Source organism: Oculina patagonica, chromosome 5 (assembly GCF_052425735.1).
Source record: "Oculina patagonica isolate OP01 chromosome 5, crgOcupat, whole genome shotgun sequence".
NCBI classification, from domain to species: Eukaryota; Metazoa; Cnidaria; class Anthozoa; order Scleractinia; family Oculinidae; genus Oculina; species Oculina patagonica.
In genome coordinates, this window is record NC_135762.1 from 472584 (window position 1) to 533531 (window position 60948).

At 40.1% G+C, this 60948-nt stretch overlaps 4 protein-coding genes and 1 long non-coding RNA gene across 6 annotated transcripts in view; all 5 read left to right on the forward strand.

Annotated features, from left to right (window-relative positions):
* LOC144654574 (uncharacterized) overlaps positions 1-10652 on the forward strand; it is an 11803-nt gene extending 1151 nt beyond the window's left edge. The window contains exons 2-3 of the mRNA XM_078514735.1: positions 8186-9576; positions 10359-10652. Of these exons, the coding sequence (XP_078370861.1) occupies positions 8186-9576; positions 10359-10613 (1646 nt within the window). The 3' untranslated portion in view covers positions 10614-10652. The remainder of the gene's footprint in view (positions 1-8185; positions 9577-10358) is intronic.
* A 3146-nt stretch (positions 10653-13798) lies between these two features.
* LOC144654572 (uncharacterized) lies at positions 13799-35717 on the forward strand. Of its 2 annotated transcripts, none has more exons than XM_078514733.1 (3): positions 13799-14351; positions 33478-34871; positions 35074-35717. In XM_078514733.1, the coding sequence occupies exons 1-3, from the start codon at positions 13931-13933 to the stop codon at positions 35326-35328; spliced, it is 2070 nt and encodes a 689-aa protein (XP_078370859.1). In that variant the 5' UTR covers positions 13799-13930; the 3' UTR covers positions 35329-35717. The 2 variants fall into 2 exon arrangements, with proteins under 2 accessions (XP_078370859.1, XP_078370860.1); XM_078514734.1 differs by lacking the exons at positions 33478-34871; positions 35074-35717 and adding exons at positions 16742-18135; positions 25391-26050.
* LOC144654584 (uncharacterized) lies at positions 18324-23325 on the forward strand. Its single transcript, XR_013570935.1, has 3 exons — positions 18324-18960; positions 21786-21833; positions 22907-23325. It is a non-coding gene; the product is annotated as an uncharacterized LOC144654584 (long non-coding RNA).
* A 3691-nt stretch (positions 35718-39408) lies between the features above and the next one.
* LOC144654565 (uncharacterized) lies at positions 39409-60690 on the forward strand. The gene is made up of 4 exons (XM_078514726.1): positions 39409-39889; positions 45961-46391; positions 59211-60173; positions 60374-60690. Exons 1-4 carry the CDS (start codon positions 39469-39471, stop codon positions 60626-60628), a joined length of 2070 nt encoding a protein of 689 aa, XP_078370852.1. The 5' UTR covers positions 39409-39468; the 3' UTR covers positions 60629-60690.
* Positions 46421-48370, forward strand: LOC144654568 (uncharacterized). Its single transcript, XM_078514730.1, has 2 exons — positions 46421-47349; positions 47542-48370. The coding sequence occupies exons 1-2, from the start codon at positions 46519-46521 to the stop codon at positions 47794-47796; spliced, it is 1086 nt and encodes a 361-aa protein (XP_078370856.1). The 5' UTR covers positions 46421-46518; the 3' UTR covers positions 47797-48370.
* Positions 60691-60948: the final 258 nt, after the last annotated feature.

The following is a 60948-nucleotide window of genomic DNA, read 5'->3' on the forward strand; positions in this document are numbered from 1 at the left end:
AATAAAATTAAAGTTATGTTTACAAGCATTTAAAGTGGCCCGCGGGTATTTATGAGGCTGACAGTTCCCTTTTTTAAGCGCGTTTTTTAAGCGCGTTTTTCTTAAAAGATGGGAAAACCTGACGCGATTGCTTAGATTTTTGAGAATCTGAAAGAAAAATCCTTAAATTATATAAAATGATAAGTTTTATAGCGATCAAACGCGATTTGTTTAAGTTATGAGTGATTTTCGAAAGCCTTCGTTTTTAATAAAATGCGATTATTTTTAAAATGCCACGGTGAATTTTTTTGCAATTACTCCAAAACGCTGCCAGTTTGTTGAAGTTTACTCACAACAACTTACAGGAAAATCCACTCCGTAGATTTCCTGAACGAGCGACATCTTTATTTTTGTAGCTGCCATAAGGCGAAATAAATTCTCGCGACCAGTAAACCACACAATAGTAAACTCTCACACGGTAAACAGTATATTTAGATTGAAGTTCAGTGTCTTTAGCGAGGTCTTTAGCGAGGTTTAAACTGAAAAGCAAAATAAAGAAACTTATAAAGCACAAATTACAAGGTAGCGAAAACGAACTATAAACAAACTTACATTTTTTTGGCGCTGTGGCCGCGAAAGTGGTTATCTGTATAAAACAGGCGAAAACTGCAGAAAACTGCGCTACAGCTCGTACAACACTATGACGGAAAACTAACTAAACGACGCCGTGAATTTAAATATAAAAGTAAAAACAAAAGCTAATGATGTAATAGAATTCCTAAGGGATCTGAAAGGGCGCGAAATATGTAAGATCCAACATCCCGGCCCCAAAGTGCGAGATAATACGAGTCACTTAAATATACGCTTGGATCTTAACATCATCTGATAACGATGCAAAAAATAATCACGCAATGCAAATGCGTGTAAAGGACTGAGTAAATGTTTATTAAATGTCTCTTAATTTTTAGTGTTCATGTCCTCTTTGTTAGAACATTCTCCTTCAACAAGAAGGCAGAGCTTGTCAACAGGCCTTTCGTAAGCAGCTGACTTGGTGCGGACTTTGACTCGGCGAACCAAACCTCTTTTATCTGGGAAGGTTTCGACGACTCTTCCTAGCGGCCAGGAATTGCGATGCGATGCTTCCGTTGCAACCAAAACAACATCACCAACAGCCAAATTCCTTTTAGGGTGCACCCACTTCTGTCTAAGTTGTAGAAGGGGAAGATATTCCTTGCTCCATCTTCTCCAAAAAATATCAGCCAAATACTGGACTTGTTTCCACCGACGGCGCGAAAGCAAATCTTCTTTCTTGAATAAACCAGGAGGTAAAGGGATTTTTGATTTGAGCAACAAGAGGTGGTTGGGCGTCAAAGGCTCCAAGTCATTTGGATCACTGGACACAGTCGTGATGGGTCGACTATTCATGATGCTTTCGACTTCGCACATTAAAGTGGCTAAACTTTCATCATCAGTGATCTGCTCTCGTAGCAAGGCTCGAAGGATCTTCCGAATGGTTCGAATGCATCTCTCCCAAATGCCCCCAAAGTGAGATCCATACGGTGGGCTAAAGGACCACTTGATGCTCTCCTGCAACAGAGAATTGTGGATCTTTTCCTGATTCCATTCTGAGATAGCCTCACGCAGCTCTCGCTCACCACTGGTGAAGTTTGACCCGTTGTCTGAATAAATTTCCTTCACTTGGCCTTTCTTGGTAATGAATCGCCGCAGGGCTAGCAGGAACGAGTCGGTGTTTAGGCTGTGCGCTATCTCGATATGTACAGCTCGAATTGCTAGACATGTAAAGATTACGCCATATCTCTTTACGAGGCAACGCTCACGACGGACTTGGAAGGGCCCAAAATAGTCTACGCCGACTGATGTGAAGGGTGGCTTGTCAGGCAAAACGCGGCATTCTGGTAAGTCGGCCATTTTCTGCTGGCATAGAGGTGCTTGACGACGACGGCAGCTCACGCACTCAGCTAGAACACTTTTCACAGTTGAACTTCCTTGAGTGATCCAAAAGCTCTCTCTAGTCAAGGCCAGGACGTGTTCTCTGCCGGAGTGTCCGCAAATCCTGTGATAGTGGTCGATTATCAATCTGGTAGTGTGATCTTCTTTCGGGAGAATAATCTGATTCTTTGATTCTGAGGGTAGAGAGGCTCTACGCAAACGGCCTCCAACGCATAAGAGCCCATCAACAACGATCGGATCGAGCTTGTACAGGCGGCTTTTCTTCTTGACTGGTTTCTCGGGATGATTAACCTCCTCGGGGAAGGCTCTTCTCTGAACATGCCTTAGAATTTCTCTCTCCGCTCTCTCCATCTCTTCAACGGTGATGTATTTGGGAACATCGTGATTCAACTTGTTGTGTTTACTCCTATTTAGAAGGTTTTCTCTGTAACGCATGAGCCAGGCGACAGCCTTCTTAAGGTGGTTCCAAGAAGAACATTTCTGGAAATAATCCGAGAGAGAGCTGCTCAGCTTCTTTAAAGAAGAAGTGCACACTTTAACTTCCGTTTTCACCTCCGGATCTTCGTCGGGGATGACGCTTAACGCCTCTGACTGCATTGGCCACATGTACTCAGATTTCCAAAGAAATTCCGGCCCCGTCAACCATCGCTCTCGACGAAGGAAGACGTCGGCTGTCAAACCGCGGGAAACGTCGTCTGCAGGGTTCTTTTCACCACTGACATGCTTCCATTGATGAGGCTCAGAGCCATCGCGAATAACAGCGACCCGATTGGCCACGAAGGTGTGATACCGTCTCGTCTCGTTCTTGACATAGCGCAATACTGCGGTGCTATCTGTCCAGAAAACGAACTGGGCGTCGATTGGAATCTCTAATTCTCTCCTTAAGACCTTGTCTTGCTTGACAGAGACTGTTGCGGCGGATAACTCCAGGCGTGGAATCGTGATCGATTTAATAGGTGTCACACGTGATTTCGAACAAAGGAAGGAGCAGTGCACATCGCCTTGTTCGTTGGTGAGACGAAGATAAGAAACTGAACCAAAACCGGCCTCGGAAGCATCTGAAAAATGGTGTAACTGACTTGATGAGATAACACCGAATCCAGCAGGCTTAACACAGCGCTCAACAGAAAATTGTGATAGTTTGGGAAGATCCGCCATCCAACGCTCCCAGCGAACTTTAGGTTCTGAGGGAATTGGGTCGTCCCATTCTAGCTTGATGCGACAAAGGTCCTGAAGCAACCGTTTAGCTGGTAACACGAAGGGTGCAACGAGACTCAAGGGGTCATAAACAGAACTGACGACTGAAAGAATGCCTCGTCGTGTGGGTGGTTTGTGCTTAACCTCCACTTTGAAACCGAAGGTGTCTGTTTCCACACACCATTTGACACCAAGAGCCCTCTCAACTGGAAGGTCATCCTTGCTTAGGTCAAGAGCTTTTACTTCCTTGGCGCGTTCAGCCTCGGGAATAGTTTCCAGGACTTGGCGACTATTGCTTATCCATTTCGTCAGTCTAAAACCGCCTCTTGAAAGCATAGACCGTAGGTCACTTGCGTGCTGTGAAGCCTCATCAACTGATGGTAAAGATTTAAGACAGTCGTCTACGTAGAAGTTGTTCTTAACTGTGCTCACTACCTCCTCTGGAAAGTGTTCACTGTTGTCTTCCGCAGTTTTGCGCAGGGCAAAATTGGAGCATGCAGGAGAAGAGGCGGCTCCAAATAAGTGTACAACCATCTGGTATTCTTCAAGCTCACCTTCCAAGTTGCCATCAGGCCACCAAAGAAAGCGAAGATACGTAGTATCCGCCTCAGCTACTCTTACTTGATAAAACATCGATTCAATGTCTGCCATAAGTGCAATTCTCTCCTGTCGAAATCTCATTAGGACTCCAAATAGAGTGTTCGTTAAATCCGGACCATTGAGCAGCAGATCATTGAGCGACTTGCCTTGATATTTGGCAGAACAATCAAATACCACGCGTATCTTCCCGGGCTTATGCGGGTAGTAAACGCCGTGGTGCGGTATGTACCATTTCACGTCACTGGATTTCTGGTGATCCGCTGGAATTTTGCGGGCGAATCCTTTGTCTATAATGTCCGCCATGAACCCCTTGTAGTCGTTGTACAAGTTCCCATTGCGTTGAAGCTTCTTTTTCAGCCAGAGAGCACGCTGCATGGCTTGCGGGTAGTTGTTAGGTGGTGGTGCATTACGATCTTTTAAAGGCAACGCAATTTCGTAGTGTCCATCTTTCAAGACCACGGTACTCTCCAGCTCGGACATGAAACGGATCTCTTCTTGTGACATTTCAGGTTTGTCCTCAGCGCTTGATTCACTGAAACCGCTATCGTAGAAATTTCTCACCATCTGATGAAACTCAGGATCGGCTTTGATGAATAAACTGGTGGCATGCGGGCCTTCGTGATAACGCCCTAGAGGACCGTTCACAACCCATCCAATACACGTTCGCGAGGCATAAGGGCCACCATCTTCACTGTGCTTCACTTCCAAAGGATCGAAGACTGTGGGGACGTCACAGGCAATGAGAAGACCGATTTCAGCATTAACTTCAGGTAGGTGTACTCCGCACAAGTGCGACCATTGGTCAATGTCACGCTGAGTAGGAATGTCCCCTTTTGAAATAGGTATTTCTGGTCTCGTGTAGAGTGCTGGCAAATCAATTAGGACGTTTTCATCCAGATCGGAAATGACAAGATCTTTCACAACGAAGCTGTCTAAAAGACTGTTCTTCTTTTCCAACGTTGTCAAGGAAATCTGAGTTCTCGAGCCACTGACTCCTAACTGCTTCATCAAGGATTCTGTACAGAATGATGAGGAACTACCACTGTCCAAAAAGGCGTAGGTCATCACTTGTGTTCTTGACGACTTCGACCAAACCTTAACTGGAACAACAGCCATGCCTATTTTCGAGCGGGGTAGGTTAATCATCGCGTTACGAACGCGCGCAGACTCCTCGGTGGGCGAGGTACCTGTAGACGGAGTATCAGTCGGTCGATTTCGACTTGCAGTGTTCGTGTGAAGGATTGTTAGATGCTTTTTGCCGCAATTAGCAACCGTACATGTTTTCTTTTCCGGGCAAGCTCTTGCTGTATGGTCAGCGGACAAGCAACCAAAACAAAGGTGCTTAGATACGAGGAATTGAATTCGATCCTGATATGGGAGGCGCCTGAGGGCATCACAGGTGTCTAAGGCGTGCCCAGAGTTACAGTACGAACACAAGACATCCACAGTTGAGGGGGCTGATCCAAGAGGTGACACACCAGTAGACGGGGTCTGAACATCACTCATTTGCGCTCCAGCAGGTGGGCTCTTATCACCACTCACTTGCGCACCAAAACTCTTCTTCTTCTCGTCAGGTTTCTTCGGCGGACGACTACTTCGCGAGCTCTGTTTAGGTTTCGCATCTTCAACAATTTTCCCAAACACGGGATTGTCGTTCACTCTCGCTTCATTTTCAACGAACTCCGCAAGATCGCTAAACGAAACGTTCCTCTCTTCAGTTTCCATGATACGGTCTACCAAACGGCGCCATGTTCTCCTTAAGTTGAAGGGCAACTTCATAATTAACTTCTGAATGGTATCAGGCTGTTCGAGCTTTGACAGGTATTTGCTGCTTACCATTGCGTTTTTGCACCTCATAAGGAAAATAGAAAATTTGTTCAGGGAGGTGCTGTCCTCTGGTTTCACCTCAGGCCAATTCAGTGCCTTGCTTTCATAGGCGGTTACGACGCGATAATCGTCACCAAACTTCTTTTTCAATAGCCGTCGAGCTTCTTGGTAACCCTTGTCTGGTGGAAGAAAATGACATGAACGAACAAGCTCTTTAACATCGCCGCTGGTAAACTGTTCGAGATAGTATAGCCTCTCATTGCTATCTGAGGTTTTAGTCTCAATGATGTTTTCAAATGCTCTGACGAACGGGCCGTACTCTATTGGATCACCATCGAAAACTGGAACTCGCTGCTGGGGAAGATTACTTTTCTTCTGTTGTGTCGCCAGCATTTCTACGATTTTATTCTGCTGCCGCTGAAGGTCGTTTTGGTGCTGATGAAGCCTAGCAGAGTGTTCAGATTCTGCGGGACATGCTCTCTTGTCAGGTAATTCTGGAAGTTTGAACAATTCATGATCAGGTAATTCCGGATCAACGGTAGAATGGCGGCCATCTTTGACTGGCAATGGCTTATTTCCTGTGACGCTCGGTGTTGGAACATTTGCCTTGCTTACTTTGGGCACAAAAGTTGTCGGGCACGGCACAAACGAACGCGGGTCGGCTTCCATGATTGTGGCTAAAATTTGTTGTTTGGCTTCGGACTTAGCGATTTCGGTTTCCAGTGTTAAACGCTCTTGCTCTTGTTGCAAACGAAACCTTTGTTCTTCTAACGCTTGACGTTTCTTAAACGCAGCTGCCTCTGCTTTCAGCTCCGCGATACGAGCTATTTTCTTTGCTCGTACAACCGTTAAGGATGAGGTACTGCTTCTTTGTGAACCACTACGATTCGAACGACGTGATTGTCTTGTTGAAGACTTAGAATAGGTACGAGAAGCGATCTGACTCGCAGAGTCCTCAGGGTTGATTGCAGAGTTTAAGCTTAGCGATAATTCCACACTTCTAATCCACTCTCGAACCTTTGACAGAAGTTGTCTGCTTGCGAAGACTCGTAATCAAATTGTTCCTGACATCTTGTCACGCTTGTCTCGTCTTGAAGATTCGACAAATAAGTAACTTACTCACAACAACTTACAGGAAAATCCACTCCGTAGATTTCCTGAACGAGCGACATCTTTATTTTGCCTTTGAAAACTGTTGTGTTATGCGTCTGACTTGACCGTCGCATAAATGTGATACTTATAATAACCCAGCACCAGCCAGTTTTGAGGCTGATGTCGCCTTAATCTTGTGTGTAAATGTTAAAAAGATCGTGTATATACATCAAATGTTAGCAGTCAATAAAGATGGATGGTTTTCAGCCGAATTTTTGAAAATATCAAACAAATGACGTTATTTCAAATTGCGAAAAAATTGTCGATTTGTTTTGCATTTTTTTTAAAGCTGCAGCTAGAACAGGATATTGCAAAGGTTTGAGCCGAGTTTCAGCGTGTTCCTTTCATACGGTTTGAAGAATTTCGGTCGCAAAGTCAGGTACATTTGCTTTCCAAGTTCTGGTCGCTTTGTAAACCCCACATACTGTTGTTTTCAAAGAGAAGTGATACTTTCAAATTCCGCACGATCTTCTGCTACTTGGAAATAACAGCCTGAAATAGTTACCACTAAAATGACAATTACCGTTACTGCACATGTATTCCCTGACGGCAGAAGATCGTGCGGAATTTGGAAGTAACACCTCTCTTTGAACAACAACAAAATATTTCATTCGAAATGCAAGGTTTACAAAGCGATTAGAACTTGGAAAGCAAATGTATCTGACTTTGCGACCAAAATTCTTCAAACGGTGTGAACGAAATACGCTGAAACTTAGCACAAACCTTTGCAATATCCTGTTCTAGCTGCAGCCTTAAAAAAATGCAAAACAAATCGACAAATTTTTCGCAATTTGAAATAACGTCGTTTGTTTTATATTTTCAAAACTTCGGCTGAAAACCATCCATCTTTATTGACTGCTAACATTTGATGTATGTACACGATCTTTTTAACTTTTACACACAAGATTAAGGCGACATCAGCCTCAAAACTGGCTGGTGCTGGGTCATTATAAGTATCACATTTATGCGACGGTCAAGTCAGACGCATAACACAACAGTTTTCAAAGGCAAAATAAAGATGTCGCTCGTTCAGGAAATCTACGGAGTGGATTTTCCTGTAAGTTGTTGTGAGTAAACTTCAACTGTTTGGCAGCGTTTTGGAGTAATTGCAAAAAAATTCACCGTGGCATTTTAAAAATAATCGCATTTTATTAAAAACGAAGGCTTCCGAATATCGCTCATAACTTAAACATATTGCGTTTGATCGCCATAAAATTTAACATTTTATATAATTTAAACATCATTTTTTCAGATTCTCAAAATTCTAAGCAATCGCTTCACGTTTCCCCGTTTTAAAACGCGCTTAAAAAAGGGAACTGTCAGCCTCATAAATACCCGCAGACCACCTTAATTAATGCCATTTCCCATGTGGTGGTATACGTTCATATGCATTTTATTAATGTAAATTTGTGCTTTATGCGTAAAACTTTCTTATACATGTATTGATTTTCTTTCCTAGTAAACCATCGCGAGCTGATAGATCGTGGACAAACACGTGAAAATGGTGACGACTTACATGTATATTACCATGGCAACGGAAATAACCCTTCACAAGTCAATCGCATCCTTAGTGGACTGGGAACAAAGTCAGCTACTGTTCAGTTTAGACTGCAGGCTCGTATGTCAGCCAACACTGTTGATGCCTCCTCTTACTCCTTAGTGCTTGGTGATGCGGTCAGCGGAGGTGTTATGAAAAATCCTGATAGTGTGTACGCCTTTTATGACGATTTCTCAAGCTCTGTTCTGAAGAAAGAATGGGCGACAAACAATTACGGTACTTGGAGTGTGCAAAAAGGACAACTGCTTGGCAACACCATGCAGGAAAGCATCAAAGATCATGCAGAGGTCGGATTGTATGTTAAGTCGGGATTTACATGGAAAGATGTTGAGGTAGAACTTGATTTGATGGAGACTGGGAGCAGCGCTAGCGCTCCTGGACCATTCTTACGCCTGGGTAATGTAGATCACAGCAAAACCACAGGTTGGTGGTTTGAGTACTACCCAGGGAGGGGTGATCGTTGTACCATGAGACCTATAGCAAACAACAAAGATGGCGGCTGGAAATACAATAGCAAGTTGCCCGCAGCCTTCACGTTAAACACTTGGTTTCATCTCAAGTATAAAGTGCTCGGCGACAGGTTTTCACAATGGGCGAACGGTAAAATTGTGCACAACAATGTACCAGTGGGCAGTGAATGGAAAATATCAGCAGGAACTTTAGGACTGGGTTGTCACCGATCTCCCAACAACTGTAAAACACTGTACGACAACATCAAAGTGAGATTCCTAGTCACCAGTCCTCCAAACATTACTCTTGGAAACTTCCAACCAGGCCTTCCCAGCCAAAGTGATCTACTGGGTGAAAAGCAACTTCCCGCTGACTCGTGCAAACAAATCCATGATGCAAGTCTTGCCAACAACAAACCTCGCGCCAAGAATGGAATTTACTGGATCAAGACTGACCTGCAAGGGAGTTCCTCAGTGCAGACTTACTGTGACATGGCAAATGGTGGCTGGACTCTTGTGGGAAAGATCAGCGGAAATGTTGGAAATATTTACAAGACATGGCTGGTCTCTAGCTACAACACAACGGAGCTGAAAACACCAAAGATCACTAAACAGAAAGAGTTCGCCTGCATTGACGCGCGCAGATTGGCGGTGGAAGAAGCGTCCAAGATACTGTTGTCCAGCGGTGAGAGGATGGATGGCTTGGGAAGCAAGTGGGTGATGTGGAGACTGCCTGGAGACAGAGAAAAAGACTTGCTGTGGAATCACTCTGTTGGGAAGTCCACTGTGCAGGCGGCTGTTAAAACACCCGTAATGGTGTATGCTTGGAACGGCAACAAAAAGGTAAATGAATAACGAGTAGCTATTTTAAATAAGAAACGTTTTTGTGAAAAGAATCTTTAAGTTTCTATGTCTTAATAAGGTCTTTCAGCGTTCTCAGATGCGGCGACACGTGCGGCCAGTACATTTTTGCAGCTGTGAAACATGTACAGTCGCAGCGCGCGAAACAAAACATCCGTTTTCTTAGGGAACTGGATAAATCTAAAATAGAAAATGTTAAAATCGAAAGAGCCCATTGAGTTTTCATTACGTGAACATTTATTTAAAACTTTAGATCTGAGCTAAGAAATATAATTTATACTTGTTTTATCGCCACGATCACTTACAAATTTAAACTCGCTCTTATTCTAAGTCAGTATTTAAGGGGGATCGTGGAGTTATGGGAAGTGTCTGTAACGGAGACTACACTGCTGAATCTTGTTGAGTTGTTACGATTTCACCCATGATTCAATTAAGAAGTTACCACTCTCTCGTTGTACCGTAACCATAGGTAAGCCTGACTGTGAAATAGCTGTAGTACGTAGAAAAAATTATAGTCAACTCTCTCTAAGACGGACACCGTCGGGACCGGCTCCAACTGCCCATCAAAAACAAACGGCAGGGACAGGACCAACACCAGGTCTCTGTCTTGTAGAGGTTTCCGTTAAGAGAGAGTTGACTGTACTAAAGATGTTTTAACTTGCCTGTAAACTAGCTATCTCGTAGAGATATCTAGCTAAGTGCATGACCACTATAAACACCATTTATTTATTTATTTATTTTTTACTTGAACAAAAATTTCATAGATCTGTTACCAAAACAAGTTTGGAATAATGCCTTTGTCTGTGCATGGAGGCGCATATCCTTTCGCTTCTTACGATACCGCTGGCAACTGCGCCACTATTGAATACTGCATGGCTGTTGGCGTCACCACTCAAGGATCTACTGTGCATGGCTGGTTGAATAATGGGAATAGTAATGATTGCCCGAGCAGCGATTCTGATTGGCCAAACAAGTCGTACAATCACAAATCCCCTCACCTGACGGTTTGGCTCAAGTAACAGCAAACTACAACAACGGCCTCAGAGACACATGCACGCGGGGTGATAATGATCTTAAAAGTAGCTGCTAACACATTTTTCATTTCTTATATGTGTAAGTGTAAGAAATACTGATTTTGTATTTATAAAGTTCCGTTTGCATTGTGTCGCACGTATAACTGAGCCGTTGAGTTGTTTTTTTTTTTGGCAAACAAAGAAAAAAAGAATAAAATGGTGTTGGCTTAAAACCTTGCTGAGTTATGAGTCTTTTCTCTTCTTCAGATTCGCCATGCAACACGTTTAGAAGAAAAAAAAGGGTTTGGAGAGGAGTGGGGGGGGGGGGGGCGTTAGGGGTTGAGGGACGTCCAGGAGACATAGCGTGTCGACGTAAAATCAGGATACAATGAATTTCATACGAAAATATTAGAGAATAAAGCTTCCAACTTTTTAGACATCATCCATCCCTAATATAAGCACCAAAGCATTTCACTTTACATGTAGGACCTAATGGACGACAATTGGAAAACTCTCCATCTTATTGGCTAAATATTAATCAACAGCAGGCCTGCCTTGCGCGCGCATAGATAAGTTAGTATCATGAGCGAAAAGTTTAAAACCAAATTGTCAATAAATCGGTTATACTGATATTTAAAAAGAAAGCCACTGGATTACGTAAAAACAATTAGACAGCTCGTTTTTTGGAGAACCTCAAGCTCGTTGTGGCTATGTATTTCTTCGATACTGCGGAACATATTCTCATTAGCAACCTGAACATTATTTGCACGGGAAATCCCTCGAATTTATTCGCAGTAGTTTACTTTTGTCTACATTGACTTTCAGCCCCACCCTTTCTGCTACATGCGCCAACTTATCGCTTTTAGTCTGAATGTGCTGCCTGGTCGATGACAAAAGGGCTATGTCATCCGCAAAGTCGAGATCCTCAAGCTTTGTGGTGAACTTCCATCTTTTTCCGGTGTTCCCCTCTTGCAATGTATTTCTCATTACCCAGTCAACGAATAGTAAGAATAGTAAACCTGACATGTTACAGCCTTGTTTCACTCCAGTTCTAATCTTGAACCACTCCATTGTGTCCTGGCCATCCACTACTGCGCATTCAAAGTTATCATAAAGCGCTTTCACCATGTTGATTATCTTGGATGGTATGCCGTAGCTTCTCATAATCAACCATAGACTGTCCCTGTGGACTGAATCGAACGCTTTCTCGAGATTTATGAAGTTAACATACAATGATGACTGCCACTCTATTGACTGTTCGATGATATTTCTCAATATGAAAATTTGCTCAGTAGTTCCTTTACCTGGTCGAAAACCTGCTTGCTCCTTTCTGAGTTTCGACTCTACTCCGGTTCGTATCCTGTCGATCACAATTCTTCCCATGACTTTACTGACAACTGGCAGCAGGGTAATTCCACGCCAGTTTTTACACTCCTTTAGATTACCTTTTTTCGGCAGTTTGGCAATCAGTCCTTTTCTCTATTTGCTTGGTGTCTTCTCGTCTCTCCACACTATGTCTATGATCTCCTTGACTTTAGTGGTAGCATATTCAAAATCAGAGTCCATTACTCCAGTTACTTTAATGAAATGTCCACATTTTTAAGGTTTACCAGTAAAACAGTCAATGCGTATTGACTAATTAGGGTACATGGAAAATCTGTAGTTATCTGATATAAATACTGGTATACAGGATACATGTAAAAAGGAGGCGTCTACCAACTGCGTCTAGTGTTTCCACTGTATACCTTGTCAAATTGGGCCCTATAGAGTGTTATCCAAGAAAGGATCGATGAACTAAATCGCAGCTTTTATAACGAGCGAGTAAGGAATGGACCATTATTTCCTTTGTGGAGGGGGGGGGGGGGGGGGCGGGGATGAAAAATTTTCATCTGCAAACATTTTTTTTGGTTTATGCACCTATGTTTTGTCATACATATCGTGTTTGCAGACAATTTATTTTGTCTTTCTAGGCCCTGCAAACAATTTTTTTCAATATTTTTTTATATCCCCTCCTGCCTAGCTCGTCCTCAAGCGCCGATCGGCCGGACGGTTAAGGAGGTAAGGCGGGAAAACAGGGAGCGCGAGAGTTGATGGTTACGTAGCAGGTCCGCATCAGTCCCACCATCCCAAGCGGACCATGCACGTCAGTCCCACAACGCCAAGCGAACCATGCACGACCAAGGAGGAGGACGGCTGGGGACGAGGCATGTACAGTGAATTTTTATTTTTTAACTATAGTACAGTTTGCCTTCAAAGCTATATTATCCAGGTACAGATGTAATATACTCCTATTAAAAATTATACTCAGTTCATTTATTATTAATATTTATAATTCCAATCTCATCAATAACTCATCGAGTTAAATCAGAGGAACCGACTGAGCCGCGACGGTGGTTTGGAAATCTGATCTTCATTGGCATATATTTTTACGATTTTGTTCATTCCCTTAAACAACACCAAATTTAACATATATCAATCTTGTTGAACTATTTATTTTAAAAGAACAATAAAAACATTTAACCCAGTAAAACGAATTTATATCAGATTTTGGACTTAAAGCGCTATTAATATGATCAAATTTTCACCCCTTGGAAAATTTAGTCATAGATCGAGTGACGTAAAAAATGAGTTATGACGCCGTGATGGTTGCCCGATTACGTAAGTAAAGCATCATTGGCAAATATAAAAAAAGAATACCAGAGTTGGCCAGAAAAGCCTTTAATAACATCGGGGGATCTGGAACTGGCTAGATATCTCTTTCTTCATTTTTCGGGCAACTTAAAAGCGGAGAACGTTTCGTGTGCTTTTGCACGATTTACTTTTTGAAGGTATAAAGAGACTGAAGAGTGGTTGTCAGATAATCTGTAAAAAGATATCGCATGATGGCGCTGGATCACGCACGCTTACAAGATCGTTTTGCGCGGAAAATTTCTATGTATCGAATATTTGGTATCGGGTATCGGCATATCCTTAGCAGGACAGTCGCGACACAAAAAATTCAAGATTGTTTTGCACGGTAAAATATCGATGTATCGAATGTTTGGTATGGATTTATTGGATTATCGGCCCATCCTTACCAGGGCAATCGCGACACAAGAAAGAATATACGACCAAATTCTTGACTTGAGGCTTAGTAACAAGATGAGTGACCCCTCTGAATCAACACAACAAATAACTCAAACATGACAGTTTCTTTCATGTTGTAATTCATATCATGTACATTTTTTTGCGAAAATGACCTGTACACCTAATCTCTAACATTCAGTACGGCGTACTATTTATCTTGTGTTTCGCTTTGTTAACGACAATCCCGCGCCGAAAGCATGGCTTTCAAATTAAGTCTGGTCGCTAGTTTGTCCACAATATTATTCCTTTCAAGTCTGTCTCGAGTCACACTCGGAAAAGGTCAAACGCGAAAATCGCAACCAACAAAACATGGCGAGGTCCACCGCGCCAAAAGTCAGATTGATTCTCTGATTTACAAGCTAACTCTTGATTTGAACACCTTTAACGAAAAGAAAACTCTGGCCACCGTTATGCAAAAGGACGCCGAGAAGTTGGCTCGAATCGCTGAAGAAGAAATCGCCTTGTTGAAACCAGTACAGCATCTTTTGGATAAATTGGTAACGGGGAATGCTTCGAGCGGATATCAGCGCTGTTTAGCCAAACAAGGAGGAAAAATACCAGTGCGAATTGAAACGAAAGGGTCTTCACTGCCCAAACATTACACTCTGAGTGTTCCAGGTAGAAAATTTTAATCATTCCAATTAATCGTCTTTTTAGTTAATCGTCTTCAGAAACCCATTTCTGTCATCTTTTTAGTTACTTAGCTTTCTCAATACAGTCGAGTTGTGTTTTTTTCAAGTTGAGATTTTCAATATAGTTCATTTGCGATTTACAGTACAGTTGAGCTGTGACGAGTCAAAGGAGCAACGTCACAAAGATTTCACAGATTCTTGGTATAATATAAACTGTTCTGAAATTAGTGGTAGGCAACTTACCCATATCCAACGTCTCATATCAGTAACTGGAAAATATAACCTTTAGGCGGGATTTACGTATATACCGAAGGCCGTTTTCTCAACGCACATAATGTGGGTTTAATGGAAAAATCTCGTTCGCATTTCAAGGAATCCGAAAACGCTTCACTTTATAATATCTCACAAATCTATATTTTGCGGTGTTTTGTAGATTTTTGGGTGATTTTGGGGAATTTTTGGCAGGATATAGTTTTTGTAGCACTCCGGTTAGCTTAAATAGCACTCCGGTTAGCCTACTTTAGCTTGGGTTGCTTGCGATTAGCTTTTATAATAGGGTTAGGATTTTTATCTTAAAAATCAGAGTTCTCGGCAGCTGGTCGTCGGTGGCATAGTGGTATCGCTCCCGCTCGGCATGCCGGCGACCCGGGTTCGAATCCTCTTGGTGTCAACTTTTTTAACTTAAAAAAAATAAGTTAAGTGTGATTTATACCTCATGTATGAGAAAATAAGAAGTATCACTACATCAAGTGCGGAATGGAATATCAAGCAGGAGTATTCAGTCACAATAAGGCACTAAATAAGGAGCGCACGCATGCGCTGCACGCGAACTTTGTTATTGGACACCTTGTTGTTAGATATCTTGTAATTGGACACTTTGTTAATGGACGACCCAGCTGCGCGCACTCCAATTTGGTGAAAAATAGGGCTTGCTAAAAACCAATCAGATTCGAGAATTTTGTTAAAACGTTATGATTGTAATATAAGAACAGATTTCAGCTCCACCACGCAGTAGACAACATGAACAAAACCATTAGGTTGATTTTGGCAGTTTCGGCCGAGCACCAGGACTATAACAATACGTTATACTACAACTTCTAGTAAGCAATATGTATTTAACATGATAAAGAGCTGGGCGACAGTTTACAAAGACGCCGGTGGGGAAAAACAAGGCAGGAAATCTGAGTAGGAACAGAACTACATGACCTAAAAGTCTACATCTACAGAAGCATTGGGACGCGTGCTTTCAGATTCGCGTGTGTGCTATTGTTAGAACATCCTTGCGCGCGAGAAAATGTCGTGCGACCTTATCAACAAACATTTCAATCAGACATTCAGAAAACAAATAAAAACTAAAAATAATAATTAAAAAAAAAAACCTCCAAAATAAAGTGACAAACTCCCTAAATTTAATATTACACCATAGTTAGTGACTATGATTACACGGGCAATTTATGCGCTCTCGAATGGCGAACATAAAAAATAGAAAACGCAACTCTCGGTAGAATAAAATATTTATTTTTTGGTTAAAGAAAGTATGTTTTGCTTTGCTGAACGTCTTTACATCAACAAAATTATAGTGTCTCGCTCCTGGGCTTCAAACGCAACCGCGACTCAAAGATCGTTTGGAGTAACTCGCTTTCTGAATTTCGATAAGTTGGTAGTTGAAAACTGTTTGGGAATACTTTTGCAATGCAATGATTAAAAACACGTTTTTCCCATTGGCCATTCTTTTTAACTCTAAAGTTGTTCTAAAAATAGCCTACACAAGAATCTGATAGCACAAGACCCATTACCAGAGATGTAGACTTCTGGATCATGTACTTCTGGTAGGAACCATGGCTCAAGCTTTAACTATCTCATCCTACGAGGCTACACAGTACCAGTAGGCTCCTGGAGGTACGAAACGTGTATGACAACGAAGAACAACACATTTAAAATGACATGTCCAAAAGTTAAAATTAACGTATCTAAAACGAGGTGTCGGCCTAGAATGATTTTCCACGTGATAATAATCTTTTATATAGCCCTCCCTCATGCACATGCTCACTTCGACTGGGCTAGCCCCAGTCCCCACTGCTCTAGTGCCGCAGAAATATTTAATTTTCGGCTAATTCGTGTTCACTCAAACGCCAGAAATTCCATTTGATTGAGGCTTGGCATCTAAGGCACGTTTTTACTTCTTGTTTACATTCAGTTTTCTACAGTTACGTTGTTATTTCTTAAAGTACATTTGAGTTGCAATTTCCAATAAAATTACCTCTATCTCTAGAAACCAAGGAACTGTTTAACTAGTTTGTACATTAATTGCAACAGCGGTGGTATATTATAAATTGACCTCTAATCATAAACCAGATATTTTGTTGATTTTCTCAGTAAACCATCGCGAGCTGATAGATCGTGGATTAACAAGTGACAATGGAGATGACTTACAGGTCTATTTCCATGCCAATGGACAGCACCCTTCTCAAATAGACCGCGTACTTAGTGGCCTGGGAACAAAGTCGGCTAGAGTCCAGTTTAGACTACAGGCTCCTATGTCAGCCAACACTGTTGATGACTATTCTTACTCCTTAGTGCTTGGTGGTGCGGTCAGCGGAAGTGCCATGGATAACCCTGACTATGTGTACGCCTTTCATGATGATTTCTCAAGTTCTGCTCTGAAAAAAGAATGGGCGACAAACAATTACGGTACTTGGAGCGTGCAAAAAGGACAACTGCTTGGAGATACTACGCAGGGAAACATCAGAGACAGTGGAGAAGTCGGATTGTATGTTAAGTCGGGATTTACATGGAAAGATGTTGAGGTAGAGCTGGATTTGATGGAGACTGTAAGCAAAAGCTATCCTGGGCCATTCTTGCGCGTCAGCAATGTAGCCCACAGCAAAACCACAGCCTGGTGGTTTGAGTACTACGCAAATTCTCATATCACATGTACAATGAGACCTTTTGTCAACAACAAAGATGGCAGCTGGAAGTACCAAGGAAAGTTACCCACAGCCTTTACTATAAACACTTGGTTTCACTTCAAGTATCAAGTGCTCGGCGACAGGTTTTCACAATGGGCGAACGGTAAACTTGTGCACAACAATGTACAAGTTGGTAGCGAATGGAAAATATCAGCGGGAACTTTAGGGCTGGGATGTTACAGGGCTCCCTCCAGTACCAGCTGTAAAACACTGTACGACAACATCAAAGTGAGGTTCCTGGTTACCAGTCATCCAAACATCACTCTTGAAAATTTCCAACCAGACTTCCCTAGCCAAAGTAGCCTCTTGGGCGAAAAGAAACTTCCCGCTGACTCGTGCAAACAAATCCATGATGCAAGTCTTGCCAACAACAAACCTCGCGCCAAGAATGGAATTTACTGGATCAAGACTGACCTGCAAGGAAGTTCCTCAGTGCAGACATACTGTGACATGGCAAATGGTGGCTGGACTCTTGTGGGAAAGTTCAGCGGAAATGTTGGCAATATTTACAAGACATGGCTGGTCTCTAACTACAACACTACGGAGCTGAAAACACCAAAGATCACTAAACAGAAAGAGTTCGCCTGCATTGACGCGCGAAGACTGGCGGTGGAGGAAGCGTCCACGATTCTTTTGTCCAGCGGTGAGAGGATGGATGGCTTGGGAAGCAAGTGGGTGATGTGGAGACTGCCTGGAGACAGAGAAAAAGACTTGCTGTGGAATCACTCTGTTGGGCCATCTGCTGTAGGTGCAGCTGTTGAGACACCTGTCATGGTATACGCTTGGAATGGCAACAAAAAGGTAAATTAATTATGTGTAATCATCATTGCATTTCGATATATTCTGATTTATAGTTTAGCGCGTTTCAGCAAAGAAGTCACTGACAAATAATAAATGTGTAAAAAAATAAGATTGGTCCAGCCATTTCGTAATAAAACAAAAATAACAAATCGTACCTTTTATATCAATACATTATTTAGTTTTTATTAGCGGAGCTCCACGCGCCGAAGGCGCGTAGCGTAGCTCCATTGGTAACATGCGGGTACAAGGGAACAGACAGGGCAAATGGTATCCTATCGAACCGAGAAATTTTGGTTGTCGCGTACGTACGTCCGTACGCACGGATTAGGCCTGGGAACGAGCTAGGCTCCGGTGGCAACCCGCGTCTTTTGGCGGGAAAAATCATTACTATCAAGGCCTTAGCAAAAAAGTTTTTTAAAAACGATTTCTACTCAGCTAAGCTTTATATAGTAGGAAGTTTTAAACGCGAGGAAAAAAAAAATCATTCTTAGCTCTTGTTGACAATGTTAGAATTACATGAAGGGGAGACTAACTTGAGGAAGTCCGCTGAAACAATCTCACAGCATGCCGATTTATCAAGCGTACGCATGAGTTCACTACTAAGCATGAAGACTCCTCGATTGAAAAGCACACGAAGAACTCAGTTTTAAAGACAGTTTATTACAGATACATTATTTCTGGATATATTCCTCGTTTCACCCGCGATGACAACCATAGTTAGTAGAGGAGTAAAGATTGTGGCCGATCGAAATGGAAAATCTTCCAAGCTTCTTGGTGAGTTTGAAGCAAAGACGGTCAAAGACAACATTCCTTTACGAAAACAAGGTGAGCTATTGATGTTCATTTTTTAACAGATTAGAAAAGTCTTTGGTATTTAGATTAACCAGCATTCAACCTAATACACTGTACATCATTTTTAAACGAAGCTGGGTTCTAGCTCTCAGTCGTGTACCGGTATGTCAAACAAGGATATAGACTTAATGAACTGAAATTCGTTTTGTCTTAAACACGAGTTGTATTCAAAGCATACCTTACTTCTGGTTTTTCCTATCCGCGTTAATTTGTTTATTCTGTAGTTAAATCAGTAAAAAAAGTACCCTCTGATTCCGAAGTAGGAAGAACACACCACTTTTAAACGTTGGAAAGAGTACAGAACAACTAGAGAACAAAATTTACATGAAAATTTGTAAGAATGTGGTCGAGTCAGATGCAATACAGTATGGGGCCCAGTTCTCGGCCACTATAGACGTAAACTAGTATTTCTTTTCTCAGAATAACCAAAGAAACTTGAAATTTCTCCCAGAGCTTTCTACATTATTCAGCTTTTTGGTGTAAAGCTATCGACCGGTTAATAATTAATTATCCCGAACAATAATAAAAATAAAATCTCCTTTTGTGGGCCCAGTTCTCGGCCACGCGGCCCAGTTCTCGGCCACCAAAAAGCTTATGCGTAATTTCCGTATAAAAAGGCTCAATTAATTTTCACAGTCATAAAATCACTCTGTAAACTTATTTATGTTATATCGATCGCAAATTATTTTTATGAGGCTTTTTGCAGGTTCTTGCAAAACCGCAGAATTGTGTTGTGTGACCAATGCATTTAGATGGTTTACTTTGCAGTGGAAGGGTCTTGAAAGAGTTAGGTGTTGTGGAAATAATAAACAAGACAAGAGTTAGCTCAAAACTTAGAGATTTAATTGAACTTTATTTTTAAAACATTTCTTTCTTTTATTCTGGCTGCAGTAGATGAAATTATATTAAAAACCAAGTGCTAAGCTGTGAAAGCGAGCAGGGTGGCCGAGAACTGGCAAATACGCAAAAGTCGCACGGAAAAATTCCGAAGTAAATTAAGACCAACAAAATACAAAGAATCAACGAAAAGTTAACTTAAGCAGAAAGCTGAATTATGTTACGTTTCACATGCAAAAAAATTAGCTCTTTTGGTTGGGGCTTTCGGATAAAATACGAATTTAACTGCATCCAAGAATTTCAAGGAGCCGTAAACAAACAAGATTTCGGGAAAAAAAATTAACCTACCTCTGCGTAAACTCGACATGTGAGCTTTCTATAGCGTGTTGAAGGATCAAACTAACGATACTTAGAGCACAAGAATCAGTCGCAAATCAATCGCAAATGAAAATCAATCAATCAATCAATCAATCGCAAATGTAAATCTATCGCTGGATGTAAATAACTTTTTGTTTTAATTCAACTGAGGCGTGAAAAAACGCGTTGAACACAAAGTGGCCGAGAACTGGGCCCCATACTGTATAGGGGACATTGCTAGCTGAGAGTCTTAGCGAAATATAGTTTCTCCATGACCTCTGTTATTTTTCACTGAGAACTTTGCGTAGTCTTCCTTATTTTAGTTTTTATATTTTTATCATATGAATGTTATGAGTGAAAACGTTTTGTGAAAGTTTTGTATTTCTTATCTGATTTTACAGCCTTTCTCAGAATAAATTGATTAGTTTTTTCATATTTTTATAACTTACCGTATTTAATCGATTAAACGCCTCCCTCGAATGAGCGCTACATATTAGAACAGAAATATAAATAAACGTCGCCCTCAAATAAACGCTGCATCATGATGATGCAGCATTCATTCGAATAACAGACTCGGAAAGCAAATGCAGTAATAATCAAGCTTGAGCAGGCCAAAAAAAATATTTTTCTTGATTGTAACAAGGTTTTAAGGTATTGAAATTGACTTTTCGGGCATGCACTAAAACATGTTTCTGTTTTTTTTTTTTAAATTTAAATGTTCAGTTACCATACTATTGTTTACAAGAAATAAATTAAATTTTAAATGAACGCCGCCCTCGTATAAACGCTTTCCTCTAATAAACGAATAATCGAATAAATATGGTACATAAAAGAATATAGCACAGATTCTAAAATGTTATGCGAAAGATCATGAAATTTTCTTAAGTTATAACAACCAAGCTGATCCTGAAGTTATAATGTAGGATAAGGGCTTGGAAAAAAATAAATTCCAGATTGCCCTGTGGTTAACAAGCAGCTCTCAAATTTTGCTTGCCTAGGACTGTGCATGATTATGTTTCTAATTCTTAGTAAACTTGTGACTGTATAATTTACATGTAGACGACTTGCCTGGGCCTTTTAACCTAAATTACGCAAACAGGCACGAAAAATTAATTGCTTGACAGAAAAATCTACTTGCCCCAGATAATCAGAGGGTACTTTTTTAGCCCTGTGGCTATGAGCATTGCTTTCTGGAAGGTTGCACATGACTCGTACAATTCTTTAAGCCTTTCAAAGTTTTCCAACTTAAAGCAGTGACTAAATCAAATATTTTTGCCAATTTTTTTTCTACAAGAGAAGTAGGATTAGTTTTTGATCGTGAAAAAAATAAGTTCAAAATGGGCCTGTCTGCGATGACTGGAGGATTATATAATTAAAAGTAAATAATACATACATGTATTATTTACTTACATGTACAACAAGTTTTTTGAGGTCAATTTCAGTGAGAAGTATTTATGGAGGGTGTAAGATGCAGTTTGAAGTTATCATTTATTTTGGCAAATCTGTTGTCTTTCTAAAACTTGCTGTTAGGATTTCCATACTTTTTGCCAGGATGCAAGTTAAGAATTTTACAGGTTTTTGATATGTATAAATTTTGTTTTCAGTTCAGGGAAAACAGTCAAGGGGTGCAGTTAGTGAAATTGGTGATGCAGGTAATCATTACATAAGTGTCAGCTTATACCTTTCTTTAGCTAGATATTAAAGAAGCTCCATGACACATTAGTGCATGAAACTTGTTTTTCAAGTGTAAAACTTTTGGGTGTGAAAAATGGTATGCGTTTTAACCCCTTGGTAAGTTTACATTGTATATTTCCCTAAAATCCTCGTTCAATTGAGGAATTTAATATATACACAATTTATATGTAACAGCACATGTACATAAAATGTTTTTATTGTTCAAGTAAAATGTTTTCGTTGTTCATACAATGCACCCCTCCCCCACCGTGGAGGAGGGGTATGAGGGCAAAGGACCAACAAGATCTGCTACCTGACCCGACAAAATACTGGAATACTTGTAATGATTTTGTGGGAGAAGTGCAAATTGACCTGTTGTGTTTGAATTCCTTTTGTTAATACCTTAATTAAACCTTAATAGCTAATAAGCTCAAGCCCTAACTTAACATAAATTGTCTTGTTGTGGTACCAGGCAAATGTAGAAATAGAACTTAAACTCAGCTGAAATTTTACGTGAACACAAAGACTTAGTAAAATTTTAGAGCTGTTTAGGCCAGAAAAGCCAGCTGGGCTTGTTGATGAACCGGCTAAGTGTTTTCTTAGCTACATCCCTGATAAAAGTTTTAGGGAGAATATGTAAGCTTTCCTGGACTTAATCACAGTACTTTCAACAGCACCTGTCAGAGATAAATAATTATAAGAGTCTCAAAAGACACATCATTTTGTAGGGAACTCTTGAATTAAGCCGGTGTTTCACACCCCAAAACATTCATCAAAGCCTCGCCATGTGCCGGGTCTTTTTGATAGCACTATTAGTGTCTTCAGTAGGTAAAAAAAGGTTTTGCTGACACACTCACTCTGAAAGGACTTTTTGGTTCTAAACATACATGTATCCCCCAACACATTCCCTGGCCCATGCAAAAATTGGAAAAATAACTCTCTTTTTTATGTATCTGTATAATGTTCTGAATAAATTCAATTAAAATTATAAATATTCATTTGATGTCAATGATCATCAACAAAATGGTATCTGTTATTTTCCCTTTTTCAGGGTTAACACGAGTAGCAGAATTTCCACAGAGAGTTGCAGACACAGAGAGAGAGAGATAAATGAACAATCAGAATATATTATTTCTTCATTGCATGTACAACTAATACTTATGTACTCTGTGTGAAATACAATTTATGTGGTCAGGTGTAATTTTTGAGTCTAATGCTTGCGTGCGCTTTGCGCATGCGCATTAGACTCTTTGTTATATGAAAAAAGCTGTTAGCAATCCCAAGGGAATGGTTCGGGATCGATAATCGTTCGCTGTAATGTAGAAAACAATGATCAGCTGCAAGAACGGACTCCGTACGGACACGCACGATTAGTTTCAATTAAAAACAGCCAATCAGCGACACGTGTTCCCACGCATAATTAAAAGTTCTTTCTCAAGTCACGATTATTCAACACTTGAACAGGACGTAATAATTTTCCAGTTAAGACTTTTGTAAGCTTTTTGTGAAAATATTTCTTCGTTTTCAGTTCAGTTAAGCACTTGTGTTTTCGTCTTGCTTAAAAAGCAAGACGTCTTTGAGAAAAAATATTTCGACGGCGACTCGCGTTTATTTACACAATGCGACCAAATATTTATTTTGTTTTAAAAACTAGAAAACTTTACCTCGTATTTTGTATTTAAGTCATTCGAATTTTGACCAATTTTTTCTTTACAGTGCAAACAAAAACCTTCAAAAATAAAAGATGTACATGGATAAATGTAAATCAAGTTACGCGAATTTCATGCTTTTACGACTCTCAGGGATCTTAAGTTCTTCTTACAGCTAGAAAAATCATAAAATGGTTACATTGATATGGAAGTGATGATTCGCGAAATTTGTACATCATGATAAACAGTCTTCGCTCCTGTGTATGGTAGCTCGATAATAATTGCCTAGTTTCCAGCGTTCAAAAGGTCATCATTATATTGACGTGAGCATTTACACCCGTTTTTAGGAAAATCTGTCACTAAGTGCTTACAGTACAATGGAGTAACAGTCACTATTTCAAGTGCTTTTATTGCAAAATCTGTTTCAAGAGTCATCATCAAAATGGTGAAAAATCTGAAAGAAAACGATGTGAAGTTCTTCAACCCTTGTTGTAATGAACATGCTTTTTGTAAATCGTCACGCAATCTTGTCCAAATGTTTAATCGTTTCTGCTTTTACGGACAATACGGAAGAAGTAACATCAACTCCTGTTCATACTTTAAATTTTGTGAAGCATATAACATTTATGACTGTTTCGTTTTCATCCATAATCATCCACGATGCCCCTAGCTTGCTATAGGCATTTTAAATTAAACTCCCGAACACAAACCTCTAACCAATTTTAACCGGCTTACGAAAACCGCGCAATCTGTATCACTATGCCATACGGCATTAGACTCATGTCACCCTTGGTGACCTATTTTAAAGTTAATGAAATAGAGCCAGATAAGGCTCATCCATGTACGTATTTCTTAAGGGATCTCTGACAACACAATATAAAAATCATCCGGCTACCCAAACATTTGTGGGAGGTTTGGTGACCTAATGGTTATTGTGCTGGACTACGGATCGAGCGGTCCGGGTTCGAGACCTGGCCCGGGCACTACGTTGCGTTCTTAGGCAAGACACTTTACTTTCATAGTTCTTCTCTTCACCCAGGTGTATAAATGGGTACCGGTTTATTTACTGCTGGGGGAGGGGGGGGGGGTTAACCCTGCGATGGACTAGCATCCCATCCAGGGGGAGTAGAAATACTCCTAGCCGCTTAATAATGCTGCAGAAACCTGGTTACGCTCCAGCCTGATGAGCCACTTGGCTCAACAGCAGGTTTTACCTACCCAAACATTTAATTCCCAGTGCCCACACTGTGAAGAACAGTAATCATGATAATGAGATACACAGTTCATCAATTTCTAAATTAATCTCACATGTTGCAATACAATAATAACTGATTAAATATATGTTGTTCATAGGCAAATTTTTACTTCACCAAAACCGAACTCAGTCATTAAATAATAAAACATTAAACACAGCTGTTTTGTTTTGTGGGTGTGTCTCACAGATTAGTTATTTGTTGTTATTTATAGTATTGGGAAATAATACTGTCACTGTTCCAATAGGGCCCCCGTTTGAGGGGGGGGGGGGGGGGTTGGGACAAGCTACATGCAAAACTTTCCAGTTGTATGCTATGTACAGCTATAACATACCAGTTATGGTGGGTGTATGGATATTTTCTAGAGCAACGCTTTCTTTGTACTAGTTTCTCTTTGAGAGTTTATATATCTTTGGGAGGTTATGCACAAACTGCTAGATGATCATCCTCTTTTGATTGATCAACTATTTTTACTTTTATTTGGTGCTGTTGTTCATGGTTAAAAACAATACATAATATATATAAAGAAAATAACACGAATAAAAAATCATTCTAAAAAAATGTAAAGGGCATATAACCGGGGAGCTCCGCTTTTAGGCTTGCCTAAATCTATATATTATTTATTTTTTGCAGATCTGCTACCAAAACAAGTTTGGGATAATGCCTCTTGGTGCTCATGGAGGTTCGTATCCTTACGCGTCTTACAATACTGCTGGCAACACTGCTGCTAACGACTACTGCATGGCTGTAGGGGTTTTGGCTAAAGGCTCCACTGCGCATGGCTGGTCTCAGAATACTGGTGGTTACGACAGTCCCAGCAGCGATTCTGATTGGCCAAACACATCGTACAATCACCAGTCCCCTTACCTGACAGTCTGGCTCAAGTAACTATAGCAACCGCCTCAGAGACACACATGCATGGATGATAGTGACAATTAAATTGCTTCGGGTTTTTTTTTTATTAAGTAATAGGCAAAATGAGGGGATGTTATAGAACACGATTTCATTTCATAAGGTTGTGTAGTTGACATAGGAGAGTGATTTTAGACCAGAGAAATTCGACAAAGTTAAAAAAACAATCAATATAACGTAGTTGAAAAAGAAAGAGATGTATATTATTTCGTTTTAAGTGTTTTTCTAAAATATTGATTTCTGTGTTATAATTTTCATTTGCCATGCTGAGAAAAATGGGACTCGTGAATGTAGGTATGAATGTGTTACATTTAACTGAGGCGTTAAGTTGTTTGAAAAAAAGAAAAAAAAAAACAATAAAATGGTGTTGGGTTAAAATTATTCTGAGTCACGGTCCGTTTACTTTTCTTCGGACTCGTCACGCAACGCACTCGAAGAAGTGTATTTAACGCGACTGGGAAGCATTGCGTAATGTACCGCGAAAAAGCTTAGTCACTCTGCTGCATTGAAACATCACAGTAAATTCGAGAATTAAGGCTCCCACATCTTAGATCACACATCTCAAAAAAATATACATCTTGTCCAGGAAACGTAGGTGTACAGTTTTAAAAATTTAAACTCATTTACTTGGAAAATCACATAAAAGAAGAACCTCTCATCAAAAGACTCTTGCGAATATGTTGTTATGGGAAAGATACCCTGGCAGAGAAACCGCTGTTTTCGAGCATTTTAAGTTACAAATTTGATCTTACATATTGTGATCAGCTTCATATTCTATTAACAATAGACCCGTCGAGTCGCAATTACGCAACTCGGAAAAAAGGAAAAATTTTAAGTAAAAAATTACCAAATGACCTTATGTTAGATAGCAGTCGCGGTGTGGTGGGGGAGGGGGCTACCATCTTTATAGATAGGAGCTGCAGAAATGGATCTGAACGTTTCAATCTGGTCATTAAATCTGACATGACGCCAGTGAATTGTCAGTAAATAATGCTAATAACTCCCTAGTGGAGAACCCTCGCTTAAAACATTACTCCCCCTACCCCTACCCCTCCCCCGTACTCCCACCCTAGAGTATGAGCTCTGACCAGCCGTTGCCATTGTAACTGAAATGAGATCCTTCTGTTTACGTAAGAAAAATCGTAGTTCAATGCAGTTTTGGTCGAGTTTGTCTGCTTTTCAGGACCGATGTTTCTTAGAGCAAGGAAAAATATTGCCTTAATAGACCTCAAAATTTTGCACTGTAGAGCGTTTTTGCACTATTTCAGTTTTGGCTAAATTTTTGACTTATTTTTACTATTTTTTTGTGATTCAAATTTTTTTAGACGTTTTAAGTTTTCATGAAGATTATATTTTTTTCCTAGAAAGCATATTTTGTACCCTTTTAAATGAGATATTGGAGACTTCATTACTGTAAATACCTTTGGAGTTATTAAATAGTAAATGCAACATGGTTAATTTTGTATATTTTTGTTGTGACAAGAATGAGTTAACGAATCAAGAAACTTTATATACGCTATTACCGCAGTGTAACGTTTTATGACAACAAACCCTGAGCCTATTGCGCAGTACTGGAAATCATCTTCAACAGATGTATGCAAACGCGATGGCCAACCAATTTCAATACTCAACAAAAGTTTTATTCAAAATCCCTTGACTCAAAAGCATTCTAGCCCGCACTTCCTAACCGTTGGTTACTGCTAGTAATACATAAAACCTGGATTTTTCTTAAAATTAAAAGTACAGAAATAATGTCATCAAATTCGATTGCAACCTAGTATTTACATTAACGTTATAGAGCAAACAGTCAATAGTGCATGAGCAAAGTGTCCCTGAAATCTGTCAATTCCTGTCTAATTTATGATCATTTAAATAAAGTTTATGAAAATATAGACAATAGCAGAGAACAAGCCTGTTTTCGAGCATTTTTAAAGTCGCAAATTTATTCTTGTATTGTGATGAGCTGAGATTCTATAAACAATGGAACCACCGAGTCGGAACTAAGCAACCTGGCAAAAAGGAAAAATTTTAACTCAAAAATAACCAAATGACTTTATTTTCGATATTAATCGCGACGAGGTGGGTGGGGTAAGGGGAATATGGACGTTTTACAGACAATAGCCGCTGAATGGGGCCTCAACGTTTCAATCTAGCTCTTAAATCTGACATGCATATGGCGCCAGTGAATTGTCACCAAACTGTACTTATGACTCTTGGAAAAGTTCCTAGAGGAGATCCCTCGCTTAAAAAATTGCAAAACATCTACCCCCGGTTTCTGCCTCCACAATCCCCCCCTCCCCCTTCCTCGCACTCCCACCCTGGAGTATTTGTTATTTATATGATTGCCGGACAAAACTAAGAAAGCTAAAAATCACATTTTTTGTGTGTGTCTCAGTATCCGCTAATAAAGGAGTGTCCTCAAACAATGACTCTGAAGCACGTAATAACATGGCTTTAAGTATTCACAACAGCCTCTCTTAAAATCAAATTGTTAAACGCAAATTTAGGTTAATTCATCCTCAAGTACAACAACGCTGGCATGTCCTTTTGGTCAGATCGTCATCTTCATTCATTAATTCCCTCTACAAACAACACTAAATTTTGCACGTTGTTGACAAACCATTTTACCCGGTAGAATAGCTGAGCAAACCTGACACCTTACAAGATTGAGAGAGAACACAACCTAACTGATGAAGACTGAGAAGGTCTCGAATTTTCATAAACAAGAATCTGGAAACAGCTTTTTACTCAGGCCATTTTAAATGCGGAGAATGTTTCATGTGCTTTTGCACGAATTATTTGTAAGAGGCGACATGCGACGAGTATTACCAGCTGATAATCTGTAAACAGATATTATATCGCTAATGGCGCTGGTTGACGCACGCTTTTAAGATTGTTTGCACTATGAGAGTAGTCTTGCCAAAGAACACAACACAATGACACCGGTAAGGGCTCACACCTGAACCCCTTGATACGAAATCCAGCACACTAACCATTAGGCCACTGCATCTCAATACAACTACTACATTACTATGACAAAATTTTTATTTATGGTACAGGTTTGACTGTACTTGTGTTAGCAACTCAAGAGTTCTCTGGCACATTCACATGATTTATTTTTGGCTACTAAATCAACTCTTACAAAATAATGTGCGAGGCGTGCAAGGCAATGCAGTGAGGCAAGGCATGCAAGGCAGAAATCCCTACTCCAAATAAAAAGGCTAACTGCAAGCTACCTAACCTAACTGTAGGCTAACCGCACTGTTACATAGGCTAACTGGAATGGATTGCATGCGTCGCTGCCTCGCACTTTGTGTTGACCCATAAATTCTCAACTAATGAACAAAAAGGACATGCAAAAAAATATTGCAAACTCAAAATAAAGGGTGGCTAGGATTTCAACATTGCTCTGTTGCACACAACATACCGGTAAGTGTACATATACAATACAATACTTTAATTTGACACTCCCCTTACGGGCTTTTCAGTGACAATAAATTACAGTAGAAATAACAATTTTAAAATTATAAAAATTACAATGATAAAAATTTGGATAAAATGAATTACTCCTAATTAATCTATGTTAAAAACTCCTCATATGGCTCATAAATAAAGGCTCATAAGGGTACACATGGCTCATAAATAAAGATTTACTGAGTAAAATCAGGATAGCCTGTATGTCTCTGAGACAGGCTGTAAGTGTTCAATCCTGAGTTTAATTTACTCCTCAGAAAGTGTTTATGGATACTATTCTAAGTGCACAATGAAGTAGTCCTTTTGTAGTGACTACTTCTACTTGTACATTTCATGGCAGAAATAAACAAGTGACCAACACCGAGAACGTGCTGGTGAGCAAAAAAACTTCAATTATTAAGACTGCAGAGTATACAGAGGATTACATTATAATCGCATTATAATCGCAAGACAATTATTATTCCAAGTAACGCGTCACGCAAGGAATGCACGATTTAATCGAGCACGCGGTGTTTACGGTGTAATCGAGATGTGATCTTGTTTGGTCGGTGAACTCGCTATGTTGTCAATGTTGTAAGGAATCATTCGTTTTGCCGTGGTTTATCTGTGATACAATCACAGTAAATCTTCTCAAAACCAACGCCTAAACAACGTCGGCCAAACGTAGTTTTCAATCTTCCATGTGACAGAAGGCTTGATCTTATGTGACAAACTGTTGAGATTGACTTTAATAAATTTTGCATTATAATCGCTCTTGAAGAACAGATTTTCAACTTCCGGTGTTTCGACAAACTGTTGTGATTGACACATTTTTCGCATTCTGATCGTTCTTGGTGGAAGAACAAAATTTTCAACTTCCGCTTTGCAGCTAGCCTTTTAGAAACGTGGCGCGCATGTGTTATACGCAATCCGCTGATCACTGTCAAGATTAGGGTTGCGGGCCTCTCTTGGGCCCGCAATAAAACCATTAGGTTTATTTTGGCAGTTTCGGCCGAGCACCAGGGCTATAACAATACGTTATACTAAGCAATATGTATTTAACATGATAAAGAGCTGAGCGACAGTTTACAAAGACACTACTGTCAGACGGAGGCCAGAAAAAACCTGCCGAAAAACAAACGCCGGTGGGGAAAAACAAATTAAGGCAGGAAATCTGAATAGCAACAGAAGTACATGACCTAGAAGTCTACATCTACAGTAGCATTGGGGCGCGTGCTATCAGATTCGCGTGTGTGCTATTTTTAGAACATCCTTGCGCGCGAGAAAATGTCGTGCGACCTTGCCAACAAACATTTCACTCAGACACTCAGAAAACAAATAAAAACTAAAAAAAATAATTCAAAAAAACCTCCAAAATAAAGTGACAAACTCCCTAAATTTATTATTACACCATAGTTAGTAACTATGATTACACGTGCAATTTATGCGCTCTCGAATGGCGAACATAAAAAATAGAAAACGCAACTCTCGGTAGAATAAAATATTTATTTTTTGGTTAAAGAAAGTATGTTTCGCTTTGCTGAACGTCTTTACATCAACAAAATTATAGGAGGGTGCTAATGGGGGTACCCAATTGTCAGTTAACTACTAATTTTTAGGTCAAATTTCAGTTAACTGCTATTTTTTGGGCCAATTGTCAGTTAACTACTAATTTTGGTTATCTATTAACTTTCATTTTCTTACAGCGAAAATTATTGCGTCATAACCAGGATTTTCTTTACTTCAGCACGTCAGTGATAAAAATAAATTGATAGGCATGCACGACTCTCACGCACGTGTATGGTGTATTAAGCCATTTTCATAGTTTCGATCTTACGAGTCATGATCTTTGAGAGACCTACCCTTTTGGATAATATAAGGGAAGGTTCTTTGAATATTTTCTAGTGGAATGGTTGTTGTTCTATTAAATGCCAATTTTTCATGAGTATTTGCTTCAAGTTTGGACTGTGTTTAGTACTGCTGGTTGGTATTGCGTTACAAAAGGAGGCAAAATTTTTTCGTTTGTTTTAAGTTTTGGTTGGAGGGCCTACTTTCTGATTTCAAAACTAACTTCCGCGAGAGTTCATTAGACTTTAGGATTTCTGGGTAAGCTCTCCGGATAAGTGGTGACTACAAGTGCTTGATATTTTTCAACCTCGATTCCCAGGGCTTTTCTCTTGGTCGGATTTTCTCATCAAATTTTGTTTGAGAGGAATCTGTTCTAAGCAGTCTCAAAGCCTCCCCATTTATAACTTTCTTAACTCCTGGTGGGTGACACGAGGAGTAATAAGTGTACTGAAATATTAAAGTGTGCTTGTAATGGGTGTGTATGTCAAGCACTGATTAGTATGATGCGACCGCCATTTTAGTGCCCATGGCAGCGCCGTGTGTTTAAAGGTAAAAGCTTAAGTGAAATGCACTGAGTCCAAACTTCCGCTTGTCGTTTGACTGATTTCCATGAAATCGTTCAAATCTTTAAAAGCTATGTCCACTGAATTGTGCTTTGCCAAGTCAAACGGTACGCGACCTCTGTGTCGTTTGAATGCCGATCCCTTTTCATCATCTCGATAAAAACTTAACGCAAATTTTGACCACGCCCCACTTGACGCCATCACGGAAATCAACATTAACATTTGCTGTTAGGAAAAAGCTTGTTGCTTTTATTAATAACAACAATCGTATTCAGTATAATTAATAGTCTTAATAGAATGTCACTTAACTGTTAACGATTCATTTATCAGTTAACTACTAATTTTTTGGCCAAATATCAGTTAACTACTATTTTTTTGGCCAATTGTCAGTTAACTGTTAACCCCATTAGCACCCTCTTATAGTGTCTTGCTCCTGAGCGTTAAACGCAACCGCGACTCAAAGATCGTTTGGAGTTACTCGCTTTCTGAATTTCGATAAGTTGGTAACTGAAAAATGTTTGGGAATACTTTTTGAAAGTGAGCGATGCAATGATTAAAAACACGTTTTTCCCATTGGCCATTCTTTTTAACTCTAAAGTTGTTCTAAAAATAGCCTTTACGCGAATCTGATAGCGCAAGACCCATTACCAGAGATGTAGACTTCTGGATCATGTACTTCTGGTAATAACCATGGCTCAAGCTTTAATTATCCATCCTACGAGGCTACACAGTACCAGTAGGTTCCTGGAGGTACGAAACGTGTATGACAACGAAGAACAACACATTTAAAATGACATGTCCAAAAATTAAAATTAACGTAAGCTTAAAACGAGGTGTCGGCCTAGAATGATTTTCCACGTGATAATAATCTTTTATATAGCCCTCCCTCATGCACATGCTCACTTCGACTGGGCTAGCCCCAGTCCCCACTGCTCTAGTGCCGCAGAAATATTTAATTTTCGGCTAATTCGTATTCACTAAAACGCCAGAAATTTCATTTGATTGAAGCTTGGCATCTAAGACACGTTTTTACTCGTGAATGCATAATGAAAGAGTATAGTGGGGAAGTTGAGCCATCCGTCCATCCTTCCATCCTTCCATCGTTGTTAACATTATGCAAATTAGGTATGCTCACGGGCGCTTTCTAAATTTCGTTTCCCTCGGCTGTGAATAAAAATACAGCTTTACAAAGGTATCATTTCAAAGAAATAAGTGTAGAAAATACTTCACCCCTGTAAATGAGAAACAATCGTTTCCCAAACGATGAAATATTGCCTTTTCTTATATAATAATCGCGAACATTCGGAAACGATGACCAGTGACTTTATGTATGTGTTATTAAAAGACTGGGAAGGTTAGAGCACGGCACGATTTATTAAAGGATAATCAGTAAAAGAGTAACGAAACTCTATACAAGACAGATATGTATATAATATCCGTGGAAAAAAATAAGAAGAAAAAAAAGAGCTTAACTTGAGAGAGTCGATCTCGGGTCACACGCTTCAGAACGCAGAGCAGTACCACTGGGCCATCGGTTTGCTAAGCAATTAAAAGGTTGAAAAAAGTAATTCTTATACCTAAGCGTCCTGTTATATGTTCACCCTCTTAAATAAAGTTGATTATTATTATTAATCCCTATAATGAATATTTTCCATCGATACTATACTGTTCAAAGGAACAATTCAAATATATCTAACGCATTCACGAGTAGGTCATAGACCTCTTTGATTACTTCATGTTTACAGTTTTCTACAGTTACGTTGTAATTTCTTCAAGTTCATTTGAGCTGCATTTTCCAATAAAATTACAATTCTATGCCCACTATTATTTTACCTCTATCTCTAGAAACCAAGGACTGTTTAACTAGTTTGTACATTGCAACAGCGGTGGTATGTTATAAATTAACCTCTAATCATAAACCAAATATTTTGTTGATTTTCTCAGTAAACCATCGCGAGCTGATAGATCGTGGATTAACAAGTGACAATGGGGATGACTTACAAGTCTATTACCATGCCAATGGACAGCACCCTGCTCAAATCGACCGCGTACTTAGTGGCCTGGGAACAAAGTCGGCCACTGTTCAGTTTAGACTGCAGGCTCCTATGTCAGCCAACACTGTTGATGCCTATTCTTACTCCTTAGTGCTTGGTGGTGCGGTCAGCGGAAGTGCCATGGATAACCCTGATTATGTGTACGCCTTTCATGATGACTTCTCAAGTTCTGCTCTGAAAAGAGAATGGGCGACAAACAATTACGGTACTTGGACTGTGCAAAAAGGACAACTGCTTGGAGATACTACTCAGGGAAACATCAGAGACAGTGGAGAAGTCGGATTGTATGTTAAGTCGGGATTTACATGGAAAGATGTTGAGGTAGAGCTGGATTTGATGGAGACTGTAAGTAATAGCTATCCTGGACCATTCTTACGCGTCAGCAATGTAGATCACAGCAAAACCACAGCCTGGTGGTTTGAGTACCACGCGCAATCCCGAACTACCTGTACACTGAGACCCTTTGTTAACAACAAAGATGGCAACTGGAAATACAATAGTAATTTACCCACAGCCTTTAAGATAAACACTTGGTTTCATTTCAAGTATCAAGTGCTCGGCGACAGGTTTTCACAATGGGCGAACGATAAAATTGTGCACAACAATGTACCAGTGGGCAGTGAATGGAAAATATCAGCAGGAACTTTAGGACTGGGATGTCATAAGGCTCCCTACAGTACCAGCTGTAAAACACTGTACGACAACATCAAAGTGAGGTTCCTAGTCACCAGTCCTCCAAACATTACTCTTGAAAACTTACAACCAAGCTTTCCCAGCCAAAGTAGTCTACTGGGTGAAAAGCAACTTCCCGCTGACACGTGCAAACAAATCCATGATGCAAGTCTTGCCAACAACAAACCTCGCGCCAAGAATGGAATTTACTGGATCAAGACTGACCTGCAAGGAAGTTCCTCAGTGCAGACATACTGTGACATGGCAAATGGTGGCTGGACTCTTGTGGGAAAGTTCAGCGGAAATGTTGGCAATATTTACAAGACATGGCTGGTCTCTAACTACAACACTACGGAGCTGAAAACACCAAAGATCACTAAACAGAAAGAGTTCGCCTGCATTGACGCGCGAAGACTGGCGGTGGAGGAAGCGTCCACGATTCTTTTGTCCAGCGGTGAGAGGATGGATGGCTTGGGAAGCAAGTGGGTGATGTGGAGACTGCCTGGAGACAGAGAAAAAGACTTGCTGTGGAATCACTCTGTTGGGCCATCTGCTGTAGGTGCAGCTGTTGAGACACCTGTCATGGTATACGCTTGGAATGGCAACAAAAAGGTAAATTAATTATGTGTAATCATCATTGCATTTCGATATATTCTGATTTATAGTTTAGCGCGTTTCAGCAAAGAAGTCACTGACAAATAATAAATGTGTAAAAAAATAAGATTGGTCCAGCCATTTCGTAATAAAACAAAAATAACAAATCGTACCTTTTATATCAATACATTATTTAGTTTTTATTATTTATTTTTTGCAGATCTGCTACCAAAACAAGTTTGGGATAATGCCTCTTGGTGCTCATGGAGGTTCGTATCCTTACGCGTCTTACAATACTGCTGGCAACACTGCTGCTAACGACTACTGCATGGCTGTAGGGGTTTTGGCTAAAGGCTCCACTGCGCATGGCTGGTCTCAGAATACTGGTGGTTACGACAGTCCCAGCAGCGATTCTGATTGGCCAAACACATCGTACAATCACCAGTCCCCTTACCTGACAGTCTGGCTCAAGTAACTATAGCAACCGCCTCAGAGACACACATGCATGGATGATAGTGACAATTAAATTGCTTCGGGTTTTTTTTTTATTAAGTAATAGGCAAAATGAGGGGATGTTATAGAACACGATTTCATTTCATAAGGTTGTGTAGTTGACATAGGAGAGTGATTTTAGACCAGAGAAATTCGACAAAGTTAAAAAAACAATCAATATAACGTAGTTGAAAAAGAAAGAGATGAATATTATTTCGTTTAAAGTGTTTTTCTAAAATATTGATTTCTGTGTTATAATTTTCATTTGCCATGCTGAGAAAAATGGGACTCGTGAAAGTAGGTATGAATGTGTTACATTTAACTGAGGCGTTAAGTTGTTTGAAAAAAAGAAAAAAAAAACAATAAAATGGTGTTGGGTTAAAATTATTCTGAGTCACGGTCCGTTTACTTTTCTTCGGACTCGATTCGCAACGCACTCGAAGAAGTGTATTTAACGCGACTGGGAAGCATTGCGTGATGTACCGCGAAAAAGCTTAGTCACTCTGCTGCATTGAAACATCACAGTAAATTCGAGAATTAAGGCTCCCACATCTTAGATCACACATCTCAACAAAAATATACATCTTGTCCAGGAAACGTAGGTGTACAGTTTTAAAAATTTAAACTCATTTACTTGGAAAATCACATAAAAGAAGAACCTCTCATCAAAAGACTCTTGCGAATATGTTGTTATGGGAAAGATACTCTGGCAGAGAAACCGCTGTTTTCGAGCATTTTAAGTTACAAATTTGATCTTACATATTGTGATCAGCTTCATATTCTATTAACAATAGACCCGTCGAGTCGCAATTACGCAACTCGGAAAAAAGGAAAAATTTTAAGTAAAAAATTACCAAATGACCTTATGTTAGATAGCAGTCGCGGTGTGGTGGGGGAGGGGGCTACCATCTTTATAGATAGGAGCTGCAGAAATGGATCTGAACGTTTCAATCTGGTCATTAAATCTGACATGACGCCAGTGAATTGTCAGTAAATAATGCTAATAACTCCCTAGTGGAGAACCCTCGCTTAAAACATTACTCCCCCTACCCCTACCCCTCCCCCGTACTCCCACCCTAGAGTATGAGCTCTGACCAGCCGTTGCCATTGTAACTGAAATGAGATCCTTCTGTTTACGTAAGAAAAATCGTAGTTCAATGCAGTTTTGGTCGAGTTTGTCTGCTTTTCAGGACCGATGTTTCTTAGAGCAAGGAAAAATATTGCCTTAATAGACCTCAAAATTTTGCACTGTAGAGCGTTTTTGCACTATTTCAGTTTTGGCTAAATTTTTGACTTATTTTTACTATTTTTTTGTGATTCAAATTTTTTTTAGACGTTTTAAGTTTTCATGAAGATTATATTTTTTTCCTAGAAAGCATATTTTGTACCCTTTTAAATGAGATATTGGAGACTTCATTACTGTAAATACCTTTGGAGTTATTAAATAGTAAATGCAACATGGTCAATTTTGTATATTTTTGTTGTGACAAGAATGAGTTAACGAATCAAGAAACTTTATATACGCTATTACCGCAGTGTAACGTATAATGACAACAAACCCTGAGCCTATTGCGCAGTACTGGAAATCATCTTCAACAGATGTATGCGGATTTTTTTTAAGAAAACTACCCAACGCGATGGCCAACCAATTTCAATACTCAACAAAAGTTTTATTCAAAATCCCTTGACTCAAAAGCATTCTAGCCCGCACTTCCTAACCGTTGGTTACTGCTAGTAATACATAAAACCTGGATTTTTCTTAAAATTAAAAGTACAGAAATAATGTCATCAAATTCGATTGCAACCTAGTATTTACATTAACGTTATAGAGCAAACAGTCAATAGTGCATGAGCAAAGTGTCCCTGAAATCTGTCAATTCCTGTCTAATTTATGATCATTTAAATAAAGTTTATGAAAATATAGACAATAGCAGAGAACAAGCCTGTTTTCGAGCATTTTTAAAGTCGCAAATTTATTCTTGTATTGTGATGAGCTGAGATTCTATAAACAATGGAACCACCGAGTCGGAACTAAGCAACCTGGCAAAAAGGAAAAATTTTAACTCAAAAATAACCAAATGACTTTATTTTCGATATTAATCGCGACGAGGTGGGTGGGGTAAGGGGAATATGTACGTTTTACAGACAATAGCCGCTGAATGGGGCCTCAACGTTTCAATCTAGCTCTTAAATCTGACATGCATATGGCGCCAGTGAATTGTCACCAAACTGTACTTATGACTCTTGGAAAAGTTCCTAGAGGAGATCCCTCGCTTAAAAAATTGCAAAACATCTACCCCCGGTTTCTGCCTCCACAACCCCCCCCTCCCCCTTCCTCGCACTCCCACCCTGGAGTATTTGTTATTTATATGATTGCCGGACAAAACTAAGAAAGCTAAAAATCACATTTTTTGTGTGTGTCTTAGTATCCGCTAACAAAGGAGTGTCCTCAAACAATGACTCTGAAGCACGTAATAACATGGCTTTAAGTATTCACAACAGCCTCTCTTAAAATCAAATTGTTAAACGCAAATTTAGGTTAATTCATCCTCAAGTACAACAACGCTGGCATGTCCTTTTGGTCAGATCGTCATCTTCATTCATTCATTCCCTCTACAAACAACACTAAATTTTGCACCTTGTTGACAAACCATTTTTACCGGAAGAATAGCTGAGCAAACCTGACACCTTACAATATTGAGAGAGAACACAACCTAAGTGATGTAGACTGAGAAGGTCCCAGATTTTCATAAACAAGAAGCTGAAAACAGCTTTACTCAGGCCATCTTAAATGCGGAGAATGTTTCGTGTGATTTTGCACGATTCATTTGTAAGAGGCGACAGGCGACCAGTATTACCAGCTGATAATCTGTAAACAGATATTATATCGCTAATGGCTCTGGTTCACGCACGCTTTTAAGATTGTTTGCACAGACGAAATATCGGTGTATCCCGAATATTTGGTATCGAGTATCGCCTATACTTATCAGGACAATCGCGACACAAAAAAATCGGATCAATTTAGGTTTCTGGGAAACTGCTCACCTACCCCTCCCCAAACCTAACATTAACCCTTACTTATCGCTTTGGGCAAAATGTTAGGTTTGGGGAGGGGTAGGTGAGCAGTTTCCCAGAAACCTAAATTGATCCAAAAAATCAATGATAATAAGATCACAATATTGTCAAAATGTTGTTAAAAACTCTCTAGCGCATTCAGATGATCACATAATAGAATTAGAGTTTCGTTTCTGCGCTTATTTGTGTGAATAATCCCAGACGTTTCGGAACTTCTGTCCCTTCATCAGTGGAAAATTGCCGTTGAAGTCAGCGCGCGTCATTTTATTTGAATGTGGCAACATTGAGTGCGCGCGCTAACTGAGTCTATGTTTATGCCGCGCGCTATTTGAAGATCAGGCGGCCTTCCGCGCTGCGTCTTTCTCTGATGTTCGTAAGATTGAAGATCAGGCGGCCATGATGGAATGGTGATGTCTGTTGTGCGATCAGGCCGATTTACGAAAATGGACTCAGTTAGCGCGCGCGCACTCAATGTTTCCACATTTAAATAAAATGACGCGCGCTGACTTCAACGGCTATCTTCTACTGATGAAGGGACAGAAGTTCCGAAACGTCTGGGATTATTCACACAAGTACACCATGGATCATGATAGTTTACTATCCATGTTCACACAAATTAGCGCAGAAACGAAACTCTAATTCAGTTATGTGAACAAAAAAATCAAGATCGTTCGGCACGATAAAATATCGGTGTTTCTATATCGAATGTTTGGTATCGAGTTTCGGCCCATCCTTCTCAGGATAATCGCGACACACACACAAAAAGAATGCGACCAAATTCTTGACTCGGAGCTTAGCAGTCCAAGTAACAAGACAGGAGACCCTTCTGAATCAACACAGCAAATGACTCAAACATGACAGCGTCTTTCATGTTGCAAATGATAACACGTATGTTTAACGAAAAATGGCATGTACACATCATCATTAGCGACAGTAAAACTGCATTACCCACAGTCAGTGTTTCTGAACGACAACTGAAGTGGTCATCAGTAAAGCGTTCTATTTATCTCGTGTTTCGCTTTGTTAACAACAATCCTGCGTCAAATACATGGCTTTCAAAATAAGCCTTGTCGCTATTTTGTCCGCAATATTATTCTTTTCAAGTCAGTCTCGAGTCACACTCGGAAAAAATCAGACCCGAAAAACCCAAGCAACAAAACATGGCGAGGTGTACCGAGCCAAAAGTCAGATTGATTCTCTGATTTACAAGCTTACTCTTGATTTGAAAGCCTTTAACGAAAAGAAAACTCTGGCCACCGTTATGCAAAAGGACGCCGAGAAGTTGGCTCGAATCGCTGAAGAAGAAATCGCCTTGTTGAAACCAGTACAGCATCTTTTGAATAACTTGGTAACGGGCAATGCTTCGAGCGGATATCAGCGCTGTTTAGCCAAACAAGGAGGAAAAATACCAGTGCGAATTGAGACGAAAGGGTCCTCACTGCCGAAACATTACACTCTGAGTGTTCCAGGTACGAAATTTTAATCATTCCTAAATCAATCGTTTTTTATTTAAACGGGAATTAAATACGTCGAATCTAAATATTCTTTTTAAAAAAACTGAGGAAGCAGCATCATCTCGTGCAGTTAAGTTTCGATTACCTCAAATGAATTTCGACACTTTTAGAACTATTCCAGTTACTTTGATTTCCCAATACAGTTGAGTTTTGTTTTAATTAAGTTGAGATTTCAGCAGTTTAGTATAGTTCAATTACGATTTACACACATTTGTGCCGCGGATGAGTTTAAAGGAGCTACGTCACTGAGATTTCGCAGATTCTTGGTACTTAAACTGTTCTGAAATTAGTGGTAGGCAACTTACCCATGGAAACATTACCTTTGAACGTCTATTAGAGACTGACCAATCAGTAGTGGAGGAGGGGGGGGGGGGGACGGAGCAGAAAAGGAGTGGGTTATCAGTTTTTGAGCCCTCGAAAAGGGGTTGGTTATGTAGTTTTGATTTATGTAGTTTTGATTAACACATTGGGGGTGGGTCGTCGTATTTATTCACTAACTTTAAACTGTTATAGTTCCAAGAAAATTATCAGTTGTATTAATCATTAAAAATTTATAAATTTCTCGAAGTGAGCAGTTTAAATGAATTTCTAGCGTTTTAAGAAGGCCCAAATATAAAACTTTCCCTAGGGAGCATGCCCCCTGACCCCCCTAGATGGCTCGTGATCAGAACATCAGTTTTGCCTGTCTCTCTTCAGCCAGCGTAGATTCACTCTGTGCTTAAGGCTTTCACCAGTAAACTCTTTGCAAATATGAATAATAGACAGTGGTTGTAGGTTCTGTTATCAATTAAATTTCTGTATAAAAATATGAACTCTTCAATAATTGTTTATAAATTAATATTACGTACTGTTTAAGTTTACGCATATGTTTGTGTCTAAATTTTCCCATGGACGTTACACGCAATATGTAGAAAACTTACAAAATACTAGTATAAGAAACGAGAAATTCATCCTTCTTTGGTGTGCTAAGAAACGGGAAAAGACGTACATGGAACTGCAGTGTCCACAAGGGACAATTAGAGTGGTGTATGTTGGGGATCACACTTAAAAAGTTCATGTTAAATCTAAAACCTCTAACTCCTAACAGATGGTAAAGAAATGATTATCTATCTGAATCCTAAGTCTCCTCTGGGAGAATAGGGCCTTTGATCAGTTTCTTCCACTCTACCCTGTCTTCCGCAGAAGGTGGCAAAACCCATCTTCTGCCTCTCACCCTCTACTGTTCTCCTCCATGTTTCTTTCGGACGCTCTCTGCTCCTCCTTCCCTCCGGTGCCCATGTTGGCGCAATGCGGGGATTCTGCTGGTGGCCCATGCGCAATAAATGGCCTATCCATCGTCACATTCGCCTCCTTATCTGTTCACTGATGGTGCAAGTCCTTGCCTGTCTTCTGACCTCCTCATTTGACACCCTCATTGGCCAGTATATTCTCAGTATCCTCCGTAGATGTGTCAGTAGTTTTGCCTCGCCCCTCTTGGTCATTCTCCAGGTTTCACACACGTAAAGAAGCACTGCTATGACATTGGACTTGAAGATTCTTATCTTGGTGTTTTTGCTCAACTGCCCACTCCTCCAGATCTTAACCAGCTTGTTGAAAGCTCCTCTAGCTTTCCCTAGGCGGCTCTTGATGTCCTTCTCAGCCCCTCCATGCCTGGTTACTCTTGCTCCTAGGTAGTCAAAGCTGTCCACATCCTTTACTTGCTGTCCATCGACTACGATTGCATTGTTGTAGTTTGCATTTATCCTCATGAGTTTGGTTTTCGTACGTGGTGCTGAATTTCAAGCCCGTTCCCTTCCCGTTCCTATTCAGGTGGTCGATCTTCTTCTGAATCTGTGTGAATGTGCTTGAGATGAGAGCCAGGTCGTCTGCGAAGTCTAAGTCCTCTAGCATAGTTGTCATCTTCTACCTAATGCCTGTCCCTTAATGAACAACTGTTCTCCTCATCACCAAACCCAGACATGTTACATCCCTGCTTGATACCCGACTTCACCTCAAACCAATCTGTCCTTCCACTACCATCAACCACTGCACTTGTCGAGTTAGTTACATCACTTGCACCATTCTCACGATCTTAGATGGTATTCCGTAGCACTTCATGATCTTCCAGAGAGTGCTTCCATGTATGCTATCAAAAACCTTCTCGTAGTCGACAAAGCACAGGTAAAGGTGGAGGGGGGGGGCTGGAGTTCCATTCAACTGCCTGCTCGACAATGTTCCAGAGCACAAAGATCTGTTCTATTGTGCTCCTTCCCTTTCTTAATCCAGCTTGTTCCTTTCTCAATTCTGCATCCGTCCCCGCAACAATCCTCTTGATCAGAATTCTACCCATCACCTTGGCTATAGTAGGCATGAGGGTGATACCTGTCCAGTTTCTGCAGGTCGTTAGATCCCCTTTCTTGGGGAGCTTGACAATGAGCCCTCTGCACCAGTCCTCTGGAACACTTTCCTCTTTCCATATGGTGCTAAATAAATCATGCAAGACACTTATTGCAGTATCATTGTCAGCCCTCAGAAGGTCAGCCGTAATGTTATCTATACCTGGTGCCTTTCCACTTTTCATGTTTCCCAGGGCACCCCTTATCTCATCTTTTGTTATCGCTCCTGTGTTAATGCTTTCATTTTCCTCGTTCGCCTCTTCCACCTCGGCAGGGTTACTTCAGGAGCTGGCCTGTTCAGGACCTCCACAAAATGCTCTCGCCATCTGTCTTTGACCTCAACTTTTTTGGTCAGTAATCTTCCATTCTTGCCCTTCACCATTGCTACCTTCTTTGGCCCTTTGTTACAGAGCCTCCTAGTTGCATCGTATACTCCTTTCATCTGCCCCAGTCGTGCAGCATCTTCAGCTTCTTGCGCAATGTTGTTTACCCAGTCTCTCTTATCCTTCCTGAGGCTCCTCTTTGTCTCCTTATTCTTGTCTCTTTACTCATTCCGGGCTTTGTCCTTCAGCCTCTCAGATCTTGCATCGTCTATCTTTCTCTTTAATCTTCCTCCTCGCCTCGATTTTTCTCCAACTTTCTGTGCTGATCCAGCTCTGACTCTTCTTCTTTCTGTGCCCCAATGCATTCATTGCTGTTTCTGTGTAGGCGTTCTTGTTCTTTTGCCACCTCTACTCTATGTTTCTGGCTGAGTCGGATGGTTTGCTGTTCTGGTAGCCATCTGTGTCCCTGTCATTCTGATCAGACGTCTGGAGAATGTTGAATCTATTCCTCAGTTCAAGCTGGAACTGTTGTCTCACCTCAGGTGCTCTCAGCTTGCTCTCTTCATATCTGATAGTTTTCTCTTGCTTCTTTCCTGTGCTGTTTAACCTGAGTTTGACCTTAGTTATGATAAGGTTGTGATCAGTCCCCCACATCAGCTCCTCTATAAGTCCTTGTGTCTTTGACTGACCTCTTAAACTGCGACCTGATTGCCACGTGGTCGATTTGGTTTCGGTGTTGACCACCTGGCGAGGTCCATGTGTACTTGTGAACATCCTTATGGGGAAACATGGTTGATGTTATAGCGAGATTGTTGGATGCACAAAAGGTCACAAAGCACTCGCCATTGTCATTTCTCTCGCAATAATAATAATAATAATAATAAAAACTTTATTACCGTGTCTGTGTGTTTAGCCCTTATGGACTAATTGGGGACACAATTAAAATACCTAAAATACTATTAATAATGCTAAGCTAAAAATATTTAAAACACTTAACTAAAAACTAAAAACTAATATTTACAATGTCTTGAGCGCAACAGAGTTTGCAACAGTTACTATTGTTGTCCACGTAGTCCGATAGATTGAGTTTTGTAATTTTAGTTTTGAATGCAGTCACAGTCGGCGAGTTTTTCAGTTCTTTGCTTAATTTTGACCATAGAAGTGGTCCAAGATATCTGATACAATGTTTCCCGTAGCGTTTAGTATCAAAACGCGGTAAGACAAAATCACTGTTTCTAAGCGAGTGTGTAGTGTCTTTGCGGACAAAAAGAGCAGAGACGTTGTCTGGCGCAAGCCCGTTCTTGACCTTATACATAAGCGTTGCTGTATCTTGTAAACGCCTATTATATAGTGTGGGCAAATCTGCCCGTCCCAAGAGTTCGTTATAGGTTTCGGCGTGGGATCTGAATATAACTCTTAATGCGCGTTCCTGAATTCTCTCAAGTTTCCTTTTGTCCGATGACTTACAAAACTGCCATGTTAGATGGCAGTATGTTAGGTGAGGTAAAATGAACGTCTTATACAGTAATAGCTTAGCCTTGCAAGGTATTAAATTGCGAAGACGAGAAAGTACTCCGACTTTCTGGCTGGCCTTAATGCATAGCACACGGATATGCTCGGTGAACTCAAGATTATCGTCGATGTGAACTCCCAGTAGCTTGATTTGTTCTGTTTTTGTAATGTCTATGTCATCGATGCTGAGGGCTGTGTCGCTCTTGTCCTTATCGAGTTTTCTTGGATTGATAATTAGCGACTGGAACTTGTCTGGATTTGCTTTTAAATAGTTCTTTGAGTACCAAGCCAGGGCTTGGCTACCATGAATTTTCAAACTGCGTCCAACTGTTTCGTGGTCCGTTCCCTTAACGTACATTTGGTGGTCGTCAGCGTACATAGTTAAGTTTGCGTCCTTTACATGTGATGACAGATCATTTTGAAACATGTTCCAAAGTAGGGGTCCGAAGGATGATTAAATCGTGTTTCCCAACGATGCCACTCTCACCCTCCTGCGTCTCTCCCACCTTGGCGTTCCAGTCTCCCGATTACCAACAGCATGTCATGTCTAGGAACCGCATCCAGCGTTTTCTGCAGCTGATCATAGAAAGTATCCTTTGCCGCGTCTTCTGCTTCATTAGTTGGTGCATACACCTGTACAATGGTTGTCTTAACGTACTTGGAGTAAAACCTGGCCACAATGATCCGGTCGCTGACTGGTGACTGCTGGCATATCTAGCCATCACAATTCCCACCCCACTTTGGTGAATGTCATCCTCCCTACCTGAGTAGAGGAATTGGTCTCTCCAGTCTGAGGTCTCAGGCTGCCGAACCCAGACCACCTGCATTCACTGATTCCCAGTATACTGAGCCTGTAGCGTTGCATCTCAGATGTTACTTGGGCTGTTTTGCCGACGCTATACATTGTCCGCACATTCCAACATCCGATCTTACGTACAATTTTTGGATTAGCCAACGACCCTTTCAGCACACGAGCTTCTTTGCAGATTTCACCCGTGTCCGTCATTCTGCCTTCGTCCCAGGTGATGAATTTGTCCACCAGAGTTAGGCAAGTCGTCGTACTTGATCCAGTGTAGACTGTCCTCAACGAATCTCTGGTTTCCGTAATCGGTTGTTTTTTATGGTGCAGAGTGATTAGCCCTGCGACGAACTCCAAAGGAGGGATTGGTTTGTTGTAGGGGTTTTAATTTCCCTCCCTTGGAAGCTGCCCTCTGGGCTGACAGGTGCTAACACTTGGGTTTTAGTTTGGAGTTGGGCCGCCTTCGACAGCTATTGAGCCCCACCTGCCCCTTTCACCTCGTCAGCCTAGATGTGAGCCAGCTACCCTGACGTAGTTCAGCCGATGGGTCGACACCGTTGCCCGGGGTATGGCCGTTGCAGTGCATGCAACTTCGAGGAGCCATACGTCAGAGCTGGATGCTGAGTCTGGATCAGTGCAGCCCTGAGAATGCGACCGCCCCCCTGCAAAGGTACTAACACTCTCAAACACTCCATACACCCCAAAAGAAACGATTGGTCTCTTAATAATGAAATTTTTGAGCAAAAGGGTGGGTCATGTAATTTTCAACTCCCTATCAGGGGTGGGTCAGCTAGTTCTGAGCCAGATTCAGTTTTCATTCAGTTTTCTACAGCTACGTTGTAATTTCCTCAAGTACAGTTGAGCTGCGATTTCCAAAAAATTGCAATTCTATGCCCACTATTATTTTACCTCTCTCTCTAGAAACCAAGGACTCTTTTAATAATGTGTACATTACAGCAGTCATATATAATAAGTTGTCTGCTAATCATAAGCCAATTTTTTTTTTTATTTTCTCAGTTAACCATCGCGAGCTGATAGATCGTGGATTAACACGTGACAATGGAGATGACTTACAGGTCTATTTCCATGCCAATGGACAGCACCCTGCTCAAATCGACCGCGTCCTTAGTGGACTGGGAACAAAGTCGGCTACTGTACAGTTTAGACTGCAGGCTCCTATGTCAGTCAACACTGTTGATGCCTATTCTTACTCCTTAGTGCTTGGTAGTGCGGTCAGCGGAAGTGCCATGGATAACCCTGACTATGCGTACGCCTTTCATGACGATTTTTCAAGCTCTGTTCTGAAGAAAGAATGGGTGACGAACAATTACGGTAAATGGAGTGTGCAAAAAGGACAACTGCTTGGAGATACTACGCAGGGAAGCATCACAGACAGTGCAGAGGTCGGATTGTATGTTAAGTCGGGATTTACATGGAAAGATGTTGAGGTAGAGCTTGGTGGAGACTATAAGCAAAAGCTATCCTGGGCCATTCTTGCGCGTCAGCAATGTAGCCCACAGCAAAACCACAGCCTGGTGGTTTGAGTACTACGCAAATTCTCATATCACATGTACCATGAGACCTTTTGTCAACAACAAAGATGGAAGCTGGAAGTACCAAGGAAAGTTACCCACAGCCTTTACTACAAACACTTGGTTTCACTTCAAGTATCAAGTGCTCGGCGACAGGTTTTCACAATGGGCGAACGGTAAACTTGTGCACAACAATGTACAAGTTGGTAGCGAATGGAAAATATCAGCGGGAACTTTAGGGCTGGGATGTCATAGGGCTTCCTCCAGTACCAGCTGTAAAACACTGTACGACAACATCAAAGTGAGGTTCCTGGTTACCAGTCATCCAAATATCACTCTTGAAAATTTCCAACCAGACTTCCCCAGCCAAAGTAGCCTCTTAGGTGAAAAGAAACTTCCCGCTGACTCGTGCAAACAAATCCATGATGCAAGTCTTGCCAACAACAAACCTCGCGCCAAGAATGGAATTTACTGGATCAAGACTGATCTGCAAGGAAGTTCCTCAGTGCAGACTTACTGTGACATGGCAAATGGTGGCTGGACTCTGGTGGGAAAGATCAGCGGAAATGTTGGCAATATTTACAAGACATGGCTGGTGTCTAACTACAACACTACGGAGCTGAAAACACCAAAGATCACTAAACTGAAAGAGTACGCCTGCATTGACGCGCGAAGACTTGCGGTGGAGGAAGCGTCCACGATTCTGTTGTCCAGCGGTGAGAGGATGGATGGCTTGGGAAGCAAGTGGGTGATGTGGAGACTGCCTGGAGACAGAGAAAAAGACTTGCTGTGGAATCACTCTGTAGGGCCATCAGCTGTAGGTGCAGCTGTTCAGACACCCGTCATGGTGTATGCTTGGAATGGCAACAAAAAGGTAAAAAAGGGGATGATGTGTAGAATGAGACTGAAATACCCTTATATTTCGACATATTTTGGGTTGTGTTTTAAGGCACATTCACGTTTTTGCAAATAAGTCACTGACTGGTAACAGACTGGTAACAAGTATGACAGTATGCTTCAATCAAAGACTTTGAATCTTCACTGATGTTTATTTTGTTTTATGCAGATCTGTTACCAGAATAAGTTTGGGGTAAAGCCTTATGGTGCACATGGAGGTTCGTATCCTTACGCGTCTTACAATACTGCTGGCTACACCAACAATAATGACTACTGTATGGCTGTAGGGGTCATGGCTAAAGGTTCCACTGCACATGGCTGGTCTCAGAATACTGGTGGTTACGACAGTCCCAGCAGCGATTCTGATTGGCCGAACAAATCATATACTCACCAGTCCCCTCACCTGACGGTCTGGCTCAAGTAACTATAGCAACCGCCTCAGAGACACACATGCATGGATGATAGTGACATTTAATTTGCTTCGGGTTTTTTAAGTGATAGTCAAAATGAGGGCATTTTATAGAACACGATTTCATTTCATAAGGTTGTGTGTTGACATAGGAGAGTGATTTTAGACCAGAGACAATTTGACAAAGTAAAAAAAAAAAAAAAAACAATCAATATATTAAACGTAGTTGAAAAAGAAAGAGATGTATATCATTTTGTTTTAAGTGTTTTTCTAAAATATTGATTTCTGTGTTAAAATTTTCATTTGCCATGCTGAGAATATGAGAGTCGTGAAAGTAGGTATGAATGTGTCACATTTAACTGAGGCGTTAAGTTGTTTGAAAAAAAAGAAAAAAAAAGACAATAAAATGGCGTTGGGTTAAAATTATTCTGAGTCACGCTCCCTTTTCTTCTCTTCGGACTCGTCACGCAACGCACTCTAAGAAGTGTATTTTACGCGACTGGGAAGCATTGCGTGATGTACCGCGAAAAAGCTTAGTCACTCTGCTGCATTGAAACATCACAGTAATTCGAGAATTAAGGCTCCCACATCTTAGAAAAATATACATCTTGTCCAGGAAACGTAGGCGTACAGTTTAAAAAATTCAAACTCATTTACTTGGAAAATCACATAAAAGAAGAACTTTTCATCAGAAGACTTTTGCGAATATGTTGTTATGGAGAAAATAGCCTGCCAGAGAAGCCGCTGTTTTCGGGCATTTTTTAAAGTCACAAATTTGATCTTGTATTTTGATCAGCTTTAGATTCTATTTAACTTGCAATGGACCCGTAGAGTCGCAACCAAGCAACTCAGCAAAAAGGAAAAATTTTAACTCAGAAATAAACAAATGACTTTATGTTCGATATCACACGACGGGGTGGGTGGGGTAAGGGGGTTATCGACGTTTTACAGACAAGAGCCTCTGAATGGGATATCAACGTACGTTTCAATCTCGCCCTTAAATCTGACATGGCGCCAGCGAATTGTCACCAAATTCTGCTAACGATTCTCGGAAAAAGTTTCTAGCAGAAATTCCCCGCTTACAACAATGTGAATCATCTACCATCATTTTTGCTTCAAAAGTCCCTGCCCCCCACCCCTACTATACCCCCTTCCGCACTCCCACAGTGGAGTATTTGTTATGTTATGACTGCCCGACAAACCTAACAAGAGTGAAAAATTATAATTGTGTTAAGTTTGTGTCGAAGTATCCCCTCATAAAGGACTGTCCTCAAACAATAACTCTGAAGCTCGTAAAAAATAAGGTTAAAGTATGCACAATAGCCTGTCTTGGAATCCAATTGTTAAACGCTTCAATTTTATTTCTCCTGAAGCACAGCAACGCCGGCATGTCCTTGGGTTATCTTTATTCATTCAATCTCTCTACAAACAACACTAAAATTTACATATATCAATCTTGTTAATCTATTTACTTTCAAGTACAACCAAAACATTTTACCCGGAAGAAAAATTTTATATCTGATAGGGGACTTGAATATCATTAGCTGACCCGACACCTAACAAGATTAAGTGAGAACATAACCGGTTTTGTAGTCTGGTTAATATTTTTTTTTAACTGATGAAGACTGAGAAAGACCCGAATTTTAATAAACAAAACGATTGACCCTTCTGAATCAACACAACAAATTGACAGTTTCTTTCATATGTTGCAATTCATATGATATACATTTCACGAAAAATAACCTGTACACATTAGCACTAACAACAGTAAAACTGCATTACCCACAGTTAGTCTTTCTGAACAACTTAGCGAACATCAGTACAGCTTTCTCTTTATCTTGTGTTTAACTTTATTAACGACCAACCCGCGTCGAATACATGGCTTTCAAACTAAGCCTTGTGGCAATTTTGTCCGCAATACTATCCTTTTCAAGTCAGTCTCGAGTCACACTCGCAAAAGATCTAACGCGAAAAACCCAACCAACAAAACATGGCGAGGTGTACCGCGCCAAAAGTCAGATTGATTCTCTGATTTACAAGCTAACTCTTGATTTGAACACCTTTAACGAAAAGAAAACTCTGGCCACAGTTATGCAAAAGGACGCCGAAAAGCTGGCTCGAATCGCTGAAGAAGAAATCGCCTTGTTGAAACCAGTACAGCATCTTTTGGATAAATTGGTAACAGGGAATGCTTCTAGCGGATATCAGCGCTGTTTAGCCAAACAAGGAGGAAAAATACCAGTGCGAATTGAGACGAAAGGGTCCTCACTGCCGAAACATTACACTCTGAGTGTTCCAGGTACAAAGTTTTATCTTCTCTTGAGTAATCGTTTTACTAGCAATTAATTCAAAATCTCAAACTAAAAAAATAAAATAAAAAGTAAATTATTTAAACGGGAATTAAACAAACTGGGGAAGCAGCGTCATCACATGTGTTAAGTTTCGATTACCTCAAATTAATTTCAACTCTTTTAGTGTTCCCGTTACTTGGATTTTTCGATACACCTGATTGAGGTTGTCAGTATAGTTATTACGATTTGCAGTGCAGTTGACTTGTGATTTTCATTACAGTTAATTTTCGATTCCAGTACAGTTAAATTGCGATTTCCCTGAGTACAGTTAAAATGTGATTTTCAGAACAGTTAAGTTGCGATTTTCAGTACAGTTGTAAGTTGTGATTTTCAGTACAGTTAAGTTGCGATTTTCGGTACAGTTAAGTTATGATTTTCAGTACAGTTAAGTTATGATATTCAGTACAGTTAAGTTATGATTTTCAGTACAGTTAAGTTGTGACTTTCAGTACAGTTAAGGTGCGATTTTCAGTACAGTTAAGTTATGATTTTCAGTACGGTTAAGTTATGATTTTCAGTAAAGTTAAGTTGCGATTTTCAGTACAGTTAAGGTGCGATTTTCCGTACAGTTAAGTTATGATTTTCAGTACAGTTAAGTTGTGATTTTCAGTACAGTTAAGTTGTGATTTTCAGTACAGTTAAGTTATGATTTTCAGTACAGTTAAGTTGTGATTTTCAGTACAGTTAAGTTATGATTTTCAGTACAGTTAAGTTATGATTTTCAGTACAGTTAAGTTGTGATTTTCAGTACAGTTAAGGTGCGATTTTCCGTACAGTTAAGTTTTGATTTTCAGTACAGTTAAGTTGTGATTTTCAGTACAGTTAAGTTGCGATTTTCAGTACAGTTAAGTTGTGATTTTTAGTACAGTTAAGTTGCGATTTTCAGTACAGTCAAGTTGCGATTTTCAGTACAGTTAAGTCGTGATTTTCAGTACAGTTAAGTTGCGATTTTTAGTACAGTTAAGTTGTGATTTTCAGTACAGTTAAGTTGCGATTTTCAGTACAGTTAAGTTATGATTTTCAGTACAGTTAAGTTATGATTTTCAGTACAGTTAAGTTGCGATTTTCAGTACAGTTGTAAGTTGTGATTTTCAGTACAGTTAAGTTGCGATTTTCAGTACAGTTGTAAGTTGCGATTTTCAGTACAGTTAAGTCGCGATTTTCGGTACAGTTAAGTTATGATTTTCAGTACAGTTAAGTTATGATTTTCAGTACAGTTAAAGTTGTGATTTTCAGTACAGTTAAGGTGCGATTTTCAGTACAGTTAAGTTATGATTTTCAGTACGGTTAAGTTATGATTTTCAGTAAAGTTAAGTTGCGATTTTCAGTACAGTTAAGGTGCGATTTTCCGTACAGTTAAGTTATGATTTTCAGTACAGTTAAGTTGTGATTTTCAGTACAGTTAAGTTGTGATTTTCAGTACAGTTAAGTTATGATTTTCAGTACAGTTAAGTTATGATTTTCAGTACAGTTAAGTTGCAATTTTCAATACAGTTAAGTTGTGATTTTCAATACAGTTAAGTTGCGATTTTCAGTACAGTTAAGTTGTGGTTTTCAATACAGTTAAGTTGCGATTTTCAGTACAGTCAAGTTGCGATTTTCAGTTCAGTTAAGTTGTGATTTTCAATACAGTTAAGTTTCGATTTTCAGTACAGTTAAGTTGTGCTTTTCAGTACGGTTAAGTTGCGATTCTCAGTACAGTTAAGTTGCGATTTTCAGTACAGTTAAGTTGCGATTTTCAGTACAGTTAAGTTGTGATTTTCGGTACAGTTAAGTCGCGATTTTCAGTACAGGTAAGTTATTATTTTCAATACAGTTAAGTTATTCTTTTCAGTACAGTTAAGTTATTATTTTCAGTACAGTTAAGTTGTGATTTTCAGTACAGTTAAGTTGCGATTTTTAGTACAGTTAAGTTGTGACTTTTAGTAGACTAAAGTGGCGTTATGTTTCAGCTGCAATCTCCATAAAGTAAATGGTTTATAGTTATAATATGATACATACGAACAAGCTAACCTTGTGATTTTGATTTTCCATCCACATAGTTAATCATCGCGAGCTGATAGATCGTGGATTAACACGTGACAATGGAGATGACTTGCAGATCTATTACCATGCCAATGGACAGCACCCTGCTCAAATAGACCGTGTCGTTAGTGGCCTGGGAACAAAGTCGGCTACTGTACAGTTTAGACTGCAGGCTCCTATGTCAGCCAACACTGTTGATGCCTCCTCTTACACCTTAGTGCTTGGTGGTGCGGTCAGCGGAAGTGTCATGGATAACCCTGACTATGTGTACGCCTTTCATGACGATTTTTCAAGCTCTGTCCTGAAGAAAGAATGGGTGACGAACAATTACGGTAAATGGAGTGTGCAAAAAGGAAAACTGCTTGGAAATACTGCGCAGGGAGGGATCAGAGACAATGCAGAGGTCGGATTGTATGTTAAGTGTCGTTGTCAGAGTAAACCAGGCAATGCCAAAAGATGGGGGTCAGCCGATTTCCCTCATATTTTCAGCATTTAAAACCTATCAGATAAGATTAAGATTGGTGGCATTTAAATGATTTTCTGCCTTTTCAATCTTGAGATTGACCACCCCCCTAGTTTTCGGCACAGAAAGTGCCAAAAATCCTCATAAAAAAAGGCCAAATTCTCAGTACAGGAAACAGATCTTCCTTTTGCATTTCGTGCACAAAACTTTTTCTCAAGGTAAATTAAGTGGTCGTTGATGTTTTGCATGCTTAGAAACAACTTTTCAGTTCAACTGTAATTTTAACCATATTTTCTAAACTAGGTAGGTAGCTTGTGTCTTGCCACAGAGTGAATTTGGGGGATTTTCAAATTCAATTTTTTCAAAAGTGCGATGGTTTATTTTTTATTAAAAGTCATTTTATAACAGTCCATACCCTTCTTATTCGAAAACAAGAATTTATTGATTGGCATAAGAAATTCTTTTTCCACGAATTTAGTTCAAAAATGGCTCTGATCGCTCTTATGGCTATTTTCCCGCCAAAATTAAATCACACTAAAATATCACATAACATAGATACAATTATATTTTGAAATGAAATAGTTGTATTTGAATTCATTGAAAGGAGTAGAAACTTCATTAAATGTGTTAATAATTGATTTCGAATTAACTATGTTAATTAAAGTAATAGATCATCGCCGCAGTCCGTGCATGAATTCATTGTGTATTTCCTGCGAAAACTTAGTCGTATTACGTAAGTATTGCTTCGATTTTCATAGTTTAGTTTGGTATGTCTTAAAAGCGAGATTATAAACCTAATATATAAGGCGGTCTTTGTAGTAATGATCCAAGGTACCAAAGAAAGAAACCACGAGTCGAGACGTTATTTCTCACGTTCGACACGGAACTTTTGTCAGTTTCAATTCATTCTATCACGTTTCATTCGGGACAAACACTCTTATAAGTATGAATTGTTCGTTAGCTTCACAAGAATCACCTTGTAGTCTTCTCGGATATAGTACAACTGTTCTACCGTTAGATGCTTGTGAACAAGATGTTACAGTTCACTTACTACTCGAGGTCTTGTTGTGAGTGGCAAGCGAGGATGGCGATCTCGAAGTTCAGAAATCACTGAGGGAGCTTTCTTCATTCAGTTCAGGTCACTTTGACTTATCCGTAGATAGAGTGGCAGGTATGAGCATCTGTCCAGAACACCAAAAGAGAAGTAACAGGCGACTGCATGCGACTGGCGACCTTGAAAAAATACCTGTTGTTATCACTGCACAAAGATCAATGCAAACAGATTAATGACCCACGCCGTGTTTGCATGACCTTTGTAATGTATGCAACACTGTCACGCTGGTTGTAATTCGAGCTCCTCTCTTTTCAAGTTAGTCTCTAGTTCTTTTCATACCAAAACAGACACAAACACGCATACAAGACCCACGTAGACGTACACAGGTAGAAGTTTAGCTGAGCAATTTTTATGCTAGAATCGTTAGTAATAGCAGCATTTTTTCCTTATACCATTGCTTATACAATCTGGCTATACAGCAACTGTTATCGTAACACTCTTGATGAAATTGTATGCTAACTATTTAATGTACTCTCATTTGACCAATAAACGCACAAATCTCTGTTTTGGATATATGTTGTTGAGGACTGTATTCTCGTTTTTATCACTGAAGACGACTGTAATATGTCCCAACACCCATCTAAATTTGCACAGAAGCACAACGTTCAGCAATATGGCCCATAAAGTTCATAAATCTGAGCTCTCATTTCCTATAATAAAATAACTATCATAGATCATGGGGCACCTGTGGAGATAATGATGATAATGATGTTGTTGTTGTTGTTGTTGTTGATGATGATGATGATGATGATGATGGTGGTGGTGGTGGGGGTGGCAGTGGTGATGATGATGACGATGATGATTGAATTTTGACTGCTATGACTGTAATCAGGACATCTTTTTTCAGATGAAAGTCTTCAAAGCCGAAATTTAACAAACAAAACAAAACCAGACAAGAAACCCACTAAATGCAGTCTGTGACTTTTGTGGGGTTTTTCTGTCTGCAGGCCCGCTTTACAACAATTTTCACGGACGAGTACTATCCATCCGGGTATTTTCCTTGGACGGGCACTATTTTAACAATAGAGTGTTTCTGTCGAGGAACTATCGGCTGTTAGCATAACCACACTGACCTACTATTGGTAATCGCGCAATCTGATTGGCTACACAGGTGCCTACTATCGATCCGTAGAAGGCTCTCGCAGTGCGCGAGTTGTCTTCGCTAAATTTTATCAATCAAAACCTTCAATAAATCAATTCTAGCGATATTCTGAGTTTAATAGATCGGTCAGTGGGTTATGCTAACACAATTAGACGGCTCGCTCTCGGTTTCTACCGGCTTTTGATAGTTGGCTCGGGGCTTCGCCCCTCGCCAACTATCAGCCGGTAGAAACCTCGAGCTTGCCGTCTAATTGTTAAATAGTTGCCCCGCGGAAATTTGATGTTCTTAAAACAAATATTAGCCCGAGAAGCGAAGCTTCGAGGGCAAATATGCTATTTTTAAGAACATCAAATTTCCAAGGGGCAACTATCAGACCGATAGTTCCGAGACAGAAACACTCCATTGTTTTTATTGTTCACCACTAAATTTTCTTCCGCGCGCACATACAAAAACGAGCATCGTGAATTATTTTTACTTTTCAGGATAAAAAACTCAATTGAAAGCCGAAATTTAACAAAAGAAGCAAAACCAGACAAGAAACTCACTAAATGCAGTGAATTTGGTTGGGTTTTTTTGTCTGCAGGCAGCTTGTTTACAAAAAACAGTCACGGGCGGGCACTATTGATCCGGGCATTTTTCACGGGAGGGCACTATGGGCTGATAGTGCCCTCCGGCGGACGGGCACTATTGCGTCACGTGTTCAATTTAAACCAATCAGAATCGGAGAAAATTTAGTGGTGAACTATAATTAAACAACAGTGTTCCTGTCGAGGAACTATCGACTGATAGTTGTCCCGCGGAAATTTGATGTTCTTAAAACAAATATTAGCCCGAGAAGCGAAGCTTTAAGGGCTAATATGCTAGTTTTAAGAACATCAAATTTCCAAGGGGCAACTATCAAACCGATAGTTCTGAGACAGAAACACTCTATCGTTTTTATTATTCACCATTAAATTTTCTTCGGCGCGCCCATTCAAAAACGAGCATCGTGAATTATTTTTTTAGTTTGCAAAATAAAAAACTCAATTGAAAGCCGAAATTTAACAAACGAAACAAAACGAGACAAGCAATCCACTAAATGCAGTGATTTTGGTTGTTTTTTTTTTGTCTGCAGGCACACTTGTTTACAAAAAATTTCACTGACGGGCGGGCACTATCCATCCGGGCATTTTTCTCGGACGGGCACTATGGACTGTTAGCATAACCACACTGACCTACTATTGGTAATCGCGCAATCTGATTGGCTACACAGGTGCCTACTATTGATCCGTAGAAGGCTCTCGGAGCGCGCGCGTAGTCTTCGCTCAATTTAATCAATCAAAACCTTCACTAAATCAATTCTAGCGATATTCTGAGTTTAATACATCGGTCGGTGGGTTATGCTAACACAATTAGACGGCTCGCTCTCGGTTTCTACCGGCTTTTGATAGTTGGCTCGGGGCTTCGCCCCTCGCCAACTATCAGCCGGTAGAAACCTCGAGCTTGCCGTCTAATTGTTAAATAGTGCCCTCCGCGGATGAACACCATCGCGTCACGTGATCAATTTAATCCAATCAGAATCTGAGAAAATTTATTGGTGAACTATAATCGCTGATAGGGCATGATTGTGCGTTGGCTTAAAAGTGCTTTAAATTTTAGGTTTTGGATAGCGATAGTCCACTGTATGTTTTGGATAGCGAAAGTCGACTCGGCTGAGCCTCGTTGATTAATCTAACTCATAGAAAACTCGGGTTACTAATTTTCAAATATAAAACAGTGATACACAGTTTTGTAATGGCCACACCCAGCTTCTTAGAATCGAGGAAACTGATGTATACAAAACATCATTTTTTGAAATGCCAGTGGGATACATCTATAAATATTCAACATTTAAACAAGAAGATCACTTGCTTACTTTTTCCTTTAATTTATGTTGGTTGAATGTTGGATATTTTGTTGTACAGGCAATCAAGTGATCGTAAAGGAAAAACGAATATAATTGTTAGACATGCACTACAGTGTCACTGGCGCGATGTATAATCTTGTAAACATTTCTCCTGTACATCAGCTAACTCTCGCCCCGCTCAATTATTTATTTTGATAGTTAAAAAACCGGGCAATAGGTTGGCTTAATATTCCATTTGCACGATTTTTTCTTAGGGTTTCTGGAGTACAAATCTTTTACAGTACAAATGAAATCTGCTTCAAGGTTGCAGGTGAACCACGCCCACATAGAAATTTTTTCGTGTCTGAAAGGTACACAACACGAAACAAAGTTGTTGTTGACACCATCACGAACTTTGTCAGGTTTGACCAGGCGTTTGTGCTACAAAAATTAAGAATTATTTTTCTTTATTTTATTCACAAATAGTTTTGAATAAGAAAGGAAACTAGAGCTAGTTAAATAAGTTTTCTCATAGTGGCGAATCATAAGCAAAAGCGTGTGCATCTTAAGCATCCTATAATGGATTAGCTTGACTATCGTTTGGGTACGAATTCTGATCTGACCAGACGATTCAGTTATAAAATATGACACAGACATATACTAGACATTGATTCTCGATCGTGACCTGAAACGAACATTTTGTTTATCTCTTATATCGGTAAACGATGTCCATATAAATTGATGAACCTTGTGCTTCTATAAACATTCACACACGAGTTGGATCACATTTCAGTTTTCTCCAATGACCAAAACGAAAATGCAGTCCTCGACAAAGTTCAAAACAGAGATGTTTTCTGTTTTTATTGGTTAAATTGGAGTTACTACTTACTTCGGGTGCGTCACGATGACACTTGCGTTATAGCAAAATTAGAAATGAAAAAATACGCTTGCTGTCACTAAAGGTTCTTGAAAAAAATACACAGCTGATCTGAACTTCTACCTATGTTTACTTGGGTCTTGTGTGCGTTTTTGTGTCTCTTTTAGGATGAAAAGAATTCGAGACTGACTTGAAAAGAGAGGAGCTCGAATTACAACCAGCGTGACAGTGTTGCATACATTACAAAGGTCATGCAAACACGGCGTGGGTCATTAATCTGTTTGCATTGATCTTTGTGCAGTGATAACAACAGGTATTTTTTCAAGGTCGCCAGTCGCATGCAGTCGCCTGTTACTTCTCTTTCGGTGTTCTGGACAGATGCTCATACCTGCCACTCTATCTACGGATAAGTCAAAGTGACCTGAACTGAATGAAGAAAGCTCCCTCAGTGATTTCTGAACTTCGAGATCGCCATCCTCGCTTGCCACTCACAACAAGACCTCGAGTAGTAAGTGAACTGTAACATCTTGTTTACAAGCATCTAACGGTAGAACAGTTGTACTATATTCGAGAAGACTACAAGGTGATTCTTGTGAAGCTAACGAACAATTCATACTTATAAGAGTGTTTGTCCCGAATGAAACGTGATAGAATGAATTGAAACTGACAAAAGTTCCGTGTCGAACGTGAGAAATAACGTCTCGACTCGTGGTTTCTTTCTTTGGTACCTTGGATCATTACTACAAAGACCGCCTTATATATTAGGTTTATAATCTCGCTTTTAAGACATACCAAACTAAACTATGAAAATCGAAGCAATACTTACGTAATACGACTAAGTTTTCGCAGGAAATACACAATGAATTCATGCACGGACTGCGGCGATGATCTATTATTTTAATTAACATAGTTAATTCGAAATCAATTATTAACACATTTAATGAAGTTTCTACTCCTTTCAATGAATTCAAATACAACTATTTCATTTCAAAATATAATTGTATCTATGTTATGTGATATTTTAGTGTGATTTAATTTTGGCGGGAAAATAGCCATAAGAGCGATCAGAGCCATTTTTGAACTAAATTCGTGGAAAAAGAATTTCTTGTGCCAATCAATAAATTCTTGTTTTCGAATAAGAAGGGTATGGACTGTTATAAAATGGCTTTTAATAAAAAATAAACTATCGCACTTTTGAAAAAATTGAATTTGAAAATCCCCCAAATTCACTCTGTGGCAAGACACAAGCTACCTACCTAGTTTAGAAAATATGGTAAAAATTACAGTTGAACTGAAAAGGTGTTTCTAAGCGTGCAAAACATCAACAACCAGTTAATTTACCTTGAGAAAAAGTTTTGTGCACGAAATGCAAAAGAAAGATCTGTTTCCTGTACTGAGAATTTGGCCTTTTTTATGAGGATTTTTGGCACTTTCTGTGCCGAAAACTAGGGGGGTGGTCAATCTCAAGATTGAAAAGGCAGAAAATCATTTAAATGCCACCAATCTTAATCTTATCTGATAGGTTTTAAATGCTGAAAATATGAGGGAAATCGGCTGACCCCCATCTTTTGGCATTGCCTGGTTTACTCTGACAATGACACTTAAGTCGGGATTTACATGGAAAGATGTTGAGGTAGAGCTGGATTTGATGGAGACTGTGAGCAAAAGCTATCCTGGACCATTCTTACGCGTCAGTAATGTGGATCGCAGCAAAACTACGGCTTGGTGGTTTGAGTACCACGCGCAATCCCGAACTACTTGTACATTGAGACCCTTTATGAACAACAAAGATGGCGGCTGGAAATACAATAGCAAGTTGCCCACAGCCTTTGCTGTAAACACTTGGTTTCATTTCAAGTATCAAGTGCTCGGCGACAGGTTTTCACAATGGGCGAACGGGAAAGTTGTGCACAACAATGTACAAGTAGGCAACGAATGGAAAATATCAGCGGGAACTTTAGGGCTGGGATGTCATAGGGCTTCCTCCAGTACCAGCTGTAAAACACTGTACGACAACATCAAAGTGAGGTTCCTGGTTACCAGTCCTCCAAACATCACTCTTGAAAACTTACAACCAGGCCTCCCCAGCCAAAGTAGCCTCTTGGGTGAAAAGAAACTTCCCGCTGACTCGTGCAAACAAATCCATGATGCAAGCCTTGCCAACAACAAACCTCGCGCCAAGAATGGAATTTACTGGATCAAGACTGATCTGCAAGGAAGTTCCTCAGTGCAGACTTACTGTGACATGGCAAATGGTGGCTGGACTCTTGTGGGAAAGATCAGCGGAAATGTTGGCAATATTTACAAGACATGGCTGGTCTCTAACTACAACACTGCCGCACTGAAAACACCAAAGATCACTAAACAGAAAGAGTACGCCTGCATTGACGCGCGCAGATTGGCGGTGGAGGAAGCATCCACGATTCTGTTGTCCAGCGGTGAGAGGATGGATGGCTTGGGAAGCAAGTGGGTGATGTGGAGACTGCCTGGAGACAGAGAAAAAGACTTGCTGTGGAATCACTCTGTTGGGCCATCTGCTGTAGGTGCAGCTGTTCAGACACCTGTCATGGTGTATGCTTGGAATGGCAACAAAAAGGTAAATTAATTATGTGTAATCATCACTGCATTTCGACATATTCTGATTTATAGTTTAGAGCGCTTCAGCAAAGAAGTCACTGACAAATTATAAATGTGTAAAAAAATAAGATTGGTCCAGCCATTTCGTAATAAAACAAAAATTACAAATCGTATCTTTTATATCAATACATAATATAGTTTTTATTATTTTTTTTGCAGATCTGTAACCAGAACAAGTTTGGGATAAAGCCTTCAAGTGTCCATGGAGGTTCATATCCTTACGCGTCTTACAATACTGCTGGCAACACTGCTGCTAACGACTACTGCATGGCTGTGGGGGTCTTGGCAAAAAGCTCCACTGCGCATGGCTGGTCGCAGAATGCCAACGGTTACGACAGTCCCAGCAGCGATTCTGATTGGCCAAACACATCGTACAATCACCAGTCCCCTCACCTGACAGTCTGGCTCAAGTAACTACAGCAACCGCTCCAGACACACACATGCATGGATGATAGTGACATTTAATTTGCTTCGGGTTTTTTTAAGTAACAGTCAAAATGGTCAAACACGATTTCATTTCTTAAGGTTGTGTAGTTGACATTTAACAAATGGTGAACGTCATATCGTACACTATTGAGTTATGAATGTACGCAGGAGGTTGCTAAGCACGAAAGAAGCGTAAGAGTCGCACGAGGTGATAGCCGAGTGCTACTCTAGCTTCTTGAGTGCTTAGCAAGCCTCCCAAGTACATCCATAACTCAATAGTGTACGCTATGACGTTTACCATTTGTTTC

What these genes read in the sequence shown, in the direction of transcription:
- LOC144654565 (XM_078514726.1), top strand. Translation starts at nt 39,469, where the DNA reads ATGGCTTTCAAAATAAGCCTTGTCGCTATTTTGTCCGCAATATTATTC. An exon ending in TTACACTCTGAGTGTTCCAG is followed by an intron (nt 39,890 to 45,960) that starts GTACGAAATTTT and finishes TTATTTTCTCAG; the next exon opens with TTAACCATCGCGAGCTGATA. An exon ending in CTTGGAATGGCAACAAAAAG is followed by an intron (nt 60,174 to 60,373) that starts GTAAATTAATTA and finishes TTTTTTTTGCAG; the next exon opens with ATCTGTAACCAGAACAAGTT.
- LOC144654572 (XM_078514733.1), top strand. Translation starts at nt 13,931, where the DNA reads ATGGCTTTCAAATTAAGTCTGGTCGCTAGTTTGTCCACAATATTATTC. An exon ending in TTACACTCTGAGTGTTCCAG is followed by an intron (nt 14,352 to 33,477) that starts GTAGAAAATTTT and finishes TGATTTTCTCAG; the next exon opens with TAAACCATCGCGAGCTGATA. An exon ending in CTTGGAATGGCAACAAAAAG is followed by an intron (nt 34,872 to 35,073) that starts GTAAATTAATTA and finishes TATTTTTTGCAG; the next exon opens with ATCTGCTACCAAAACAAGTT.
- LOC144654568 (XM_078514730.1), top strand. Translation starts at nt 46,519, where the DNA reads ATGAGACCTTTTGTCAACAACAAAGATGGAAGCTGGAAGTACCAAGGA. An exon ending in CTTGGAATGGCAACAAAAAG is followed by an intron (nt 47,350 to 47,541) that starts GTAAAAAAGGGG and finishes TGTTTTATGCAG; the next exon opens with ATCTGTTACCAGAATAAGTT.